At 31.9% G+C, this 72,089-nt stretch overlaps 3 protein-coding genes across 4 annotated transcripts; 2 read left to right on the top strand and 1 right to left on the bottom strand.

The window, feature by feature from the left end:
• Positions 1-2,706: 2,706 nt before the first annotated feature.
• LOC136273028 (uncharacterized) lies at positions 2,707-7,426 on the top strand. 2 transcript variants are annotated; one of them, XM_066076743.1, is made up of 8 exons: positions 2,707-3,312; positions 3,424-3,604; positions 3,716-3,814; positions 3,941-4,039; positions 4,170-4,336; positions 5,494-5,675; positions 5,765-5,899; positions 6,035-7,426. In XM_066076743.1, the coding sequence occupies exon 8, from the start codon at positions 6,239-6,241 to the stop codon at positions 7,409-7,411; it is 1,173 nt and encodes a 390-aa protein (XP_065932815.1). In that variant the 5' UTR covers positions 2,707-3,312; positions 3,424-3,604; positions 3,716-3,814; positions 3,941-4,039; positions 4,170-4,336; positions 5,494-5,675; positions 5,765-5,899; positions 6,035-6,238; the 3' UTR covers positions 7,412-7,426. The 2 variants fall into 2 exon arrangements, with proteins under 2 accessions (XP_065932815.1, XP_065932816.1); XM_066076744.1 differs by having other exon boundaries at positions 2,758-3,312; positions 6,035-6,190.
• A 15,210-nt stretch (positions 7,427-22,636) lies between these two features.
• LOC136276226 (uncharacterized) lies at positions 22,637-28,652 on the top strand. The gene is made up of 4 exons (XM_066087658.1): positions 22,637-22,826; positions 24,403-24,630; positions 27,882-28,136; positions 28,492-28,652. The coding sequence occupies exons 1-4, from the start codon at positions 22,754-22,756 to the stop codon at positions 28,650-28,652; spliced, it is 717 nt and encodes a 238-aa protein (XP_065943730.1). The 5' UTR covers positions 22,637-22,753.
• A 10,384-nt stretch (positions 28,653-39,036) lies between these two features.
• Positions 39,037-47,555, bottom strand: LOC117686431 (uncharacterized). The gene is made up of 6 exons (XM_066076770.1): positions 47,189-47,555; positions 43,163-43,393; positions 41,910-42,164; positions 40,821-40,865; positions 40,492-40,594; positions 39,037-40,412 (listed from the first exon to the last, which is right to left on the bottom strand). The coding sequence occupies exons 1-6, from the start codon at positions 47,238-47,240 to the stop codon at positions 40,268-40,270; spliced, it is 831 nt and encodes a 276-aa protein (XP_065932842.1). The 5' UTR covers positions 47,241-47,555; the 3' UTR covers positions 39,037-40,267.
• Between the last annotated feature and the right edge of the window lie 24,534 nt (positions 47,556-72,089).

Below are 72,089 nucleotides of genomic sequence, written 5' to 3' on the forward strand. Positions count from 1 at the left end.
AGATTAAAGGTAGATTTAAGTTTGATGAAACCATGATTCCCTAGAGAATAGTGGGGCCACGAAGGGGGGGGGGGGGGTATATAGGAATAGAAAAAAATATTAGAGGTACAACAACAAAAGGGGCTTGGTATTTACCAAAAAATAAGAGGTGGATAAAAATTTGTAGATTTTCAATTTTTTTTTAGCAAGATCTACTGTACTCAGTTGTCAAGATATTTTGATACTGTAATGCTAATTTGATCAGAATTAAGGCAATTGTTGCTCAGGTGAGCGATGTGGCTCCTGGGCCTCTTGTTTTTTTTCTTTTTTTATGTATTAAATGGTTTATTTACTCATTTGAATGATTGACCAAAATTGAATGTTGGAAGTCAAGTAATAAGAGAGATACAGAGGTGAGAAATCATTATTATGTAAACAAAGCTTGAGTTTTATATTTGTTAACAAATAATGTAAAGTATGAAATTACCATTTCTTTGACCAAATGACTCGTGCCAAACAAGGTACACTGATTCAATGTGTTTATAGCTAATATAATAAACCAAAAAAAATCATTATTTGCTTGAGACTTATACAAATTAAACATATATGTAAACCATAACAAAGCTCGAGCTTTGTTTACAAAACAAAGATTTTCAAACTATGTATCATGCTTTTACCTTAATATTTGACTTTCAAATTTTGACAAAGCATTAAAAGTACCCTTATTAGCCATTCTAAACATTAAAATTGAAAAAAAATGATATTTTAAATTTTGAGCTCAAATCGTGTTCAGGTCCCTTTAATTAAATGATTGATAAAATGAAAACATCTTCGATTTCTTATATTTTGAAAATATGACACGTGTATTCCTGACACATAAACGACATTCAGCTTTTCGGTCAAAACGTCAATGTATGGAATAAAATTTAACTTGTTAAAAAAGTATTGTCTCCACATTTCATTGTATAGATAATTGAATAGGTACATGCTAAGTAAAACCTGTGATTTCACGGAATTGCATGTAATTCAGATTCCATATGCTTCCTTTAAACTCCAGGATAGATAGATAGATATATAGATAATTATATATTTTGCAAGCTTGCCCTGTTGGATATTTTGGACACGACTGTTCTGAGATATGTATCAAAAGTTACACATGTGATGGTTGTAACGATATCGTTGGATCATGTGATTATGGGTGCCGTCCTGGCTGGATCGGATACTTCTGTCAAAAAAGTTAGTTTTTTCACATATCTGTTTTTTTATGTAGCAATTATTTTTTTTTATAAAAAAAAAAGTAATGAAGCTATTGAAAATATGGATAATTTTCAATTCAGTGCAAAATATTAACTAAAACAGTAAAAAACAAATCATAAATAACAAGTTATAATTAAATCATGTATATTTTCAATGATTAACACATTTATCAATAACATAAAGAATATCCAAACTTTCTTTTACATTAATTGGTTGGTATGGAAAGGTACTAAGGTTTGTTTGTGTTTATTACATCATATGTCAGTACGAGTTGCCATCGTTCCTCTGTGTGGGTTGATCTAGGTTGTATAATGCAGCCTTACACGTTAATATTCAATATATACCGAACGTTTCATTTTTTCAAAGGTCTCAATGACCTCGATTAGTGTTTCAATTTAATATATTTGCGCAAAACTGGACGATATTGAGTTTATTGAGTTTGTGTACGGAGTCACCAAGTATGCATAAAGTCGAGGACAATACACCCAGTGTATCACGGGTAAGCAATTTTGTAAATAATGTATATTATCATAAAATATAAAACGTTAATATTCATTGTATACCAGAATGCTTAGAATTTCTTGTATAAAATAAATCTGACTGACATCGATTAGTTTTCAGTTTAATACATTTGCGCAAAACTGGACGTTATCGAGTTTATTTATAGAGTTACCAGGTATATAAACCAGCCGGGGATACACCCAGTGTATTGTGGGTAAGTGTTCATGAATTGTTTCTGATCATATGTTTTTTGTGGGCTTTATTTCCCTTGTTTTGTTTTTTAACTCACCTGAGCTGAAAGCCTAAATGAACTATTATGATCACGTTTTGTTTGTTGTCTGTCTGTCAGTCTGTTTACTTTTCACATTTTCAATATCTTCTCAAAAACCACCTTGCCAATTTCAACCAAACTTGGTATAAAGCATCCTTAGGCTAAGGGAATCCACAATTGTGAAAATTAAGGAATGCCCTTTTACCAGGGGAGATAACTAAGATTATTGGAATTTTTTGAGAATTTTCAAAAATCTTCTCAATAATCGTAAGTCCAGGAAAGATGAAACATATGTAGTGTCATTCTCAGGTAGTGTAAATTTTTAATGTTATGAAAATCAAAACCCCCGGTGCTAGGGTGGGACCACAATAGGAATCATTTAATTATTACATAGGATTATGTAGATGTTAATTTTTAAAAATCTTCTACTCGGAAACTGTAAGGCAAGGGAAGCTGAAAGTTGTGCAGTAGCACCCTAAATAGTGTAGATTTTACGTTGTAAAAATTATGACCCCGCTGGTAAAGTGGGGCCACAATGGGGGGAGGTCGGATTTTTACGTAGAAATATAAAGAGTTAAGGTATCCGTACCTCATTAGACCACGTGACTAAAGCTTCTGTGTCGTGACTCATCGGTGATTGCCGGTAATTGTCGGATATTTATATAAATATTTTTAAAAAACTTAGTAAGTGTAAAATGTGCCTTTTGTTTGCTGTTTTATCACGTATACATGTAATAGAAAAGTAAATTACTTTTTATTTTGATGTTTTTAAGAAATCTCGCACTCACGAGACTGCGCGTAAAATGCAATGGCGGCGCCCTTGTGTACAGTTGTCCGAGACAACCGAGGGCGATTTTCAACCGATAAGGCCGCGATACGTGAGAAAAGAGACAACGTAAGATGTAAGCGGGTCAAACAAAACATTATTTTGGAACATAATTATTCCATTGGCCACATTCACGACGATGTGTGTAATTTTAATGGATGTGAAGACTGTTGCCCAGGCTATTCAAGACTGCTGAATTCAAAAAAGATTGAGACTGAATAGTGGAAAAAAGGTCGCCGAGTCATCGAATGGAGATGTTTGATACATGCGTTAAGTCATTGTTTAGTGTGTAAGATGGGACCATTACAACTTACATATGAAAACATTAAAGGTGAAATGAAGATGGGGTTGGGAGGGTATTTGTATATTCAGTGCAACAACTGCGGTCAGTTGAATAACGTCCCATACGGCAGTACATACACCAAACCATCAACAAGAGGACAGAAAATATTCACAGTGAACACAAAGTTGGGTGCAGGTAATTTCATAATGTTTTTGATTTTGTATAGGATGCTATAAGCTGTTTTAAACAGAAATTTTCATGTATATGTAAATGAGCATTTCTTATTTTCTGAGTGTGTTATTGCAGCAATGATTGACTCAATTGAAGGGCCACAACGAGTCAACAATTTCCTTACCACCCTAGATCTCCCATCAATATCACACAAAAATCTGAATTGCATGGAGAGACGAGCTGGGAATCTGATTGAGGCTTATGCTGACAAAAGTATGGCCAGTGCAACAGAAGCATCTTTCGATGCTGAAATGAGGTTAGCATTAAATATAGTATGATAAAATCCAATTGTTTGCTTCAGTGGAGAATAAATGAACACATAGGGCATTTCAAATTACTTGAAAACAAAAATTAAATACTGTTTTAGTGACATCTCAAACTTGGAAGAAAAGAATGCACCATTCGTTCAGCATGCAACTTTTGATGAGGAGTTGGGTACTGCAGTTATAGAAGGAGAATTTCTTGGGTATACATTATAAGATTCTTAGAATCATAATGAATGACAAATGGCCGCACATTTTATAGACCCCTATCTTGAATAATATTGTTGTTTTAAAAAGTAATACCTATTTCTACACATCTGTTTATTTAGTGATCCTGCAATACTTACGAAACCAGCTACTGTCCTTGAAGAGCAGACAGGAAGTTTTGATTCAGGAAATCATAATGATTATGATGATGATTATGAAGTGTAAGAACATGAATAATTTACATTTTTTGTTTTTTATAATACCTACAAGTAAATATCTATGGCAAACAACAGCTTATGTGAACTATTTACACTCATAAATTGGTCAGTAAGGGATACTTTTTATTTTTAGAAAACATCAAATGTGCATGAATGTACAGGTAGGCCAGACAAAATCCAAGATGAGAGGGCAAGGAATAGTTGTTCCTAAGAAGTTAAAGTTTAAACATTTGACAAGAAAAGGAATGTCTGTGTGTGCAGATCATGGCTGGCAAAAAAAGGGATTTGATAGTCTAACAGGTAAAAAAAAACCTAAAACTAGTGATTAAATTGTATACTAGTATATTAAAATATCTTGAATGTTGTGTCAATTTTCATAACCATAAAAATTGAAACATTGAACAGGCCACACTTTTTTGCTCAGCAAAAGTAAGTATGGCAATAAAGTTCTGAAAACTGTTGTTAAACATCGAACGTGTTCAGTTTATAAATGGTGGAAACGAAATAGACCCGGACAAAAGGTTCGTACCCATAGATGTGTCTGGAATCACAGGGGTTCATCTAAGTTAATGGAAAGAACATCAGGGATTCAGGCAATAAAGGAGATGATGTCGCAAAAGACGCCAGTTGAAGTTATTGAGGGCGACGGTGACAACACTGTGATATCAAGAATAGAAAATGAACTGGGGGTTAGAATAAAGAAAAAACTGGATCGTAACCACTGTGTCAAAAATATTGTCAAGCATTTATATGACTTGCGAAACAGTAAAGAATCAAAGATCAGCAATCAGGTGCTTCAGCACTTCACAAAATGCATCAAGTATGTCTTTGCAAAAAATCAAGGTGATCCAGATGGCATGCGCCAGAACTTGGAAGCATTAGTGCCACACCAGTTTGGGGACCATACCAAGTGTGTTCCGAGATTTTGTGGATACAAGAGAAAGCCGGATGAGTCTTACTTGCATAAGAGTTTACCTTACAACACATCATTAAGTGACCCAATTTTGAAGGAAAAGTTTCATAAAATATTTGAACCTGTGATTGCCAAAGCTTCATTGTAATTTAGTGATTTAGGCTCTAGCCAAGCATGTGAACATGCAAATCGAGCAGTCAGTTTACGAGCACCTAAACATCTACATTACGGGGAAAGTGAAAGCCTTGATTTTCGTGTTAAAGCTACTGCAGCATGTATAAATGAAGGTCGAGAATACTTGCCAGAGGTAGAAGTGTTGAATGTTATGATGTTTGTTTATTGTTGAGTTTACTGTTGACAGATTTTGCCAATTTTAGCACTTTACATATATATTTTTTTGAATTGCAAAAATTAACCCATTGATAAGACATATATTTCTAGATCATGTATATATGAAGATCTTATTTTCTTAGTCTAATTATTGGCATCAATTTTTATGAATAATTATGGATGTTATTTTTAATGAAACATAAAAAATTTTCAGGTATTTAGAGAACACAGTCTTTCCCTGGTTATTACACTCAGAGAAGATGGACAATGAAAGGAAAAAACGACAGGAAAGGTCACAGTTGCCTGGGAAGAAGCGGCGGCGATTGGAGTTGAAGCAGGAGAGGATCACTCAAAAAGGCGACAATGAAGCAGCTGAAGGAGATACATATCAATCAGGTAAAGTACAATTACAGACATTAGTTTTTGATTGATTTTAGTATGATTGGAACCTTTACATATAATAAGAACTTTCTGCATATCTTCAGAAGTTGGACTATCTGACCAAATAGACATTCAAACCATTCCTGAAGCTGTTCCAAAGCTAGGATTTGCAAAGGTCGATCATCTAAATGATGTTCAAGACAATAGGGTCGTGATTGATCTGGAAACTACTGGATTGAGTAAGAATACATAATTTTATTTGAATATTTGAGTTTCAAATTTTGGTATTAAAATTATATTACATTTATTCAGATAAGTATATGTAGATATACACATTGGTAGTTTTAAACTCAGTATAATTTTGTCTATTTCAGTCCAGCGAGGATTAATGCCTCACATGAGAGATCAAGTGACAGCCGTCGGAGATGGCCGCTTAAAAATTATGTCCGGTGTTTGGTTGATATATAGCCTAAAAAGGATCTTATTCCGTAAAAGTTGATTGATGTGTGTGTGTTATTGATTTATGTTGGATTCTATACATCAAAAATCGAGATCAGGGTGCAACAAACACACATGAAATGGGACCTGGAATTAAATCAAATAATCTAAGGAAAAACTCTGAGAAGAGTTCACAGCAGAGTGCGGCCAAAACCCAGACCCAGACCCAGACAAAGACCAACTCCCGACAGCTTGCAAAACCGGTTCATACCTTGACTCAAGTACCGTTAAATGATCCGCCAGAAGTAAATGTAACGGTGTCACGTTCTTTGAAAAATTTGCAAAATAACTTTAAGGAGATGCGAGATAACCAACAAGGTTTAAATGAAAACCTTAAACACGTCGGTGAGCAAGCGGAGTGCAATTATGATGATATTTCTACACTCAAGACCGAAAACATCAATCTACGCAGAGAGCTAGAGCTTTTGCGATCAGTGGTTATTCGTATGGATCGGAGGATGTCCATAATGGACAACGAAATAACCGATCTTCGATCCAGGTCTATGCGGGATAACATCCTGATACACAATTTCAAGTATACCCCTAACGAGGACTTAGCTGCCAGCAAGCCAGCGCTCATAAAACAAACACTTGGGGTAGATGTCAGCTTCGTCAGAATTCACAGAAATGGAGTTCTTCATAAGAAGTCTGATCGACCTGTAACAATCACAGCCAAGTTGACTGACCGTAACAAAAAAGACGAAATTCTAAATGCGCAAAAAAGTAAAAAAATTGCAAGAGTCTCCCTTCCATTTTATATCACTCCCCAGCAGCCTCCCGCACTTGTATCCGCAAGAAACAAACTCTTTGACAAATCAGACTCACTTAAAAAACAAAACATCTCTGTCAAGATATCTAGAAATAGCATTGTTCTGCCAAACGGATCAAAATATAGCGAGGAGGTACCATTACTTTCCAATGCAGCTGTTCTGAAAATTGATCAGACCGAGAGTGATCAACTGGATGACATCGTCACGATGAACACCGAACCCATACAAAAGAATGGATCGGAATTCTACGCAACTGGAACCAAAGTTGGGTCTGTAAACCAGGCCCAAAATTTCTACAAAAAAGTCTGCATTGATCCATATGTCGCCAGTGTAGACAGTAGAATACTCATCTACCGTTTCATGGAACAAGGGAAATTAATTGAAAACTATCATGACGATGGCGAGCATGGAGCGGGTCGTCGTTTACTCAAATACATGCGAGAAAATCAAATCATGGACGTTGCCATAGTTGTTACGAGGTAGATGGGGGAGCACATTGGGCCTCAGCGCTTTACCATCATGGAGGGTCTTGTCAACGAGGTCGCCGACCTGATCCTTGAGTAAAACATTCTACAGTCCGTAAAAGTGTTAAAGTGAACATCTTTTTAATATAAACTTTTGCTTTCACGCAACCGTTTATTATTACGGAAATAAGAATGCCGCCTGAAGCTTCAGTATATTATAATCCGTAACCGGAATTATAAACTCTGTATTGACATATTTTGTAATTAGCATTCGGGTGGCATATCCGATGTAAATTTATAAATTGTAAATAACCAAACACCTAAGTACTCTCTCTTAACGATGCACAGATCTCTATATCTAATCAGTATGCACTCTCTATCTACTCTCCCTATCAATCTATTCTTACTTTCTAGTTGTGAACATGAGGACGACTCAACAAGACATACAGCTATGGTAAAATATTCTCATCGTTATATTCCACCCTAAATGTCTGAGCTTAAAATAATATCAGGGTCTGCATAATTTTAAGAAAAGGAAAGATGTTTTACAATACTATAAACAATTAGAATGTAATATTTTATGCTTACAAGATACTCACTTTACTATTGATATGGAAACAGACATACGTAATGAATGGGGATACGATGTTTATTTTGATTCATTTACCTCTCAGTCTAGAGGTATAGCAATATTTATAAATAATAATTTTGAGTACAAAGTCCATAATACAGTAAATGAGAACTCTGTAATTTCCTTGCCCTTGATATTGAATTGAGTAATATACGTGTAAGTTTAGCGGTTATATATGGCCCTAATGAAGATAATCCTAGTTTTTATAACATGGTATCAGAAGCTATAAATAATTTTAAGAATGATAATATCATTTTAGTTGGGGATTTTAATCTTGTATTAAACCCAGACAAAGACTATCACAACTATAAGCATATCAATAATGCCAAAGCTAGGGACAAACTGTTGGAAATAAACTCTCACCACAACCTATCAGATATATTCAGAGAACTTCACCCTGAAAAACTAAGATATACATGGCGCAAACCTCGCCCATTCAAACAAGCACGTTTAGATTTTTTTTTGGTTTCAAATTCTCTGCTAAATATAGTACAAGAAAGTGATATTTTATCAAGTTACAAGTCTGACCATTCTCCAGTTTTATTAACTCTCAAAATTGGAAACTTTACTCATGGAAAAGGTCTATGGAAATTTAATAATTCCTTGTTGCATGATCCAGATTACATTAAAACCATTAATACCATAATCATGCAAATCAAAGAAAATTATGCATTGCCCGTATATAGTAGAAATGGCATTTCCACTATATCTGATTCTGAAATACAATTTACAATTAATGATAAGCTTTTCCTTGAAACTCTTTTAATGGAAATTAGGGGCAAAACCATATCTTATTCAAGCTTTATAAAAAAAAGAAATAATGAAAAAGAAAAAAAAATAGTAACAGAAATGAATAGATTAGAAGAAAACTATGAACAAAATATAGGTCTGATTAATGAAAACAAAAAAGAATTGGAAAATTTAAGAAATCATAGGCTTATAGGCAGTATGGTGAGATCTAGAGCTAAATGGGCAGATGAAGGAGAAAAACCTACAAATTATTTTCTGAATTTAGAAAATCGACATTATACAAATAAAATAATACCAAAACTAATAATAGAGGAAGAGAATTTGAAAAAAATAACAAACCAAATGGAAATTTTGAATAGAATTGAAAGTTTTTATAAGAATTTATATAATAAAAATGATGAAAACTCTGACTATAATCTAAATGAAATTTTAACAAACATTGAAATAAAAACACTTAATAATAAACAAAGAGACTCCTTAGAAGGTGAAATTTCCTTGAAACAACAGTTGTGAAAAATATGGCAAATAATAGGAGTCCAGATAGTGATGGATTTACAACAGAATTCTATAAAGTTTTTTGGAACAAGATAGGACATTTCGTGGTTCGATCTCTAAATTATGGGTACAAAGTTCAGGAACTCTCAGTCACACAGAAACAAGGAATTATTACCTGTATCCCAAAAGATGGTAAAAGTAAATTTTTTTAAAAAAATTGGAGACCAATAACACTATTAAACGTTGCTTATAAAATAGGTTCTGGATGTATTGCTCAGAGAATTAAAAATATGCTTGATACTATTATTAGTCCCGATCAAACAGGTTTCATACCAGGGGGATATATTGGTGAAAATACTAGACTGATATATGATCTTATGCAATATACAGAGGAAAATGACATCCCTGGTGTATTGTTAATGATTGATTTTGAAAAAGCCTTTGATACTGTTTCCTGGAAATTTATTCACAAATGTTTAGATTTTTTAAACTTTGGAGTATCCATTCAATCTTGGATATCTACTTTTCAATGTAATATAGAATCATCGGTCACACAAGCTGGATATCTTTCAAAATTTTTCAAACCTAGCAGAGGATGTCGCCAAGGCGACCCGATCTCTCCTTATTTATTCCTACTGTGTGCAGAAATTTTGGCCTATAAGATAAAAAGTAATAAGAATATACAAGGAATAGTAATAGATGATACTGAATATCTTATATCTCAATATGCTGACAACACTGTACTAATTTTAAATGGCTCAGAAAAATCCCTCAAAACAACTATTGATGAATTGAATAATTTTAATACAATCTCTGGACTCAAGATTAATTTATCGAAAACACAATTAGTCTGGATAGGCAGCAAAAAATATTCTACTGAAAAATTATGTCATGAAATGAATTTTCATTGGACAACACAATTTAAATTACTAGGCATCCAATTTGACGTAGATCTAGCAAATATTCCAAAACTCAATTATGATAAAAAGTTAGTTAAAATTAAAGAAATCATCAATCAGTGGAACAAAAGACATACAACTCCTATTGGTAGGATTTCTTTGATCAAATCTCTTATTATATCACAAATGAATCATTTGTTTATTTCACTTCCAACACCATCAAGTAAATTTATTTAAGACTTAAATGAAATATTGTTTAATTTTCTTTGGAAATCTAAGGTGGACAAAATAAAAAGAAAACAAATTACACAAAAATACTCAGATGGTGGTCTCAAAATGATTGAAATAAATAATTACATCCAAAGTCTAAAGTCATCCTGGATCAGAAGATTGATAAAAAGCCCAAATTCAAAATGGAATATACTATTAAATAAATCAATTAATACGAACATAGTGCTGAAAGCTGGGCCAGACTTCATATCCTGTATATTAACTAATTTAGTTAGAAACTCCTTTTGGAAGGATATTTATTGCTTTTAAAAATATACAAGATAGAATGAAATTACTTACATGGCATGAATTTATTACACAACCCATATGGTACAATAAGAATATTACAATGGGTGGGGGGGGGGGATCAATTTTCTTTATTGATTGGTTCGATAAGAATATTGTTTATATCAATGATTTGCTGGATGAAAATGGGTCCTTTTTAAGTTTACAAGACCTTCAAAGTAAGTTTGATGTCAAGTCAAACTTCCTTACTTATCTTGGTTTTCAAACATCTATTTTAACTAGTTTACATAATCATGGAATCTCAAAAGAAGATGATAACCCAAGGCCTTTTATACCTTTCCACATTAAATTATTTTGCTCACCTCGAAAAGGATCTAAGATTATGTATAATATTCTAAACATGGGAAATGTCACATCTTTCAATAAATCAAAATGGGGATTATTTTTTATGTTGTCAGACTTACAGTGGAAAACCATATACCAGTTACCTTTTGTCAACATTAAAAGTACCAAATTACAATGGCTGCAATTTAGAATTAATCACCACATTCTAACAACTAATAAATATCTATTTAAAATAGGAAAGGAATGTAGTAAGTTGTGTAACTTTTGTAAACAACATGATGAGACAATTTTTCATGTACTATGGGAGTGTCCTAATGTTCAAGAACTCTTTCAGCAATTTTCTGAATTCTGTCAATCAAAGAGAATTACAATCCAAAGAGATCCTTTAATTTTTATATTCGGGCTACACTCTGACCCTATTTCTACAGACATTTATTCTATCTTCTTGGTTATGAAACCCTATATCTATAGGAAAAGATGTCTTAATGAAGCACTAACAATTCATGAATTACTTATAGATATTAAAACACATATATCAACTCTAAGATATATAGCTATCCGAAATTGCAGATTAGATGATTTTTATAAGAGATGGGAAACTTGGCTTTTTCTTCTTAATAGACTTCACTAAACAATTATAGCACACTCTGACTATATAGAGATGATATAAAACTATAAATCAATTACTTACTTATGTTCAACAACCAATTCTCTCTCTCTCTCTCTCTCTCTCTCTCTCTCTCTCTCTCTCTCTCTCTCTCAAGGAAAAATTTTGTTTTGAAATAAATTTTCTCAAAGCTGTTATCACTTTATTGTATACAAATGCATTTGATTGTTCAACTTCAAATAAAAAAAAAAAAAAAAATAAAAAAAAAAATAATGCCTCACATAACACAGATTGCTGCACAGGATATGTCTACCAGCGCCAAGTTTTCATGTTATGTTTCCCCGAAGGTACCTATCAATGAAAAGGCTGAGCAGACGAAAGGAATATCCTGGGATGGAGAACGCATGACAGTTCATGGAACACAAGTTGCAACAGTTTCAATATCAGAAGCACTTTCAAAAATTTTCAATTTTTTGAAAAATATAGGAAATGTCATTTTAATTGCACACAATGGAAGGGTTTTTGATTTTCGGATTTTGTCTTATACAATTTGTAGACTTGGAAAGATGAACGAATTTTTGAAGTATGTCTTAGCATTTGTGGATACTTTGTCATTATTTCGTTCAAAAGTACCCAAACCTGCCAGTTATAAGCAAGAATTTTTAGCTAAACATTTCTGTCTTGAATCATACAATGCTCATGATGCAGTAGACGATGTCAACAATTTAGCGAACATTTTATGTGCAAGTGGTACCGAAAAACTAGATTATGTAAAACATTCATATGCATTTAATTGTCACTTTATACAAGAACAATTCAATCTTGCTAAGACGCAAAATATTTATAGTCTTCATTGTCTTGTAACCAGTGGTGTTCTCAAGTTAGCAACAGCAGAAAATATTGCAGGTTCCGGTCTTAATTTACAACATTTGAAACTTGTTTGGCAGAAAGATGGTGAAGATGGTTTGAGAAATATTTTTACTGCAAAAAATTGTATAGAGAAACCTCGTGTTACTTAAGATCAAAGATTGTTAGCAAATATCATACCAAAATTGTGTTTGTTTTTCGAAAAGTAATGTGCGACATTAGTTCAAGATCACAGACTTATATGAACAAAATCTATAAAAAAAAAACTACATGTTTGTCAATAAAAGTTGTACAAAAAGTACTTAAATTTAGCGATTTTAATGTTGGTGAATTATCAGAAATCGCCAAAATAGGCCAAAATTATATCTCCGCCAAAACAAAAACACAGCTACGGTATAGGCTATATTAATTGTTGTTAAATAACATTTCTTTAATATTCGTTATGCGTGCATTAATATCAAACAAACAAACAAAAAACCAACTATTTTTTTCTATTATTTGAAAGCGTTCAAAGTATTTGCTAGGCAATGGCGATGTCAATATTTTCGGCCGGTATTTAAACAAAAGTGTGAAATTCCTCTTTTCAGCCAAAATTATAGCACAAAAGTATACCTTTATGTGAAAAACCATCTACCACAAGTACCCTCAGCAGGATAGGCGAGCCTCACCAATGACGAGAGTGCTAGTAGTGACCATCACATGAACTTTGAGACCACTGAAGTATTTGTATGACAGACAATGTAATACAAATCAGCAGTCGGAAAGGTGAAAGACAGATTCTGATATTATTTTTAGGAGCATTACTGTAATATATGTGCTTATTAAGTTATACTAGACAAGAATTGTCCCTTTTAATACAATGATGGAGCAAAAAAAGACACGTATTATTCAGCATTGGTTACGTTTCGATTTTTATATTCGTGGTTTATCTTAAGTGATTACAAGTGATCGTTGTATAAAGAGAAGAATGAATTAATTAATGTCACTATACATCTTAATTTGTAGTTGCCTATGCTTTGTTAACAGCAACGTTAATTTCTCGTATTATATTGCATTTAGAAATATTTTTCGTCATGTGATCATGATATGAAGAATGTCATAAATTCTTTTCTTTAAATAAAAATGCATTAAAACTTTTTACTTAAATATAAGCGCAAAACTTTAAGGATTTCAAATAAAGGATTTGAAAATTCTGGTGGTTGTGGGAAACGTTTTGGTTGCCAGGATGACGCCAACATGCTGGATTTCACACCTTGATGACTTTCAATTAATGTTAAAGTGGTACTGCTGAGAGCATATTAGCAAAGGACTTAGATGTAACAAGGACAAATGTTGTCTCTACTGGGGTTTAAACCCAGTTTTCCTGGCACGCAGCCAGTGCTCGTTAAGATATCATATACCTGACTCGACCACATATACATTTTCAACACGTGTATGCACATGTATTAAGAGTATTAGATTGCAAATCTTGTAAAAAAAGAAACAAAGCAGTATTTAGAAATTAGCGAAATAAGTTGTCTTGGAACAACATTATTAACATAGGTTAACCTTAACAAAACGTAAGCATAGCAAACTTCGTAGTTTTTGTATAACATAACTGTGATTGAGTCATATTTACAGATAAATTAAGCATATGCGATGCACATTCCTTCAGAGAAGGACAATGACTCGCTATTTCAAGACTGTTATACCTCCGCGTAGTATATGACGATTAATTCCTTGTTTGCTGAGACAAATAATTATTATTCAATGCATGTTAAATTGTCATATCGATCCAAAGTATGCAGTACATGGAAAATGGAAAAACATGGGGAAAAAGTATGTAAATGTTGTTAGAATTACCACCACGCTATTTTGTAATGAAAAAATGAAAATAATATTAACGGCTAAACATTATGTCGAAGTTTCATTTAGTTAAAACGACTTAGGATTGAAAAAACATTATATATTATTATTAGACCTAGCTGAAATTTAAAGATATAATTAGTATAACTATCAAATATTATTTGTGAAAGAAAAAATATATTTCCTTACTTTACAATTTTGGTACTTTCTTATATTTCCATATATTTATAACCATCAAGCCATTTCAGATATGATATATCACGCATTAAAGAGGGATGGGTTACGTGCCAAAAAAACGAATATTATACAAATAGAAACGGAAATGATTTATTATATATGCTTAAATTGAATAAACACTTTATTTAAAAAAAAAATATTCTTATTTAAAACCAGTGTGTTTAATTGCACGATATATCTACTTTGCTTCAAACGAGATGAATCAAAATACCAAAAAACAAGGAACAGTATGTTTCAAAGAAAAAAACAAAACATGATATTGAATGAGAGAAAAGAACAATAAATGTTATGCAACAACTACATTTTTACATTCGATTACATCTTTACATTCGATTCCATTCAGCGCCAACAATCCAGAGACGTATTATATAAATAGTGCCTGTTTGGGAGGGTTTTTGAGGGGTGTCAATTTCAACTGTTATCCTCCCAAACAGGCACTATTGTTTTTGTTATACTGAATGTCTTAATTTTTTAGAAATTTTACTGCTTTTATATAGGAATAACGTGAATTCTACAGCAAACCGTACGCGCATAATTTTCGCGCATGTAACAATGTGTAATGTTACCCGTTGCTAAGTGCATTGCTAACGCTGAGGGAAATAGAACGGATTATGAATTCGTCTTAACCAATCAGATTTCAGTATTTAACATGAACGTATAACAATATAACTTGTAGCATTTACGAACAGTTAATTCCACACACTGTCATTAAATGTAAGTGATATTTAATGTGCAACCCCCAATATATATTTTAACGAATGGTCTTTTTAAAAAAATAAGTTGCTCAACTTTTCATTAGGAGGATGCGGTAATCGTGAAAGCCGTACATTCGCCTCTCTAGTTGCAAAGGATTCAACATGAAACACTGTGATCTCGTTAGAAGAAACTTTTCCGTTTGTGACTTGCCTATCCGATTCCATCATCCCACTTAGTCAGTAATTGTTTGCTTTGTTTATAGACTCATTCGGAATTACAAGCGTATACCCCGGGTTGTAAAAATATGTTTGAGATGTTGATTTTTATTTCCTTCTGTAGCCGAACACTTCTCATCTGAACGACTGTCAATTGCCTCTATATGATTTGTAAGTAGCAATCTAAACGACACGTGAATTGGTTGATGTTGGATAATCGGACCAGACATGAAGCTGGATCAAAACATAAACGATCTATAATAGTTTGTGAGAACATTTGACTTGCATCAAACGAGTTCTGCGTTTTACTGCAATCAAGTATGGTGATTTACAGGATACAGGATGCTGTTCCTATAAAAAAATGTTTAAGTTTTTTCTCAAAAACAATACGGACGGACAGACAGACACACAAAGTGTAAAACAGTATAACCCCCTTCTCTTTGGAGCGGGTGTATAATAATCGAAATAATTACTTTAACATGAGCAGCAATGTTAAACGATGCATGGAGATTATTGCAAAATTTTGAATTTACTAAGCACCTGATAATGATTTAAATGCTTCAAACATCTAAAACTAAAAACTTACTTGCAAACTTCACGACAGTTTAAAATCTTACCCAATGGGTCTCTTATGTTCTGTTAGTGCCACTTGGAGTTTCCTAAGGATTTTTGGATAGTCTCATGTTTTTTTTTATTACAATAGTGATAGTATAGGATGAAACTTAAATTTTATAATACTATTATGTATCGTGCATCCTATCCTATTTGTATTCTTGTCAATTTTTATGATGGCAGCACTGTAGCAATATACCTTCATCACCTGCATATAGAGTTAATTCGATACGCAAGGGCATGTTATCCGTATGAACAGTTTCTAAGGCGAGGCAAGCCACTGACAAACATGTTGATAATCTAGGACTACACAGTCTCGATTGAAGTCATGTTTCCGTAAGTTCTATGGTCGATACAACGACCTTGTCAGCAAATAAAATCTTACACTGGGTCGCATGCTGACTGAAGTTTTTATACCTTTTGTTAGGCCGTTATCAATCATATTATTTTGTACGGATTATTCAGTTTTTCCCGATTAAGACAAATAGCACACGGCGGGTGTGACAGATGATGCTCAATCCTCCCTATGGTACCTGATCCTACCTCTATTTTATTTTAAGAGGTCAGTGTTTGCTCTACTCCTGTTTTGTGGGGTTTTATTTTCATTTGGATATTTGATTTTGAACACTGTCTGTTATCATCACATGTGATCTTAGAATGTTTAATCATTTAACAGGTAGGTATAATAATGAGTAAAATATTACGCAGTTTTCACGAATTGATTTTGATACTAGCACACCGATAGATAAAACCAATGGTTCTTGTTGGTGATGTGTCTTGTCAACGATTTCTGTAAGTTGGAGACTCACTTGAAGTTTTGTAGACAATACAGAATATATTTATGAATTCTAGCACACCAGAAGATATCAACTTATCATATTCGGAGAGTGCGATTCGTGTTAATCATAATAAGGAAATGTTTATGAATACTAGCAGACCAGAAGATATTAACATAAGGAAATGTTTATGAATACTAGCAGACCAGAAGATATTAACAGTTGGTTGGTGACGAGTTTTGTTCACGATTTCTGCTAAGGAGAGTGCCCACTTGAAATTATGTACATAATAAGGAAATGTTAATGAATACTAGCACACCAGAAAATTTCAACCTTTCACATTCGATGGGTGACGAGTTTTGTTCACGATTTCTGCGAAGGATAGTTCCCACTTGAAATTATGTACATAATAAGGAAATGGTTATGAATACTAGCAGACCAGAAGATACCAACCTATCACATTCGGTTGGTAAAGAGTCTTGTCATTATGTAAAGGTCCCACTTGAAGTTATGTACAAAATAAAAAAAAAATGTTGATTAATTATTCTTTATTTCCTCGTCTTGGTTGAGGTAAACCAGATTAGCATTTGTTTTATATTGGTCAGCAGTGGATGAAAACTCCTATTAGGCACCTAATCTCTCTTTTCTATACTTACAGAGGCTGGCGTTGCTCTGCTTTGAAAATGTATTTTCGAGATGTCGAAATTTTGAGAGAGTTAGTGATTGTCATTTAAAATTATTTAAAGTTATTTCAACGGAAGGGAAACGTTCTGTTAAGAGAGGACGGGATAGTTAACAAATTAACAATAAGGTCTTTTTTTTAATTCTAAGACATGAATTGTTAAATTAATAATAAATTAATAAAGAAAAAAATATAGTTTTCATCTGTAAATGTTGGCATTTTCTTATAATATGATATAGAGCTCTTCTTTTCAGAAGATCAATAGAGTCAAAAATGGTCATGACAATTGAGCCATTTAGAGGTTTTGAGTACTGTTGAGTCGGTAAATAGTGTATACCTGTAACTTTATACATGTATATATGGTGTGTTATGGTTACGGCGATTCATTAAAATGGTGAAACACAAAGAATGGAATTGGAAACCGACAAAGAAGAATTGTTTTGAGAGCTGTCCTCCTCGGATAACAACACCTACTCCGATCAGGAATTTACTTTCGCTGAAACGGACAACTCTTCATACCCCGCACTTAACGGTATAATAACAACAGAAGAAGAAACTCGCATCATTAACTATGAAAAGTCTCTAGGAATGAACAATCTTTGGAACGAACATTTTATTGCGTTTGGTGACTTTCTTACTACATTCTTAGTTGACTTATTCAATTTTTTTTTCTCGGGAATCTTTCCCCAAAATGGTCAGAAGGTATTATAACACCTATTTTTTTTAAAAAAGGAGATTCTATGGACTGTAATAATTACAGAGGCATCACGCTTGTAAGCTGTTTATCTAAAATTTTTACATCTCTATTGAATGACAGATTAGGTAATTGGTCCAAGGCATATAATGTAATCACTGACGCTCAATTTGGCTCTAAAGCTGGATATAGTACAACAGATGCAATTTTTATTTTACATTGGTCAATTAGTGGAAGTATTGACACATAGAAACATATTATTTTAACGTTAGTTTTCTATCAAAAGGCTTTTGACAAAATTGATAGGAAACTAACGTTTTTTAAATAAGCAAGAAGTGGTGTTGATTGTTGTATGTTAAATATTATACAGTCTATGTATAGTAACATAAAGTCATGTGTAAAATATCAAAATCATATATCTGAGTTTTTTTATTGTCTTGAGGGTTTGATGCAGGGTGAGTCTCTGTTTCCCTTTTTATTTTCCTTGTACGTAAATGATTTTGAAATTGAATTCACAAAGGAGATGTGTCTACCTGTTGAAATTAGAGATATTTCTTTATTCTTGATTATTTATGCAGACGACTCTGTTCTTTTGTCAGATACAGAGCAAGGTTTACAAGATAAGCCTGCTTGTTTACAGCAATATACATCCAAGGGAAAGTTAAAAGTTAATGTAGATAAAACAAAAATTGTTGTATTTAGAAAAGGTGGAAGGTTAACAAATAAATATAGTTGGAATTATAATAATGAACTTATTGATATTGTTGAAAACTTCAATTTTCTTGGTATAACTTTTAATTTTATTGGCAGTTTTCAAAAAAACGCAAACTGTTTTAGCATCACAAAGTACAAAAGCGATGTATTGTTTATTGTCCAAAATGAAGCCATTACAATTGAACGTAATACAAAATTGTCACTGTTTGATACATATATTGGTAGCATAATACATTATGGTTGTGAATTATTGGGACAGCACCCAGCAAGTGAATTAGAAAGTATACATTTAGATTTTTGTAAGAAATTATTATGTGTTAAGAAAATTGTTACATCTGATAGTATATTTTGAATTGGGGCGTTAAGCACTGCAGCTTGATAGAAATTATAGATTGTTTAAATATTGGAAACAATTAAAGAATAGTGATAATTGTATTTTAAGCAATATATACCAAGATATGGTAAATGAATGTGAAACACGGTTAGCCTCTTACTGTTGGCTCTTATACTTTAAACAATTGATTAACAATTTAGGTTTTGGATATATATCTGTAAAGAACAATTTAATGAACATGTATTCCTACTTGAAGTGAAGCAGAGGTTGACCGATATGTTTATACAAGAAGGTCAAGGCTAATTTAAAAATTCCCCCAAATGTATAATGTATAAGCACTTATGTAATAATTTTGAAGTCCAAGAATATTTAACAAAACCAATATCAACTGTATATGCACAATTTAAAAGTAAATACCATTTATCCTCTCATCAACTCGAGATTGAGCGTGGCAGATTTAACAATATCCATAGAAATGAGAGAGTCTGTAAACAATGTTCACTATCCCAGATTAAAAATGAGTTTCATTTTTTTTTTATATGTCCATTTTATGAGGAATTCTACTACAATTATTGCCGATATCAAAGAGATATCAAAGAGATGCCGCGGACATTATTCTCCAATATACCACGAACGTCATCAGTAAATTATCAGATCAGAAATACCTATTTGTCTCGCACTGATCATGGAAGTACAACTTCAAACCGTAAAAAGTTTTAAAACCATGTCAATTTCATGTAGAAAGTTCCAATCAAACAATGTGTATTGCCTAAAATCTTTATTTTTAAGCGATCAATGCGGCTGTTCCTAGGACCTCCTAGCACATTTTCACTGCGTGTTTTTACATAAAAAATAAAACGTGAAGTAATAATCGTATTAAATTGCCCTTGAAATATTAGGAGTGCGATTAAAAGATATTTCATAAATAAGTGAAGAGTATTAAAATCTTAAGAAAAAGTCTGTCGTCTGCATGTGATTCCTTTGATCGATACACATGTAAACATTACTAACAAAACCGTTGGGGTTACACGGAATAGCCGTTTAATGACCTAGATCGTCTCTCTATAGGATAAACGATCTGTAGAAATACTGGGCTGTTAGTAGAATAGAAATAAAGTTCTCGTTTTCGTGAATGTTGCAGGATAACCTACTCGGTCTCGAAACGTTGTTTGAAATATAAAAGCCTCGGCTAAAGCCCCGGCTTTTATACTTTAAAACAACATTTCGAGACCGAGGAGGTTATTCTGCAACATTCACGAAAACTCGTACTTAATTTCTTAAACAAGACAGTTGTATGTAAAAAAAAATATTTTTTTATGAAAAGCAGCTCTGTCTAAAAACTTATTCAATTACTTTCAACAAAGAATATCAAAAAGTTGGGCAATTTTGGAAAATACCTATATAAATGCTCAAAATTACGATAAAACTATATTATTGTTTTTGTTTTGAGAATATACTCTTCCCTATCCTTTTTACTTCTGTCATGTACATTTTGCAGACTGCTATGTCCACACGCAGTCAAATACAATATTATTATGGTCTTTTTTTTGTTTTGTTTTTTTAAAATGTTTATATATGTTTGTTCACTTTACTTATGTATATATGTTAAACCTAAGAATCGTATGGTTCTTGGTAATAAACAGTACAATACACACCGAAAAATAATTATAAGTAGTCTGCATTTGACTTGGAAAATTAATACTTCCAATTAAAGACATACAGTGAAATAATTAGATACATTTAGGATATACCATATTGAACTTGTCTACATTTTGTAATTTGCATCCGTTCACCAGTGTTGTATTACCTTGAAAATGATCAACTATTATTATATATCTTTCCTCTGCGTCCGCAAGTCCGTCCTTCTGTCTGTCCCACTTCAGTTTTCCACATGTTTTTTCTTTAATCGTTTAAGGGATAATATGAAATTTGATAAACAGCTTCAAAATGTCAAACTACCGATCAAGTTTACACTTTTGTAGCGTCTAGTTGACATATTTTCGAGAATTTTTTTTTTTTTTGTATTCCAATTTTTTTATGTTCAGGTTCGATATTCTGCATAACAGTGCATTGTTTTCACAATTTCCACAAACCGGTAGGGGGCGTGTATTGCTTATGCAATACTCTCAGAATGCTTGATAAATATCACTTTTTTATAAGATGAATAATGGAAAACAAATATTATCAAACATGTTCAATATTATTTTAATCAACTCGACAAAAAAATTGTTACAAAATTCATTCCCAAACTTTAATTTATTTCTTCAAGTCAAACTTTTTAGCCAAGAGTTTCTCATCTTAAATCTATGCACGTATCATTCAAAATATACGTGTAGGGAATTCAAAGTGTTGGTAACTGTGGGACCAGGTTTAATTGGCAGTGTGCATCAAAACAGTGCATTGTTAAGTCGTATAATCATACCAATATCTTATAAATAGGCTATACCTTAGCTTGATCGTTCTTTTGTAAATGCGATCAAAATTATTCAAATGATATTGTTGAATACATGTTCAAATAAAACTGCATATTTAGTTTGGTCCTTGCCAATGGTCGATTCGCTTAGTTATGAATTAATGTTTTTTGTTATAGTCATAACATTTATTTCACATGCGTTAATGTTTTGTTGTTTTTTTTTAATATGAAATATATTATATTTCCACATGTAATATCTGACGTACATGTTTTCATAAATTCTAATAGAAAATAAAAGTTATTTAATGTTTAAAACTAAACAAAGCGCCTGGTTTCTAACAATGGGCATTCGCAGTAATGATGTAAGGTTATTTCAGACATTGACATCGATGGAATTAGCATACATGACTTTCGAACGTATTTGATGTCTAATAAAAAAGTTGTTTACAAGTTAGGCGTGTTTGCCTTTCCATGATATTATTTAAATTTTCTTTTTCTTTTTTTACCAGGCTGGTCAATGTAATATCTCATACATTGTTTTTTTTATAATGCTTAACACCAGACCTTAAATGTCTACATTATCTCTATTTTATGTGTTACATACTTATCACACTAACAGAAAAACATTAAATAGGATAAAGTTATATTTAACATTATATTCCAAGTGATTTATCTGTGATAACTATCTTGATAATACCTGCGTGTCGATAACCAGGAAAATGGTAATGGCGATATCCCCCCGTGCTTTTTTTGTAAATTTTCAAGAGCAATCCCTTTCCTCGTTTTATTTCATTTCATTAAACGACAATTATTAAGTACTTACCAATAAAATTTGTTTTTAAAAGAGGAAATGCGTTATAATATTATATCATTACAAAGTGGACGATTTTTACTTAAACGATATCTTCAAATTAGTAAACTTTGATAATTTGGGGGATTAAGACCCTCTTCTACGGCACCCTTTTTAACGAATGTCTACGTGAAACTATAAACAGAATTCAAAAAACGTGTGTGTTTCTTGATTTGTTTTCTGATGTCCGGGCTCGTCACAAAGATGTATGCAGTGTTTGTGGGTGTTGGAGTTTTTGCCTTTGCTAATGGTTATGGTGAGCCAGATCGTTTATAAGTTTAATTTACATTTATTTATAATGAAATCGGCCCGAATATTGTATACATGTAGTTGGTAAAATTTTGATATTCAAAAAGAAAAGTTTTGTTCGTTTGACTCAACAGATTAAAATAGTTTTGTTTCTTTTAAGTAACCAATATTTGCTCTGGTTACTGTGTCTAAATACACGTACAAGGATCGTGACATTAGAATAATGTAATGTGTGTTTTGTTATAGTACTGTACTACATGTAAGTCAATATTTCTTAACAAAACGCTTAGCATATCAATTAGAAGAAAATCGCATTGTTGCACGGTCAATTAGTTTATTAAATGACGCTTCACGTGAATTGGTTCTTGCACTGAATTTGAAAATCAAAATGAATATTGGAATGTTTTTTAAAAACATTGTTCATTTATCTGTTTTCAATGTTGCGTGTAAATTAATGATGTACATGACGTTACAATGGGTTGTAGTTCACCTAAAACATTTTACTTGAAGATAGAACAACATGATATGGATCTGCAGACCATCCACAGCTTGTCATAGTGGGTGCTACTTTAACATATACAAATAAAATGATGCCTTATTATCGTGCCGATAACTCTGCCATTGTATATTTTCTCAATATTTCATTCACAACACGTGATAAACTCAAAATTTTAATTAAATAATATAATTATGATATATAAAATAGACTATGCAGTCATTGTGTACAATGTAAACAAGAGATGTTTGTGAAACACTTATGCCCCCATCCCTTGGAAAAATCCACAAATAAAATGAACGTAAACTGCAAATAACTAGAATTTTCCTACGTCCAATGGCCATAACTCTGTCGAAAATTGCTCGATCGAACCCAATATTACACTTGACCTCGATATTATCATGATAAACCTGTATACCAAATTTCATTTCAATATGTTCATCCTCTGCGAAGAAAATGAGCGGAAACTGCAAAAAACTAGAATTCTGTCGAAAATTGCTCGATCGTATCCAATATCGAACTTGACCTAGATATTATCATGATAAACCTGTATACCAAATTTCATTTCAATATGTTCATCCTCTACGAAGAAAATGAGCGGAAACTGCAAAAAACTAGAATTTTTCTACGTCCAAGGGCCATAACTCTGTCGAAAATTGCTCGATCGTACCTAATATTGAACTTTACCTAGATATTATCATGATAAACCTGTATACCAAATTTCATTTCAATATGTTCATAGTCTGCGAAGAAAATGAATGGAAACTGTTGGTGGACCGACCGACCGACAGACAGCATCAAAGCAATATGCCCTCCCTTCTTCGAAGGGAGGTATAATTAAAGAACAATTAATGTCCGCAAAAAGCGACGATGGGAAAAAAAATTTGGATGCATATATCTTTTTATCAAAATCGTCCGGTTTTTATTGTACCTTTAAATGATGTTGTTATATATATGATTGTATTAAGCAGAGGATTGATTTAGAAATGTAATTACTTATAAAAAAATAAATTTTCAATTTCCATATTAATATACATTTCTTTTTTTATCGAATTGTAGTTTTTTTTTTGTTTTTAATTCGAAACAGTTAATGTCGCCCTCAACAAACCAGCATACCAACAGAACGCATACAGAGGTAACGACCCATATGACGCCAGTAACGCTGTAGACGGACGTAAATCAGACCTGAGATGGGATGGAGGTCAATGTGCTGTATCATGGGGTGAACAAACCGCCACCTGGTGGGTGAACCTGACTTACATTCACAGCATCCATCACATCACCATCTATTTCAGGACGGACAATAAACCATGGGGTATAGTCACATTTACTAAGAGTCCACTAAGATATAAATATGCTTTGACTATAGATGTATAGATACCTTAAGTGTTTAGCCCCACATATCACCCAAATTCTTATTGCCTGACGTCATGACGTCAGGCATATCTAAGGTTTAAAAGTTGCAATCTCCGAAACAGTGCAGACAATGGGACAAGCAATATCATGATATTTCACAAAAATGATTTACCGATGCATGTTTAAGATGTCAGCATTTACATTCACAATTGAAGAAAATGTTATATGGCATGTTATAACAACAGCGAGCAAGAGTTTTCAAGTGAAAGGGACGTTCCCCATGCAGTGCACGTGTGTAATCCTGATTTAAAAATAGATAAGGCATTCCACCATATTTGAACGGTGAAAAAAGGGGAGGGGGTCATCGCAATAAGTTGTAACATATTGTCTATTACGGTACAATGTAAGTAATACATGTAATTGGCGTTGGATTATCATTATTGCAAGAGGGTCATCAGTTTGGGTTAAAACAAATATATATTTAAACAGCTGGAATGTTTACTGGAGGAACTAAATCGCCAAAGCGGGGTGTGACCCGATTTTCGTTTAGTTGGGCGATTTCATTAATCTTGAAAAGGGGTCATAACTTGCGTGTCTTACTAAATGTAAATTACTAAATTTAACAATTACTAATCAAGCTAGTGTGTTTTTTAATTCGATAGAATTCTTCCAAAACATCCGATCCAAAGTATAATATACATGTATGTAGCTGTTACAAAACAAATGTCAAAAAATTCATCTGACCCCTCTGCCAATGGATTAGTTCATTCTTTGTGTGAACGGTAATAGCAGGATTTCGCGCCATAATATCATTCATAATTTTTGCGCGCCGAATAGTTGACGAGTCCGTTGAGACCATGCGAATACCCCAGAGCACACCATGTGTTTACATCACAGGCACGTAGCATCGGGGGTTGGGGTGAGGGAGGCTGCTTCCCCTCCCCACTGTTTTGGCAGCTGGCACTTTTCTTAAACTTTATAGGATAAATGGAAATAACATGGACCCCCCACTTTTGTAGGAGCATGCAATAAACGAAACTGCAAATAATGAATTCTAATTGAACTGAAGTTATAGTTAGGGTTTTTTTTCATGAATTTGAGAATTCAATCTTTTTTAATTGCTTGTCAAGATGATTTTGATGAAGCTGCCCACACATATTAAAAAACAATACGTGTTTGTATACCCTTTCATATTTCATATGGTTGGAAATTTTTAAAAATGCCTTTCATTTGATTTTGCATCTTAATATAACAAATACAATTTTAAAAAACGACTATTTACTCTCCAGCTTTCAAGCTTACATGCACTTATATGATATGTGTACATTCCTAAAAACTGAATTAATAAAATGAATGAATTTCAAGTGATATATATGTACATGTTCTAGATTTAAGAAAAGACTGACATTTCGTCTTAAATTTGCACGTTCCGTTTATAAATCTATGATCAGCAACGAAAATTAAAATTCATTTCTGATAAGATAGCCTAATTAATACATGCATGCTTCCATTGAATAAATTTGTTTAGTCAGGCAAGCTTTTTGGAAAGCTATTACTTGTAAGAGTATAATAGTCTATCAGAATATTGTGTTCTGATCATGAAATAAAATACGACTGTACATCAATACGTTACACGTATAGAACAATATCATTTAAAACCAGAAAGTGTTTGAAACTAATCTTCATTAAATTGTTTTCATGGAAATTAACCTCAACAATAACATATCCTCAACCTCAACAAAATTATTATAAGTAATATCAACATTAAAATAAAATAATATATAACTTAGACTTCTGATTAACATCCGATTATTACGACACTATATCACATCACTATTAAAATGATCAGTAATTCAACATGCTTAAACCTGAAATCCACTTGTTATAACTACTAAATAGAAACAGATCAATACCGTAACCATGTAACGTTAGATTTGCCCAGTCTCACGGTAGGTGTTAGCACGATAAAGGACCCTCACTTCTCTTGTAAGCCGCGGTGTGAAGAAATGGGTAACAATGTGAACAGAACGTTCTTCTTGGGTACACTGCTTCTTTTTTAGAAAGGTGTTAATACTCAGTATCATTTGATGGATGTTGAACAATTGAAATCTAAACTGTGTTTAAACATATGCTATATGTAGGATGTTAATATCTATGAAATGTATCTGGAATGTGTTACTATTAGATATAAATGAGTATTTTAAGTCCACGATTTTTCACGAAATAAGCTTTTTCTACAGAATATCTGCACGGATATCTTTAAAAGTGCAGTTTTACCTAGAGATAATAGTGTGTAAGAATCCTAACAAATAAATCTATACTGTGTCTTTGCAACGAATAATAGGCCAAGTGTTGCAGTAGGTATTAGCACGAAAAGGAAATGTACTTCTCTTGTTAGCCTTGGTGTGAACACTAAAGGTATTATTGTCTTTCCACAAATTTATTTATAAATTAAATTTGTTCTAACAAATTTAATATTTAAATAAATTTATGGAAAGACAGAAAGATAACGAATGCAAAGCGTTTTTCTTGAATGAAAAGTTTTTTTAGGTTTTCATTGAGTAAAAAGACTTCTTTATCACCAACCCGTGAATACTCAGTATGAGTTGATGGATGTTAACAACTGAGATTAAAATGTGTGATAATACGTTTATCTGCTCTTTGTCACTAATTTCCTATTAGTAATTTTCTTGTTTTAATTTTATTTCTGTCTCCTACATGTAAAGTAAATTATATAGACATATTGTGCACGTCTCTAATACACGGACGAATGCGATTTAAGAACTTCAATAATTATCTAGCTTTATTAATCAAAAAAACTAAAAGAAGAAATAAATATTATTAATTTATATTATTTTTGATGTTTACTGCAAATTCATTTAATGTCAACAGTGCTTTATGCGATTACTTTGTACGTACTCAATACAATAGACAGACTACAGTAAAACAGAATGTGTTAAATACCGTTCATCTTAAGTTGTGTTTTTTTAAAACTAAACAAGCAAATCAAACACGATTTATATTTAGGTACTACAGTTATCTAATTTTACTGCAAACCCTTCAGCTTTTTTCACAATGTTAAAAAAATAATGAGTTTCCTCTTTTACAGATACGGCATCATAAGTTGTCTTTAATACCATATGTTTGGTAAACTTTGTCTAGCTACATTGTTATGTACGTCCATTAATAATTGATTGACATGTTATGCAGGTCCTTCGAATTCGAATACTATGGTTTTCATTGGATTCTCTGTGTACGTCTCCAATACAACAAACAGATTACAGGGAACACTGTGTTACAAGGACGACAACTTTACACTAGCCACCATACCTGCTGTCTTCAACACCACGTGTCCTGTACATGGACAGTACGTCATCTACTACAACGAGAGACTACCAGGAGTTACCTATCCTGATGACTACTCTGAGGTTGTTGTCAGTGACCTGTGTGAGCTGGAGGTATATGGTGGGTGTAAAGTTATACTCCTTTCAAATTATGCTCAGAATTAGTTAAGGTACATGACGTAATATATCAATAAAAATTAACAGACTGATGACATATGGTCCTTTATTTGTTGGTGAAAGTCTCAGTGTTTGTATTTTTCCTCCCACGATAAGAATCAAATTGCATTTAAAAGAAAAAAACTAAAAAAGCTGTGGAGTAAAGTAACTGAAGACCGTCTTATGTAACTGTCCATTTTAAAAATTACACGGTTGTACATTAAAATCTCATCTAACCCATTTAGAAATAAATTGCATTACCGCATGGTGCATATTTTTATATCATATTTTTACCCTTAAATATCTTATTCATATCAAAGGTTGTCCTGCTACCGGATGTTACGGGTCAAACAGTGCCCTTCCCTGTCCAGACGTTAACTGTCAGTACTGTCACATAGAGACGGGCACCTGTTATGGCTGTAAACCTGGATATCAAGGTTACCGATGTGAACTAGGTAAAACTGTCTATGTGCAACTCTAAGGAAAACAAAATATGATTAACATTGTACGGCTATAGTCTTTACATTTAAAATCTTTGCAATTAACAGTGCGATCGTATGCAAGTAACATTTATACGCAATTTCACACTGTAAAATTATCTAGGATATTTTGTGTTTAATTCTGCAAAAAGTTATGTGTAGAAATTAATTAAATGTTAACATTCAGTTTGTAGTTTTCGCTGTGCTTGCAGAGGAAACATTCAATGCTCAAAAACACATGATAAACCTTACCATGTGGTATAAGCAGAATTCACGTCATAACGCGTTTTGAATACTACATAAATTATAAATAGATTAAAGGGGGGTCGATGGTCGTGGCCATTTTTAGATTATTTCAATCTCTTTCAGAAGAAAAGCTATATATTAAAAAAATTAAGGAAAATCACACATTTAAATGATAAAATATATATGGATTTTTTCCTTAAAAAAATGAAGTTTACAGCCGAACAAATCATATCTAAAAACTTAAGGTAGAGCTGATGGTTAATGTTTTGACCATTAGGCACTTTGGTAGTGGATAGTTTGGTTTTGTTTCTATTCTCGTGCTAGTTTTTAGAGCTCACTGTTCTTGCCAGCGCTTCGCGCTTGGAACATGCACTCGCTATAGGTTGATAGAAAAATAACACATTGACTACTTAGAAAGAATAAATTTCCGGTTACGTGATTTTTCACACAGATCTCATTAATGAATGAACGCTTAAAAAGCTCATATAACGTTTATTTATTTTGAAAATAATTTTTTTTAAACACTCTTAAATCAAAGTATCTTTTTATTAGTTTACATTAGTTAAAATATGAAGTATTAATGGCGTTGTTTTAAAATATCCAACTAAGTTCTACGGTAGTTTAAAGGTACAAATGCAAAAAATATATTCACATTAGTCCGCGTAAATGTTTGGTCTTTTCCGGAATATGAAGGAAGCGACTGTGCAGAAAAAAGTAACCTAACAAGCGGGCTTTGTACACATGTTTTGTAATAATTGCTGCATGTATATTAGATGCACTCGGGCTGATATTGGAGTCTCGGGTCAATATGGGATGTGATACAGATGTTGCCATGTATTATGCTCTTAATATCAGAGTATTAACTTATCGTTTGAGTGCTGATTTCCCAATACGTGTAAATATTTATACTAAATTGTTTTATAGCTTGCGACGAAGGATTTTTTGGAACCGAATGCAAAGAGACATGTGGACACTGCCGCAATGTTAGCCATTGTTCCAATATCAATGGGACATGTTTGACTGGATGTGATGTTGGTTATAAAGGGGACTTGTGTAAAACTCGTGAGTAGATTCGCATGTAAAATATTTTGATTGAAAATAGATTTATAATACAAAGAACATCTAAACTTTAAGAGAATGAAAAATTATTTGTAGCATGTGACAGAGGGTTGTATGGTTTTGAATGCAGTGAAACATGTGGACACTGTCGTGACCTAAATCAGTGTTTCAATATTAATGGAACATGTTTGACTGGATGTGATGCTGGTTATCAAGGGGACTTGTGTAAAACTAGTAAGTGTTTTGTTTCATTTGCTCATTTTTAATAAACATTTGTTTAATATTAAAATATTTCTAAATCATAAACGTATTTATTTCTCCTTGATATCCATATATAAATGAAAAAGATACGTTAACGCTGCATAAATCAGTAATTTAGAATATGCAAGAGATGTGTTTTGGCATTCAAACAACGCAATGTTAACTATAATCTTTTAAAGAGAAATGATGCTTTACATTCACCTTTTGGACATTGTTATAGTATCATTAATACGAATATTATTAAATTTTTAGCTTGTGATAAAGGAAAGTATGGATCCGAATGCAATGAAACATGTGGACACTGTCGTGATGTAAAACAGTGTTCCAATATCAATGGAACATGTTTGACTGGATGTGACCCCGATTATCAAGGAGACTTGTGTAAAACTCGTAAGTGGAAGAATTATCCTACTATACATTGATATAGTCATATACATTGATAGATGAGATAATGAAGTAATAAAAATTTAGATATAAAAGTGATAAGGTTAAGGAAGCATACGGGCAATTTGGAGTCTTAATCTAAAGATTGAAGAACTGTTTTGAACCAGTCCAAACACTTAGTATTATCCTCTTAAATAGATGGCAATGCAATAAATTAGGAAAGTACATTAGTATCACATTGATGCATTATCACGTGATAACTTTAAACAGCTTACGTATATCCCTTAATATAAAATGATATAGAACACTAACCCGTGTTTTCCACAAAACCATAAACATATCAAGGATAGGCAAAATATCTCAGTTTTATCAAAATAGCTGCGTGAATCCTATATTCTCCTTTATTAAATAGATATTAATATCTTTCACAATAAATCTTCGTAACTTTTGCACGGAAAACGGTATGTTGCACCAAGCAACACAAAACACGGGCTTCTAGCAGCACTTTTCAAGTTAAGCATTAGTCACACTATTAATGCATGTTAAATTTGGATTTCAATGAATACGGGGCAGTGTTGTTCTAGTCAACTCTAGTCAGATATTTATATCGTAAACAACGGCAAAGGAAAGTCTGGCCGAGAAATAAAGCTAATTACATATCTTTACTGAAATGACTGACAAAATTAACATCTCTTCCAATATTCTTATATTCAATTTTTAATAAATCACTCTAAAATACTTTATTAGAGTTCTTAGATTACTTATATTTTGAAAATGTTCACAAAATTTTCTGACATATACACGACATTTACCTTTTCAGGCATGACGTCAATTTATGTAATATAATTTAATTTGTGAAATAAATTGTCTCCAGTATTTTTCATTTTTTTGGTCTAAATTTGATTGTTTAGATATTTAAATAGGTACATCTGTGATTTCATGGAATTGCATGCAACTCAGATTCCATATTCTTTCTTTAAACCCAGCATAGATAGATAAATAGATAATTGGACAGAGAAACAGACATATAGATATATAGAGGATATCTATATTGTGTGATTTTATATTTGCTCTATCCAACGAGTTGAAATGGTGTATATATTCGCGAGGCTTGCCGAGCGAATATATCCATTTCAACGAGTTGGATAAAGCAAATATAAAATCACCGATTATAGATGTTCTATTTAGCTCATACAATTTGATTTATATTATGAAGCTTTTGAGACAGTCCCTTGTGTGACCCAAATTGGTTTTTTTTTTCAAAGAGTAAAAACAATGATGCAACGTTGTGTTATGCGGCTATTGTGACCTTGCGCAATACAATTTAGTACGTCATTCCTGAGATAAATCTAACTGTTTTAATGTAAAGTTTCACTGAAATAAACCTTAAAATAATATTTTAGCTCTAGATAATTTTTCTTAGAGCTTATTTACTTGATTAAATGGAAATTCTGATCAGAAGAGTTGAATAATCAGTTTTGTTGACATACACAAAGTTGCGAATGCTCGTTAGTTTGAATTGACTCGAACGAGGCCAGGAACAGTGGTTGATGCATGATGTTTAATAAAAAACAAACACTAGGCTAGCCTTATGATTCAGAATTGAAAATAGTGAATAAGGATGCTTACTGGTGGTGGAATAAAAGTCTCATGAAACATTATTTCGGTAAGTTCTTGTATATTAACACAACCAGAGCGCTCTGTTTTCATCGCGTCGTCAGGATGAACTCTTTGATAGTTAACGTTATTTGTAGTTTTATAAACATTACAAAGCAAATTGAAAGTTGGAAGTGGGCTAAATTTATCAAAAATCTTGACGAACAAGAAACAGGGGTCTTGTGGTTACGGTTATGAATAACTTTGCAAAAAAGGTGTGGGGGCCGGGGCTAACCTCCCCCCCCCCGCCCCCCACTCACAATAGCCCCCCGGTTCCGACGCCTGTGCTACGCAGTTATGTGTTTTCCTTCATATTTGTAATTTAAATCTTTGACAAAATCAATTTTATATTAATTTTGATATATGATATAGTAATGTTGAAAGTACTAGCAAATCTTCGAAAATAGGTCACAAGAGTTGAAGCAAGGGGCTGTGTCAAAAGTATTTGATATATCATCACCCGTGTGATATAGCAAAGGTTTATCACACGGGTAATATACACCACACGTATGAGATAAATATTATTTATACATTTTGCTAGCTTGCTCCGTTGGATATTTTGGACACGACTGTTCGGATACATGTATCAACAGTTACACGTGTGATGGTTGTAACGATGTCAGTGGTTCATGTTATTATGGCTGCCGTCCTGGCTGGATCGGATACTTTTGTCAAAAAAGTAAGTTTACATTTATACTTCTTTATGAATAGAATTGAGTTATTCCTTTTTTTTAAAGTTTTTTTTTAAAGTAATGATGTTACTAATAATATTGATTATGTTCAATTCAGTGCAAAATATCATTAAATGAAAAACTTGAAGAAAAATCATAAATAACAAGTACTAATGATTGTTATATGTTTCCAATACTTAACACAGTTACCAATAACGACAGATATTTTTTTTACATTAATTCGTTGGTATCAGAAGGTACTAAGGCGTGTTTGTTTTATTACTTCACATGTCAATGGTTTGTTTACAAGTACGTGTTAACATCGTTCCTCAGTGTGGTTTGATCTAGGTTGTCTGCTGCAGCCTCTTACTTTAATATTCGCATATTGTATGTATATCTCGATTTATTTCCAATTTAATACGTTTGCGCAAAACTGGATGTTATCGAGTTTATTGAGTTTGTGTACGATGTTACCAAGTATGCATTAACCAGTCGGGGGCAATACACCCAGTGTATCATGGGTAAGTAATTTGGTAAATAATGCATATTGTCATAAAATATAATACGTTAATATCCAGTGTATACCAGAATGCTAAGAAGTTTTTGTCTAAAAAAATCTGAATGACCTCGATAAGTTTTCAATGTAATACATTTGCGCAAACCTGCACGGCATCGAGTTTATTTATAGAGTTACCAGGTATAAACCAGCCGGGGATAATACACCCAGTGTATCGTGGATAAGTGTTAATGAATTGGTTTTTAATATATGTTTGTGTGGTACTTTAATAATTGTTTTATAGTTAATCATTTCCTAGGTTTATGAATTATTTCTGTTTTTGTAAGCAACTTAGTGATGGTGTCTCTCATAAAATAAATATAAATACACCATACGCTTTTAATCTTTGAACTTTTCATTTTATATTAAAGGTGTTATACCTCCTAAATATTTATTTTTTGCTCATTTAGTTATGATATAACATTTTGATTTATTAGTCCTTAATTAAAAAAAAAACACCTTTGTTACACGAATGACGTCCCAGTCGGTCACTGGTCACTAAATAAATAATATGATCATAATTCTATACTGAAAGTGAAAATATAGTAGATGTTATTCAACTGAATATATTTAGGACCATACAGACGATTGCTTCATAGTTTCCTGGAAGACGCTGTGGTAGATTGAAATCAAGCCATTATTTGTTTTGATTTATATTGACGGTTTTATGCCTTCATATTTCATTTAAAAAAAAATTGTTGGGAGTTAAAGTTAGACGACTGATTTATATCAAACTTTTTTCTTTAAAAAGAAAGTGAGGATATCTGTTGATAAATCGAATATAGTAACTTAAACGGTTTCAAAACCAATTAAAACTTTAAAAATTATTTGTTAATGTTGGCGTTGGTGGTGTTGTTTCCTTTTTTATTGGTTAATGATTAATGTTTTTTTGTTAGGGGGTTGCTTTTTATTCCAGCATTTTTTGATCATCAAATTAATATAAAAAAGTAATTGCACTGCCTAAATTAACTTTATTCAACTTGCTTTGCAACAACAGACGATGTAAGTATGACTTATCCAATCAGCTACTTCTGAATTACTTGTTTGGATTGTTAATATACTTTGCTGTTGAAGAGCGTAATGTAGAACAATTATTTCTTCTCTAAACCTTCAATTAGAAATAAACATTTTTTTAATTAGATGTAGGTGATATTAACTGTTGTTATTTAAGATATGTTTATTATTTAATACGATGCATGCATCAATATAAAACTCAAATACACAAGATTTTTCTTTATTATTTTAAAGCGTTTAAAGTTTTTGCTAAGCAGTGCTGATATTAATTTATTTTTATATATTGTGAGTACTTAAAGTATAAAGCTTAGGAACAAGACCAACTGGTTTGGATATATTTATCAATTTTTTTTTATAAATTATGTCTTTTCAGATGTCATTTTCGAAGAAAAGTTAAAATTGAGTTAAAATAGCATGTTTTATTTGACAAATTCGATTATTTAGAGTACGTGCAAATTGTCGTAAAATCAAAAAAAAAAAATATTATTCTGATTTCGTCCTTAAAAAATAAGAAATTAATAAATAAACAAATGAAATTAAAAAAAAATAATCTCATTCTATATTATATTGTTTATTACAAACCGACAATAAAAATGCGCAAAAACTCATTTTTTTCAATAAAAAGTTTTGACTTTATTATTTCGGAAATCAAAAATATATATACAGAATTAAACACCCAAAATATCATTGTAGTAGATATTGTTACTAAGTGTCTTCCATGCCCCTTAAAATGTATCTTACCATATGTAAGTACATGAAAACTTAATTGTAGTACAAATTAACTTTATAAACAGTGGTTTATATATATATATATATATATATATATATATATATATATATATATATATATATATATATATATATATATATATATATATACACCACTTAAAAACAAACAACCAACATTTTATTTTGATTTGACCTAGTCCTGTTCTCCGTCCAGATGTTAACTGTAGGCACTGTCAAATAGAGACGAGCACCTGTTAGTACTTTAACCACTGGCCACACTTAACTTATATCAGGTATGAATATTTTTTTTTCTTTCAAAGCCAATGATCCCGTAAAAAAGTATGTTTGTCGATTTTTTTTGGAGTTTTTTAAGTGGCCGTCAGATATGCTGTAGTGAATCGAACATATGAAATTTCGTTTTGTTTTTGTTTTGTTTTTTGTTTTTTTTGTTTGTTTTTTTTCTGTAAAATGGTGTTTGAATGCAGCTAGTATTATTTTAAAAAGTGGTGTAATTCTTTTTTCAGCCAAACTTAAAGCAGAAAAGTACACTTTTCTGGGGGACATCCTCCATCACATGTCCCCTCAGCAGTACGGATAGGCGAGTCTCACCGATGACGAGAGTGCACATGAACTTTGAAACCACTGAATTCGTTTAACATTAACATTAAAGAATTAAGTAAAAGGATTCTAAAACAATGTAGGCCAAGCTTTGGTTCTCAAGATGACGTCATAATGCTGCATGTACGTCTCTACACCATGATGTTATTCATGTTAAGTAGTACTGCTGAGAGCATTATACTTATTAATGAGCATTAATATACGCCCTTGGTCGATATGTAACAGGGACCAAGTTTGTCTCTGCTGGATTTGAATCTGCGTTCTTAGGAATGTAATTAGATAAACTCGCCGCACGTCTATAATGTATACATATATTCAGAGAATTAAATTTCGATTATTGTATAATAGCAGTGTTTGGAAATTTAAAACAAAATATTTTTCATATAATAATTTAAACATAATGTTACGTTTACAAAGCGTTAATAAACCTAAAAAAACGTTTTGTATAACTTTACTGTGATTGCGCTCTGTTTTACAAGTTAAATTCAGATATGAATTAACCTTTTTGCTGTGCAGTTCTTGTAATAAGGGAAATGACTCACTTTTTTTAAATACTGCGATTATTCGCCTGATAAGTTGAAGATTTATTTTCTTTTTTGCATAGACAAATGAATATTATTTATACATGTTGAGTAATCAAAACGATTCAAGCTTATCTTGCCCATAATAGGTACATGTATGCAGTACATTTATAATGGAGAGGAATTGGATAAAAATATGTAAATGCTCTGAGAATTACAGCCACACCAGTTTGTAATAAATAAAAACGTAAACCATATAAACGGTTACATATCATTCGAAGTTGTATTCAGTGAAACCGTTAAGGAGGCTGGGTGGTGAACAGATTATCCATCAGATCTATCTAAAATCTAAATATATAATCGGTATAGCTATAAACAGTTATTCTAAATAGAAACAAATGCATGCATTTTAACATTACAATTTGGGTATTTTCCTATATTTTAATATAACGGTCTCCTTTTCAAGGACGTCAATGTATTAAAGCTGCTTGGTCCGATTTTATATCAAATTTTATGCACGCTTTTAAACGATGGTTATGCTAAGTATATGTATAATAATAGACATTGGAGTAGTTTTCCAAGTCAATTAAGCCAAATTTCAAAGAAGAAAAATACGTACACAATTTGCTAAAAAAACAAACGACAAAAGTGTTTTCGCCTCATGTTAAATTTAACCCCTAACGACGAGATGGGTATGGTTGTATTACGACCTTGTCTTCGCTTTGAATAAAGGTGGAATTGATCAGACAAATTACAAATAAACATGTGTACGTTTTGTTTGCTAATATTTCTGAAGTTTGCTTTCTTTACATTTGGGAAATTTAATGGAGATGTCCAACCCCCCCCCCCTACCATTTTTTTTTTCTTCAAAAATTCTTATTTGTGCCAGTAATAGAAATTATAGAGAGCGCAGTTCGCCTGTGCAAAGCGAGCTCTACCGGCAAGGCGTGTGTGAAAAGAAATTTCGACTAGTTGCACATTCATTCAACGGATTATTTTGGCGTCAGTGAATCGGACCAGTAATGCCTTGTTTTTATCGTCCCAGTAGTTCCCTGTAAATATGGTTTCCTATTTCACATTCTCACGAGAACAAGATAAAAGACCATGTACATGCATTGTAAATATACTACTGACACAAAGTAATTCCATTACATAAGACTAACGAGTTATCGACCGTTCGAGTGACGTCACAATGGATTTCTTACACATTGATCCGACTGTAAATTTTGACCAACAATGTAATTCATTAATAACGTTTGATCTCATTACACTGGATAGCTTCTCGCGAGAATCAAAGTAAAACTTTTGAGAAACAGATATATTGTGTAATTTCAAGAACATCATGCTTTTTAAGGAAACAAAACAATATATTTCGCGTAGTTTATTAAGGGTGTTTTCAAAGAGACAGATGACACTTGACCAGCGTGAACTTTGACGTCACGTTAAGGGGAAATTACTCTAAGTAGTTATTGAAAATCTGCTGAAATATAAATACCAAAATCTTCTTAAACTCTTGCAGAGCTAACGGATGGGGACTTTTCTTCAGAGATAGGAAACAGTTGTAACTTTCTCTCATTCGGATGAATGCTCACATTTATTTGATTCACAAAAGTATTTTAACAGTAGTTCAACAACATTGTATCTGAGATCAATTCTATTCATAAATAAAAAAAAAATCTTATAATTATGAAGAATGAAATTTACTGGAAAAAATAGATATGTGTATATTTTTTTTTGGCATTCAAATTCATTTACGTTAAGTTGCTACTTTTATTTTTTATTGATTTATCATTTTTCATTATTTAATCACATGCTCCGATCGCCCCAACGATCGCACCGTGAAACATATTATTGAAAACTGATCCAAAGAACCAATTTTAGAGAGGGATACACTAAACACCCAGTCAACTGGTTTGACACAAAATACAATAGAAAAGCAGTGGTTTTTTTTTTTATTTCCAAAAATAAGACGAGGAAAAAATCGGACAAAGTATACACAAAAATAAACAAACAATATGGTTTAACATGTTAAGCATTATATCATGATAATGTGTAAAGTGTTAATTTCCGCGCTTGCACGGGCTATCATCTAGTACCCTTATATTATACCGTCAAAGCCAAATCCTGACATTCCTGTCTTTGTTGTGAAGAACGAGAATGGTGAAGGGAGGCCAAAAAAAAAAAAAACCTTCATAGAAATCTCCTGCTCTCAGTAGTGATCTTCAACTCTGAGGATCATGTAGAACTAAAACCTGTTCAAGCTCCAAGGAAGAAGAGAAGTATCACTAATAGCACCAAGCACACTGAAGTATTAGAAAAGGATGCTGAATCAGAGGATGCTGATGATGATGATGATGATAATCAGATTTTTTTTATTTTCACAAAGATAACAAAATCGGTGCCTAGGCTAAGAACAGGTATCCCATGGGTCTCTCTTGATCACACTGGTGACGACCAGAATGACAGAGTTGACAGGTTATGTAAGCCGTACCAGAAGTTGATGAAGCTTGTGTAGCTAGTCAAATGAGCAAAAACTCATTGAGACATGATGTTATTGATAGAGCTGATGAGGTAAGTACATCTATTATTGAAGTTACAGGGCATTACCCCCACCCCCTCCCCCTCCCCCGCCCTGTAGATCCAAGAGGACCAATAAACCACCCCAATGGATACAAGATGGAGAGTATGCTGTAAATATGGTCTTCAGGGCAATGTTGAATGCAGTTTTAGATAAAACATACGGTGTATTAAAATCAGTTGTTTTTAATTTTTGATATAACATATTTGTATACTCAAAGAGCAATGACTAGGATGTCATTTTGTATAGAGGGGGCATATATGATAGTGTGTTTTAATAATTTAATTTGTTAACTATACAACACGACATTATGAATTCACTAATCTAAAATCTTCATACATTATTTGCGTATATCTGTTGCAAACATAGTGTTACCGGTAATTATCTGCGCTTATTGAATTTTTAATAACACATAAAAGCATACAATGCTGTTGGTTTTTATTTAGCTTACATATATAAGTCCTGAGGGTAGTTTATGAGATCCGTGTTTATCATTGGTTGAGGAAGATTCTCGCAAAAATCTTTGTACTGATCAGGCTGAGCGAGAAATATTATCGGTTAGTTGGGAGGTCAATCTTGGTTACTGCTATTTAACTATGCATGCATATACATTAATTATTTACGAAAGACTGAGTTGAAATCCCATTAATTACTTTTTTAAAAATATTGTCTTAAAATGATATGTTTGTTGTTATAATGACTGCTTAAATTGCAATGATTTACCTTTTTTACATGGTTTATAATGAAAGTATAATAAATCCATGAGAATCTGAGACGTGGCGTTTTTTATTTATCCGATACAAAGAAACATTACCCCATATTGTAAGTTTGATATCTTCATCTATGACGGTTGTTTGCCATCCTATAAAAGGTACCTTGTACTAGCCTTTTTATATTGTATGTAAAGAGATCTCAAAATCTTGTATAAATATAATAAAATATATTAATTAGTAAAACAATATCCACTGTTAACATATACTATGAACATACAAATACTGACATCACTTAGCAGTAGTACAAAAGATCACTGTCAAAGTTATTTGTGTAAACATAGCATTAATATACATGTATGTAAATGAATTTTTTTTTCATTATTGTGCATTGCTTATGTATTCAAATAACTACAACATGCTTGAGAGTCAATCAGCTGAGTAATTTAAAAATACATTTAAAAAAAAGAGGTTAATGCATTTTAAAAAGAGGCACACTGAAAGTCATATGACCATTCCTTGGACTTTCAATGCATACTGTCCCATGTTTATTTTAGCTGTTCATCATACATGGGTTAAAGATGTTCATTTTGAATAGTTAATTGGTTTGGAAGTTAAAGTACACCTTCGGCTGTAAAATGTTGAGGTTTTCTTAGTCCATAAGAGGTCTCGTTTGTAGGAAAGTTGGAAAGTTCTTGTTTCTTTGCTCTTCTAGAAACAGTTGATTGCAAAATTACAAGGAACTTTGTTCTTGAATTTCTTAAAAAAAAAATATGCCTTTTAATATCGTGTACAGTCTAACTGATATAAACTTTGTTTGAAAGAAAAATCACTTTACCTGTTTATTAAAAACATTCCAAGTGCAACTCCGATTACAACTAGTAAAATGCAAAATCCACCGAGAACTCCAATAAATTCTGTTTTCCAGTTCTTCGATGTGACTTCATATTTTAATAAAACAAAAGGAAATGATAGTTATTTATCCATAAAAGACACATTCGGGACTAACACGGGTTTTTTTTTATTAGAAATAAGTAGCAGAGAAAATATGTGAAAAAAAAATCTTCTAACGATTAATAATATTTCTAAATTTGAAAAAGCAACATCTGTACATGTACCAAGGTTTGTAATCCAGATGCATGTTCGTTTGTATATGAATCTACTTACATTTACCATCTGGAGCAAGAACAGAACATCTGGCGATAGGGTATCCTAAAAAAATAACAAATAACTTTGTTCTTTATTCTGTTGTTACATATGGCTCATGTAGAACACAGCTCGACGTTTAATATATCATATTCATTAGCTTTGCACAAACCTTGGTGGTCATAGTTTTGTCGATTTAAACGCTATTAGGTTAAAGTTTAATCTCTCAATTTATTTTATATGCCCATATTTACGTCTAGGTAAGCCATTGTCAGCATTTATGATTCATGATGTAAATATACATTTTTGAGCAATTGTTTTTGGCCTATATTATTTTATTTACATATTACAGTGGTTAATCTATAAATGCAGTTTGTAAAACAGTCATGCACTTTAATTTTTTGACATACTTTAGAAAACAATTGAAAAATTCTGGTTCCTCGAAATTCAAAATATTTCCTGCAAATCATTTGTTGGATACATTTCTCAATTGTTTGTTGTCGTTTATAATAGTTATCGTTCGTGTATTGTGAGAGTGTTTTGAGTTTGTAATCACCAATGAAGTAAGTGAAGTAAGCTTAATCGTTGCTATATTCTGCGTGTTCGTTCTTGATCAGAATTGTGTGTGTAATTTGTCAAAATAAGGATGTACATGAAACCACTGCGTGTTATGCAAATTAATAAATTTCGGTATTGATCTATGGTTACACATGCATGGGCATTATACCGCGGGCAAGATGCAAATATACAATGTCCCAAGACATCCTTGATTAACATTTTGCTAAATTACTTGAAAATCATAAATACACTAGAGAATAAACCATGTTAATGCAAAATTATGAAGAATTTCCAAAATTTCTTTCTTAAAAGATTTTTGCAACTCAACAGGTTTCAATACCCGGCTAGAAATAAAAGAATCTACATGGATTTTGAATTTGAACAGACCTTAATGCTTTCCAAATCTCCATAAATATGTTTTCGTTCCTGTTATATTTTTTAACGAATGGGACATATTTCTTCAGTTGTTACACTTCATAATGATTCTAATTATGTTGATTTTATTTTTTTTAATTTTCTAATCAAAATATCAATGAATCAAGTATAACTTACCAAAAATTTCAACTTCACACAAATCAGTATAAGCATAACCAGAGTAGTCATCAGGGTAGGTTACTCCTGGTAGTCTCTCGTTGTAGAAGATGACGTACTGTCCATGTACAGGACAGATGGTGGTGAAGACAGCAGGTATAGTGTCCCGTGTAAAGTTGTCGTCTTTGTAACACAGTGTTCCCTGTAGTCTGTCTGTTGTATTGGAGACGTACACCGAGAATCCAAGGTAGACCGATGTGTAGAAATTAGAAGACTCTAAAAACCAACACATGTGAATAAATATAAAGGTATTTTTATTTAAAATAGTTACTAGTGACATTTTTGCAGGTAGTTTTATAATTTAGACGAGATATAAAGTTAAAAATGACAGGTTTCTTAAGAAAAATATGACATCGTGCTGCTTAATGTCACTTTTTTTTGATCAGAGGAAATTATACTCAATCGATCGCTGAGAGTTGCAACATGATACCAGTGTTATTCATTCATAATATTATTTTTTTTCTATAACTTTACATAAAGTGAAAAAGTTTCTTTTTAAATTTCTATTTGTTAAATAATGACTGACCATTCTTTTTAAATATTTGGTATTTTTTCAATTTTGTGACAGGTTTCGAAGTTTATAATGTATTTATTGGTTCTATTTATAAGTTGACTGGTTAAATTGCCCTGTTAATTTATTTCATTTTCGTTACATGTATGTTGAGTAGCTCCATTTGTTTATTCGATAATAAATTTAATAGTTTATTATAGATTTTTTTAGGTTGTTCTGCTCTTTTATAATTACGTTTATTTTGTATTCGAACTGGGTTTTTTTCTTCTGAAAACCAGAAAATGACATTAGTTTTCTATCTTTTTTTTTATTTGTGTATGTACGCTAAGTAGGCAGCATATCTGTTAATCATTATTAATGAATTCACTATCATTTCTTTATATTTATAATTACATTATTTAAATTGATTTTAGCAGAAATTTTTAGAGATTGCAGGACAACCATCTAAACCATAATTGTTTTCAAATTCAATATGTAGTATTCTTTATGTAGGAGTCCCAGGTGTAAGAAAAAAATCTAATCTGGCCTAATATATAGAACTTCTTATTCTTTGTGTATATCTTTTTAGATTTTTTTTTTAAGTTTTGTCTCTGTACGTCTTGATTTCATATTATGTGCTTACATTCCAGCAAATAAAATGTCTAGACACAAACAAATCAATTGTTTAATGATATCAGTTTTAAATTAGTAAATGTGACTATACCCCATCGTAGATTATCCGTCATAAAGTAGATGGTGATGTGATGGATGCTGTGGATGTTGTTCAGGTTTACCCACCAAATGGCAGTTTCTTTAGGGGCTGATGAAACGCATTGATCGCCGTAGGAACTTAAATTTGATTTGCGCCCATCTACAGCGTTCCCTGCGTCAATTGTCTCATCACCTCGAAGCAAAGGATATTGTTGGTATGCTGGTTTGTTTAGAGCAATATTAACTATGTAGAAGAGAAAACATCTTAATGAATGATTACGTGCAGCTGATATAAATAAAATATTGTAACTGAAAAGAAGGAAAATTGTATTTACTTAATTATTTTTTGTAAATAAAAGGTGTGGGCGCTAAAAAGAACCCCCATTAATATATACCAATGTATACACACTTGTGTTTACGCTAAAACGGTATACGTCAAATTCTACATTTTCTCGTTTTACAGTATTTGAACATAACTATTCATATGCATTTAGAGTAATACCAATTGATATGCGGGAAAATTTTTTGCCTTCCAGATTGTCTCGAGTGTGTTTGGTAATCTTATCTGATTTCATTTTTTCCCTGTTGCCTCAAGGTTTATAAAATACATCTTGTAGAATCTAACATAAGAGTAGTGTATTTATTAAAAAAAATTGTTAGTAAGAACGAATGACAAATTTTCCGTAGGTGAATCACCTGAAAGACCTATGAACACGCTTCACAAAATATGGAGGCATAACCCGTTGTCTATAATCTATTTGTTTGCAGGAACTGTTCATTTTTTAATGTACGAAGAATATTTTTGTTGGCCGCAATATCAAACGATTAGAAATCAAAGTACTGAGAGTACTTAAAGACAGGGTCTTGAAAGTTTGAATTTGTAATTGTCCACGTTTTCCTCGAATATGTTCCAAAGATTAAGAGTTTGAATAAGTTGTTTCAATCTAGTTATAGTTATGTTAAAATTCGGCTTTTAGCAATTGCCTGATACTTTGTCCAAATTTTACTAATTCCCGGCCGGGACTGTTTTTCATAATTGTAGAAAATTGACACAACGGTAATTTATGAAAAATAAGACACAAAAGGAAAATTGTTAACCGGGAAAATCAAAACAACTATATTTAAGGAGGCCGATTTGGGGTTTTTTGCGGAAAAACTACAATAGCATCAGTCTTTATTATTTAACCATATGTAATTTAAACCAACTCTAGTTTATTTGCGAAGGTTGATGAAAATCGACCGTCTGGTTCTTTTTTAGGGACCATCTCAAAATAGAGGTACATTTACTATAGGAATATATAAGGAACTGTCATTTTCCGCACATCAAAGCAGTTTTCAAAAAATACTACAATAGCTTTTTTCTAAAATTGTTATATATGATAAGTAATATTATTTCCTACCTTATATGTAAAAAACACAAAATTCTACCGTCTGGTTTTGAGTGGGGGCCATCTCAAAATATTAAAATGCACTAAATTTTGCTATATATTTGGATCATCACGAATGATGAATGGTATAATGGATTCATTCCAAAAATGAGGACAATGTCCTCGAGGATAGCATCATTCTGTATATTAAATTTCAACAGCGTACAATTTTTACTTTTTCTTTTAAGTTATTTCTCATAACGTACTCCTTCAAAGCATCATTTTATCATAACGTCATAAAAGCGCAATGGCAATGCTCCCCTACCGCACAACGTAAAAATCGTGTTGAAAATAAAGATTTCCTTTAAAAATCTAAATATTTTTATCTGTATTGTGTTTATTGTGTTCAATTTTATAAATGATATCGAAAAAAATTCATAAGAAGTATAAATCAACTGTATAATATTAGAATGCGCAAAAACATGCGCAATGCGAACTAAAGTCGGCCTCCTTAAGTAGATAATTTAAATCATTAGATTTATTTAATTTTGTGATCCAAGGGAAAATCCACAAGTCGGACAGTATCTGTTATACAAGGTTAATGAAAACCCCGAAACTCTCAAACTGCTGAATTGCCGAACAAAAAAGTTAACATTTGTATGCCGATAACAAACACAGTTACCTGGCGTTAGAAATATTTCTTTTTACAATACGATTATTCCTGCTATAACAATAAAAAAAAAAGTTCGTCACGGTAGCTATTTTGATTATTTAGACCAACTTATCTGTCACGATTTTCTTGCAGCAATTCATTTAAAATTAATAGGTAAAAATAAATTCGTTCGCCAATTACTACTTTTAACTCGTGCATCATCTACACGAATTACGATTCATTAAAAATCATAAAAATCGATAAAACTACAAACTGGAGACCAAAAGTGAATAAATCAAGTCATGTTTTGGGGCAGACCTTTCCTGATTGACTGTTATATATGTCGTTAAAAATAAAGCAACAGAATAAAAAAGACATTAACTGATAAATTTACAGACATAAGTCAGATAAAGGACTGGTTAGGGAAAAAATAAGGAAATTGTCCAGATCAGTTACTTAGTGCTAATTTTTAGTTAGTTTAATGTCTAGGAAAAAATACTCACATGGCGGTAATATGTTTATTGACAATTGAAAGAACAATATTTATTGTATGACAATTATAAAATGTTAATGAAATTAATTTCAAAAGCGATTTGGTTTCAAATTTTTCGAAGAGCTACAATAAAGGATTTGTAAATCAGATTCTAAACTATGATAAAAACTTGTAGTTTTTAATCTTCTTAAAATTGAGATAGGTACTGTTTATTTACATGCACTACCACAGGGTAAATTAAAAATTTAAAACATTGCATTATCTTGCATAAAACTTGCATTATCTCTGAATTAATAGGTTTAATATTGGTGTGAGATATTTACCGATGGGAGAAAGATCAGCTGAGTTTCTGATGAGAAACATTAAGATATTGATTAAGAATTCTTTTAAATCATAAATATGACTGGTTTTGTCCGTTATAAGTATACAAAAACGTGTGAACTTATGTCTCATAACATTAAAAAAAAAGATTATATATTCCAACTAAGCCGGACAGCATGAACATAAACTTTTAATTTAGTTCCTCAATCGATAAGATTGTATATATTATTTGATTTATTGGTCATACAAATGTATGATCTTTATAGATTTTGCTTACAATGCATTGTTCAAAATTTAAATTCAGTTTAATTAACTAAAGAGTCAATAAACGAGAAAGCAAATTCAGACTTGTTTTTATTTTCTTCGTACAAAATTCCTTTAGAGATGAACAGCAGTCATAGCGCAAGTAGACTGGAAGCAAATGAAACACCTATATAATATTTAAGACATCTTTGTATAACCAGTCCAGATTTTAACTTCGGCTTGCGCATGAAGTTCGGTATTTTTCAGGTGATAGATTAATGTCACATTGCGTTTGGGAACTTTACTTTTGATTCAAACTTCAACCTCTTCTATTGATTAATGAGTTGGTCCACCAACTGAATCGTCGACGGCGTTGTGCTTTCAGTTACGAAACTCATTCCAAAAATATCTTGAACTATTGAACCAGAGCAAGAATATTTTGATCGATAAAGCTATTTGTTTATTTTCTTTATAGAATTTGGTTTATAAATAGAGGACTCAAATCGATTTAATGCGTGTTTTTATAGTATATATTTACTGAAATACATGAACAGTTTCTGCACTATTTTCTTACGCGTAGACCCAATTCATGTGTTATACGCGTGCCTTCCGGTTTGAGACTTCCGCTGACAGTAAACTTATAGACGGGGTCACGTGACGTTTAGCGCTGTTCTTTAACTGCCATTTTGATATTTTTATGTTCCTAGCGATTGAAATCTCCATGATCTTGTTTATGAAATTCATTAAGCCATTTCTTTTTTATCTGAAAATCTGAAGAGGCGTCCAATATATGGTAGACGTGTGTTGCATTTTTTATCATCCTGTTGTTTTGATTTATATTATAGACATACAATCAATTCTAAATAAAATATATTTTAACAACAAGAGAAAATTTAAACAGACTCGATAAGAGCAATATTTAGTTTAACTTAACTATTAACAGATATTACTGATCTAGCTTACCATAACCATGGGATAGCGCAATGACTACAAAACACACACACATTGGATACATATTTCTGACGAACTAAGGCGCCAGGAAATTCAAACAAAAATATAATGGCACTTCAATATCCTGTATACAACTTCATGTGGACGCTCTGAGGAACAGCAATCGTAGACAAGACTCGTCATCGACACGTACTAAAAATATACATTTATACAAACAAAACACTTTGAGTAAACTTCGTGATAATCAACAAATAAAAATAATCATTTCGAAAAAATTCTAAAATCAATTAGTTTTATAAGTTTGGAATATGCAAATAGTTCTCCGGTTGAAATGTTTTTTCCTGAAGCATATTGTACACAAGGGTTTTCCCAGTTGGGGCTCTGACTGAAAGTAGAACGAAACCAATCATAAATAAAATTAAGGGACGATTGAGAAATAATAATTTATTTTTTCTGATAAAATAGTAGCAAAAGTCGAACATGTACCTGATAACGTAGCAATGTTAAGGCTGGAAAACGATATTATTTGAATCATCGCAAAAATACTTTGACCGGGAGTTTCTTAAAATCTATGTTACATTTATTGACAACGATGTTAAAAATAATATTTGATGCATTTTGGTGACGTCATATATACTTTGTAATCACGTGACGGGCGAGTCCTAATATCGCAAATGATGTATTTAAACCACATCAGCGCAAGTGATTAATGACATTAAATCATACATATTTTTTTTTAGAAAAATCCTTTGTTATGTCAAATACATTGAAATTCTTGCTTGATGTTGAAATAGATATTTCGTTTCTGGAAGATATTGTTGAAACAATCCGCAAAATCGTCAAAATAATGCACATTTTCATTAATCAAACGCGATTTACAAAAATGGGGTTAATTCGTAGGTTTCCAAGCAAGATTACCATTGGTATTTTTTACGTACAATATTTTAAAATTGTGTCAATCTTCACCTGCGCCAAGCTTGATTTTACAAGCATTAGAATTTGTTCATTCATTTGTTTACACGCATCAGAGAGAGTCTCCAAACCACTAGTTTGAAAATAGTTTTTTACTTAAAATGAAGCTTTAAAACTGTCGATTATTTGATACAGGTTTTTAATATGAATAAATTATGTACGTCTAGCATTAACGGCTACATCTACATGAAGGAAACATGCCGTTTTATACTGCTTTGACATAATTCACTTTTAACATAAAGATTCACTCCTTGGGAACTATCGACAGGAATGCAGATCGTGACGTCAAAGTTAGTTATGACGTCATATTGTATGAAGTACAGACAAGTGACTCTCTACAAATCGCTTTGGAAACCTTAAAATGCCCACGAAGGTATAGCTGTTGTGTCGAATCGTTCAATTAAATCTACATGAAAATGTCCTGACTTCTTTTTCTCCACATTTATTTAATTTGACCACTGATCGGCATACAGGACTAAACTAGTATGTGCCTATCAGACATTTGGAATTGATCTGAAAGATCTCTAAAGTGACAAAATTGACTAGTTATGACATCCAGTAATCTTTAACATTGCAGTCATTTTTCAGTCACATTTCAGTTTCATTCTGTGCTTATGCTGACATTCAGACGGACATAAAGCAATGGATACTTAAGTCCTTTTCGGTTTCACCGTGTCATATTGAGAATAAAATTATTCAGTAGGATATTCTCATTTTATAACTATATATATATATATATATAATAGTCAATAATTGTAATATTAGCTTGTCTTTAAAATATTTACCAGTCAATACATTTTTAACATTGACGGGTATGAATAAAATCGAGAATTTTTTTTTTTAACCATTTTAGTTAAAGTTTACTTAAGATGCTTTAGATATATTGATTTTTACAATTTTTCGCCTTACGAGTTATACGCAGTTTTTTTATGTTTATTATCAAGAAGTAGAGATGTTCTATTTGGTCACGTAATGTTGGTGTCATCATTTGACCAATGCAATTAAATGCAAGTCTAGAATTTAGTAATATAATATAATACAGAAACACTTACAAGGATAATACTTTAATCTATAATTTATTTATAGCTTTCTGCATCACGCTTTGACAATACTGTCGGAATCACAAAGGAAGCCGGACATATTTTTTTTCTAGACTAAAAGTACACAATACCTCCGTTTAATGAAATCACAAAATATCGAAACACAATAGCACATTTCTCTTTGATACAGCATACATAGTTGTGCCAAGCACAAACCAATACAAGGAAGCTTAAAAAGAAATTAAAATAAATTTCCATGAAGAGAAAAAAAAATAGTTTCTAAATCCCATAAAAAGGATGTTATCTGTCGAAATTTGATTTTTCCAAACTTAGATAACCTGACACAACGCAATTTTAATATCATTACAACATGCTAATATATCTTTGTTACATTGATAAAACAAAATTTATTCGATAGGCTATATGTTTAATAAAATGTGAAACTTTTATGCTGGACTTGTTAATATCTTTATTTGTATATTTTGATTAATAGCTTTTTATGCATTCATTTTAAAGTTTTTGCAATTTATGGTAAGCACAATAATTTATAAATAAAAAGAAACACTAATTGATAATTTGAAACGAAGTTTATTTAAGATATAAGGTATTATTTTCGGATGTATGTCTGGATATAAATATAGGTTGGTCACGTGATCAAATCCAATAATTTGGTCACGTACCAACCCGTATTTATATCTCATTATACATCTAAAAATGATACCTTATTTCTGATATTTACATTTGTTGCAAATTGTGACAATAACAATGTTCCATACCTTTTTTGTTTGATGACCTATAGAAAGCCGCTTCAATTAAGATGCCGTAACAAAAAATAGTACCATAATGTTGCAAGTATTTCATTATCATGATGAATATATATGAAACTACTTTTGAAAAGCCAACACTGTTTTATTATAATAAAGGGAGACAGAAAAAAAAATCACTTTTACAATTGAAAAAAAGATAGAAGCTTAGCGGAATAGTAACACATCTGTTTAAGTCGGAGAGCGGTTGGAAATTTGAAAAAAAAAAGAGATTGAAAGTTGAGTTAGAGTCTACTTAGGCATTTTTAGGGAAAACTCTATCGCAGAAACAGTTCAAGAGCATAATGATTTTCTTCCGACATTATGGAGGAAAGTTTTAACTTCTAAGTTCTCTTTACGGAAAAAAAGGACAGAGAGGCACAAGGAGTTAAATTTGACCCTGATCCGTAAATAGACAAAAAACGAAAGGTGATATTGCGTTTGCGATATTGATTGATGCTTTTAAGAAAGTCAGTACATTTAACTGAATAAACTTTGACAAATTTCGATTGTAATTTTCCAGAAGGCCTCGTCACTTACGATCATGTCGATCCATAAACATTATTCTGTTTACAGGCCTATCTTACATGAATCATTTAAGAAAATATATATTTGTTTATGCCTAAATGATGTTTTCATTACGATATCCAAGAGGTGTGTTTCAGCACAAGTCGGTTAGTTTGACCATATAGAAAAAGTAGTGACCTACATTTATTGTGCGCTACTTTGACCTCTTGGCCCATAATGATGGTATGCAGGAAAAACAGCGGATTGCGCAAACAGTGTTATATAAGGGAAAACATTTGCAAGTGTAAATATTCTATATATGAAAAATTCACTTTTTACATTTATTATTTACATCTTTAACACGTAAAATGCCTATCATACCCACTGTACACCCTGCATCCAAACGTAATAACGTAAAGGTTTGGTAAACGTATCATACTTTAAAACAATCAATATATTTCTATGTGTAATAAGTAAATATTAATTCAGGAAGATGAATATTTTTCACTATAATCCAGAAAAATCAAACCATACAGTAACTTGCTGAACGTATGTGGACATCTTTTAATTAAATGCGTTTGATTTTTTTTTAAAGATAAAACAATAATGATTACTCATGACTTATTAAGATTGATGTACAGATTTGTTGAATTTCAGAGATCATCGTTATTTTAACTTTTTTTTAAATTTTATATTCCAAATCATTTTATTCCTAAATAGAAAAAAACCTGTGCTTAAAGGAAATGTGTATAGTTTGTTTTGTTATTGTACTAGATTGCTTTAATGATTTTTTTCACAATCATCACGGCAAGATAAAAGTGAACTTTAATGATAAATAATTTTTGAACAAGTGGAATATTTTTTTTTCAAAATGTTTAATCTATTAAAAAAAAGATAAAATACAAACATGTTTTTAACTGGAAGTCAATATTATATTACTCCTTCAGTTGGAGCCTTAATATAGTTGTATAAAGATTTCCACAAAATTACGACAAACACGGTTTAGAAAACATGTTTTGATTGATCACTTGAGTTGTAAATCGCAGTTTCACCAAAATATGTTAGACAGAAAGAATGCAGTTTCTACTACTTAAAAATAAATCCAAATATTTCAACGAACATAAGCACACAAATCGTACTAAAAGGAAGATTAGTTCACTAAGTCAAATGTCATTGATCAGTTTTTTTTTCTGTTTTAAAAGATGCATAGTTAGGTAATAAATATAAACAAGTTTCATGTGACTTTACACTTACAAAAATCGAAATATCTATTAATTTAAATCTAATACTGAGGTAGGATCTATAAATCTTCAAAATGAAATGTAATTTGTCAATTGTACGGTTTTGAAATATATTTGATTCACAAAATAAATATACAATGAGAAATATCACCATCAAAGTGCTTAAAAAATCAAATTAATGGATTATAAATACATGAATTAAAATTAAAACTAGGTCCTTCAGCTGTATGTAAAATGTGTGTGTTGTTTTGGTTGCTATTTATACGTTCAGCAAGAGTGGTGATTTAATTACAGAAAACATTCTCGCAAATTTGATCAGACAACTGATGTTGTTTATGACCAATGACTACGCGAGTATAGGGATGTGTCTGGATATCAGCGCACGTTTCACCCTCTTGCTGTGTCGTTATTGAACAGAAATATTTACGTCACTGCGACATTACAAACGACGTAATAAAGTTTTGACGTTTTTTCGCGGGATTTTCTCAAAGTTCAAGGAACATATCAAGTGCGCCTTTCCATTTCGAAGTGCAGATTACAATGCCGCATTTTTTTAACTTGTATTCACTAGTTTTCCCAGATTTCATTAATGAATCATTGGATTTATTGCCGTTCCCCAGAGGCAGAAGCAACATTTGTTTGATACATAATTATAAAAGATCATAAATGCATGTGCAGCTTAATAATAATATCAAAAATATTCTCAGATTTAATAAAAGTAGTATTAGGTTACAATTAATAGAAGATCAAAAAAGGATGACTGCACTGGTTGCCGTTTATGAGGTCATTTCTTGTTGCGTTAATTATTTGATCAAATTTACTTCGTCATTTTTTAAAAAGTTTGGTAAAACTCCAATAGAAATTTATTTTCATAATAGTTTTAAACTGCGTTGCAATAAATTTATTTGTTGTTTTTTCCCACCTCATACTGGTCTGCAAATATCTGGAATTTAGACTTGTCTGCCTTTGACTGAAGTAAAACATTCATAAATATGCATGGAAGGTGGAACTTATATTGTAATGAGTGGTCTAAAATTAGAGTAGCGGCACTATAATCACAAGGTGCATTGACTTAGAAACAACATGGTGAATAATACATTGTAACTGGTCAGAGTATACCGTTTACAACAGACAACGCAAGCACAAGAAGATACAGTTTTTACTCTGTTCAACCATGGGCGCATGTTTGTCTATTGATATAATGTTAACAAAAGCTTTTAAATATAGATATACAACTATCATTAAAAGGAGAACAATAGAAAAACAGGCGTTGACTATGTATTAAGTCTGAAAAAGTGGGTTTCTTATTATCCTATGGAGATTCAAGTCTAATGACACCTACTTATGAAAACGACTTTTTACTTTATAAATATGAACTTTGTATTAGGGTAATTACATTAAGTTGCAGCTAAGACATTGACAATTCCTACCGTATAAAAAAATATGTCCAATTTAAAAATTCATTTATTCGCAATTTTTGAATGTCCTTAAGTGCAGTTATCTTTTATAAAATGGGCGTTTTCATTATCTATATTACTTTAACGAATGGGCACTCAAACGAATGTAATATCCATCAATAGTCACTGTGATCATTACATATAAAGCGGATTGTTTTATATTGTTAGAAGATTATTTTGCTTTGATATTTGGTTATAAACACTGTGCCGGATAAATATGCCAGTGCCAAGGTGGCATTTTTGCACCCGCTTAAGATGCAGTTTCGGAAAAATCCATGTATACCAAATGATAGACCATTGTCTAGAGAGTATATAATCACTTTTGTTTTTAGTGTGTTTCACTTGACAGGTGAGATATTTACCTTTAAAAATGAATATCCCATCGGAAAATGATCATTCCCATAGGAGAATTGACTCTCCTACAGGAAATATTGACAATCCTAAAGGATTTTTTAAAAGTCCTGTAGGAATTATATTTCCTATAGGATAATGGTAATTCCTGTAGGAATTTGATACATACATATAGTTTTCCTATAGGATATTAAGTTTTCCTATCGGATCTTATGAAATCCTATTGGAATTAAAATTCCTATAGGAAGTTCTGTATTCCGATAGGAAATTTCAAATTACCTATAGGAATATTGATTTTCCTATGGGAAAAATTATTTTCCTAAAGGAATTTATTTTTGAAAGGTAAATATCTTACCTGACAGGTGAGATACACTGATAACAAAGGTGGTTGTTAACTCTTTAAGCAATTGTCTATCATATGGCATATTTGAATTTTTCGATATATGAAGCTTAAGCGGGTGCAACAAAGCCACCTCCGGCACAGTGTTTATAGTAAAAAAATATTTTTTTTTTAATTTTAAAAAGTATCTTGGAGCCAATTGAAAATTAAATTATTCTTACCTTTAAAGCAGAATCGCTCATTTACTTTTATTAACTATAACAAAAGGTTGATATTTCTAAAATTAAAATCAATCTATATAGTAAAAATCGAGTAATAATGATATGAAATGCATCGAAAATAAAAGGGAGAAATGACTTTACGCTCATGACGTCGTGAAGGACATGTATGTCCCTGCCGCAGTCAGAGGGATAAAGAAACAATTCTTGATTCAAATTCCTATACAGTGAGTCCAACAGTGGGACAAACATGTACACTGCTTCAAACAAATTGAATCTTAGTACTGATAAAAAAAAAGAAATATCATGTTTAAAAATACATTGAATGAAAGAATAAACTAAAAGAAGCTATGCATCAACTTAATCTATACATTCGATTCCATTCAGCAAAACATACGATATACTTATTATCACGCGCAGATCTTAAAAAAGGGGTTATTTCACAAATTAAACCTTACATTCAATGTAATCGATGTTTCAGCAATAGCATATTACATACACATTTTCACTTGTATTCTTTAAAAAAACGATAGATTCCATTTTTCATACGGAGGATGTGGTAATCTTGAATGTCGTGCATCCGTCTCTTTAGAAGAAACGTTTTTACCGTATACGACGCATCTATTTCATTTCATCATCCCACTAGTCGGTCAGAATTGTTTGCATTGTTTATCTGCTCATTATTAAGAACAAGCGTATACCTAGAGTTGTTGAAACATCTTTGAGATACTGATTGATTTCTTTTTTCTTTCTTCAGTCGTGCGCTCCTCTTCTGAACGACTGTCAATTGTTTCCGTCTGATTTATAGGTAGAAGTCTAGTTGACACGTGAGTTGGATGATGTGGTTTGATTGGACCAGACACAAATCTGTATCAAAACATTAATGATGTTTTATATGTATTAATAAAACAGAGAGAATGGGGGTCAATCAGTTTAACTTTGGACTCGATATTTCATATATCGAAAACCAGTTTAGAGTACCAGTCTATGTTAGAACCACACATCTTGAACATGTTGAACAGAGACGGATTTTCTTGTTGTGCATCAGTTTACGTGCACAGGAAATATTTGAAACATCCAAAATATATGTGTTCCGTTTATGTAAAGTAAATCGAGGTTAAATATTTCAATGCGTTGACATTTTCATTTGTGACGGGGTTTTAGCTTGTTTTGATTTTCGTTTATAGCATGTTTAGTTTCTTTTTATTTTAACTTGAGAGGAAACATTTTTTTGTTTTAGAATTTAGATTTATAACGTGTAGACCGGTAAATTAGACAGCTGATTGTTTACATGTACCTGCGCAAATTTTGATGCACTAACAACATATTATAAAATAGTGTCCATTATTTTGGTACATGTAATTCGGTACGATTTTTACGTAATGGTTAATTTATGCAACAGGCCTTATCAGGATGCTCAGCAATCTCAATCTAAATGGAGATTATTCTCGCTGCTGGAAATATATAAGTTTATTAAGATGAAAAATAAATAGTTTTTTTGCTTTGTTTTAGTGCATTGTTCTCTTGTTTTAATTGTTTACAAATTATTCACTAACCTGAGAGTCAAGCTTCGAGTTATAAGCAAGATAAAGAGCTTTGTGCACAATGCTACTGTATGTTTGCACACAAAGCTGAGTGCATGCTTCTGATCGTTCATATTTTAAATGCAGCTATGCTGAATAGGAAATACCAAGTTTAAAAATCTTTAGTTGCATGTAATAAACTCATGTGAACAAAAACATGTCTCAAACCAAGCTATGTATCTTGCTTATAATTAAATAATTGACGCTGAAATTATAGTTGATCAATAGTAATGTCTTGCTAAAAGGATGATATGCTAAATTACTTTCTGGTGCCCTTTCTTCAACGACGACTTGCATAAATTCTACACAAATTTTTGGGAGTTTTTCGAACACAAGTAAATGATAACGACGCTTTGTAAACAGTTCCCATAGTCATGACACATTATTATTATGAGGATAAAAGCATTATCGATGTTCTTAAAAAAATATTGCAACGGAAAATCATCTTAGTTTGAAGACATTCGTTGTTGTTTTTTTATACAGATGAAAAAATTGGGTGGGCTTGGTACAATAGAGCGACATGCCTGCCAATACATTGAATCAAATTATAGCTTTTTAACATATGTGACAATTCTCAGTTAAGTTTATTCATCAGTCAAGTGAGTTAGGATATGAAACGTCATACGAAATGAATTCATGCCTGGTAAACGACAATCGTTTATAATGTAGAAGGCCATCAAATGTTTTCAGTGTTTTTAATTTGAGTTATTGAGCGCATTCATTCTGGTGCATTGAAGTACGCCTTTTTTCTTTCACGTATACGATTTAAAAATATATATATAATAACTTGTAAGTAGTGGAGGGAGAAAATGTTGCTTACGCTGTTTTGTATTTTAATCGTTTTATAAACTGATGGGGGGGGGGGGGGGGGGGCTAAAATTAAGAGAACTGGAATTTATATTCCATAATTATGATCTTATTTTCGAATAAAATGCAAACCATAAAGGTAAATATGTCAAAGATTAAGTATATGCAAAAATAAGTGTGAAATCCGGATATTCATTTTTGGTTAATCTACGGAGGGACCTTGTTGCTCAGGTTAGCGATTAGGCCTATTTGGCCTCTTGTTGTTATTGCATTTGATTTTGAACACTGTTTGTTATCATCACATGTCATCTAAGGAATTTTTAATCATTATATATGTAAATATAATTATAAGTAAAATAGCACGCAGTATCCACTCGAAGTTATGTACACAATACATAATATATTTATAATTACTAACACAACAGAAGGTATCAACCTATCACAATTTATACAACTATTTTTAAAATAATAGACTCGATTTTTTTAGCTTTAATACCGAGAAATCGGAAGAATACTGTCATTTGTTTTACTGTAAAACGAGAAAATTTGGTGCATACGTATTTTAGCGCAAACGCAAGTGTCAGTACATTAGCGCAATTATATTTTAGCGCATGCATCTTTTCTTTGAAAAGAATACAAAAAATGTTGTTGTTTAATAAACGATCACGCCCAAAATTTAGTTCTGTGTTCACTCAAGCACGTGAACACAACGACTTTGATTTCTATCTCGCATGCACGGTAAACTGTCGTTGAGAACAATACACTTACTTTTGTGTAAATCGTCAGTAGATAGATATGAAAACCTCATTTATTGGCGATGATGTGTAATTTTTGTTGGTAAACAAATTTAAGTTATCGGACTTTGAATTTAACGTATCGAATTGGATAACACTAGAAGAGTCCCGAAACTAAAAGTGAAATCGAATGCCACATTTACCATGAGTTTCGATCACCATGAGAGAATCTTTTTTACGGTAATTTAACATTAAAAAAACACAAAAAATAGGTATCGTCTTTTTATCTTTATACCCACTAATCAGAGATCAAAGAAATGATCATCAATCATGTATTGTCAGCGTTTACGATCGCCACGCTTAATCACATTTTCACCTCGAGGCGCTAAATGGAAGTGGCATGGGGAGAAGCCCAATTTTCAAGGTGCTAATGAGAGATATTGAAAAGCATTTAAACCTGAATTAATTAATCCATGTTTAGGCACTTATACCCGATAATCCATACCGTTTACCTGTGTAATTGTTTAAACAAACAGAACCGACAGCATCTGATATTTAAATGAACACTACTATATAGCCTTAAAAATGGACTGACGTTATTGTTTTGCAACTTGAAGAAATTTAATACATATGGAAAATCGTTGGCGCACTATTAATTAATTAAAGAGGCAGTTGCGCCAAAGGCGCTAAAATTTGTAGTGCGCCATATTTTCTCGTTTTACAGTATATATTTTAAACATTAATGGCACTTGAAGATTACCTATTTGTTTTTATTTCTTCTGCATCAAGCTTCGCTTATTAATAATCAACGAAAATTCTTTTAAAAATTCCGGAAATCATATGGATTTTTCGGATTTTACAATCTTGTGCATGCGCATTACATTCACGCTAAATCACGGGAGGCTCTTTAGTTGTTGTTTACCCAATATCACATTTGCATGGATAAACTCAGAAACGATATTACAAATACGTGTAAATTTTCATTGAAAATATGTCAACTCGAAGCGAGTGAAAAACGTTGCTGGAGAAAGTGTTTAATTCTTTATTAATATGAATTAAATTTTTAGATGAAAGGTATTTACAGGCTCAACATGGTATTATTATGAATAATTTGACTGTTATTTTTAAAGCAGGTTCATTAACTTTCTCCAAAATCGTTTGGAGCGATTCTGCAATTTTTTTTGCTACATTACGGGTATATGGAAAGCATTTAAACTTTGATATAGGCATGTCCCAAGACACGGTTAGATTATTTTTAACAAGCAGAGTGTAGTGAAATTAAAAGCATTATTGTAGGCTTAAAGCTTTTTTTATGTAAATAACAACAACACGGTGTGTCGATGTATTTATTCCGTAAATGTCTGCCATCATATACAATGTCAACCCGTGCACACACGGATCAAAATCTAGTATCTTATAAATAGGCTCTACAGTAGCTTTATCAATCTTGGTTAATTCAATCAAAATTATTAAAATGATATTGTTATGTACATGTTCAAAATAAATTGTATATTTAATTTGGACCTCGCAAATGGTCGATCCGCTTAGTTTTGAATTAATGTTTTTGTTAACGTCATAATATGCATATCCCTTGGCCTTTTTTTTGTTTTTGCTAAGGCCTATTCCTCAGTGCTCTTCGTTTCGATTTTTTTCCCTCGCACACATGCGCTAATGTGCTTCTTTTTAAAAAATGAAATATAATATTGTTCTGCATGAAATATCCGACGTACATGTTTCTCTTTAATTCATAAATTGTAATAAATAATATAATAATTAACATATAAAAATTACTTAATGTTTGAAATAAAACAAAGTGCCCGGTTTCCAACAATGGGCATGCGCAATAATGATTTTAGATTATTTTAAACATTGAAATCGATGGAATTAGCATATGTGACCATGAAAGTATATAATTTATAATAAAAAAAATATTGTTTAAAAGTAAGGCGTGTTTGCCTTTTCATAATACATGTACATTTAATTTTTCAAGTTTTTTTTTTTAACAGGCTGGTCAATGTTATATCTCATCCATTGTCGTTTATATTGCTAAACACCAGACCTTAAAACTGTCTGCATTGTCCATATTTTCTCTGTTTTATATTAATTTTACTAACAAAAACGTTTAATAGGACATGGTTATATTTAACATGGTATTCCAAGTGTAATATCTGTGATGACTAGCCTTTTATTACCGGAATGTCGATAAACAGGAAAATGCTAGAGGTGATATCTCCGTGATGTCTTTGTAAATCTAAAAGAGCACTCCCTTCCTTTGTTTCCATTTCAATTCAAAACGCGACAAAAATAAAGTACATACAATGAACATTCATTTTTAAACAAGGAAATGACTTATAATATTATAACACACCGAAGCAAACTTAAAATAAGTAAACTTTGATAATTTCCGGGGTAAAGACCGTTTTCTATGGCACTCTGTTTAACATATGTCTACGTGAAACTATAAACATAATTCAAGAGTTGGGTGTGTTTCCTGTTTCATTTTCTGATGTCCAGGATCGTCACAAAGATGTATGCAGTGTTTGTGTGTGTCGGAGTTTTTGTCTTTGCTAACGGTTACGGTGAGACAGTTCTCTTTTAAGTTAACATTTAATTTGTTAATAAATAAAATCAGCCTAATCTTTTATAGTTGGTGAACTTTTAATATTCTGAAAATACAGCTTTTGTTCGTTCGACTCAACAGATCAAAAAAAAAATGTTTTGTTTTGTTTTATTATATTTTAAGTAACGGATATTTGATATGAATACTGTATTAAAATACACGTTCAAGGGTCATGATATCGGAAAAATGAAACGGCTGTTTTATTATAATACTGTACTATGTCAATATTTCCTAATCGAACATTTTTTGTTAACGACGTTAATGGGGTCTTGTGCTGGATTTAAAAATCAAACGTAATGTGACTAGTAATTTGTTTAACCGCATTATTCATTTATATTTGTTCTCAATGTTACGCGAAAATTAAGAATGTGCATGACGTTACAATGGGTTGTATTTCACCTTAAACATTCTAGTTCACGGTAAAACAACATGATATAAATCTACAGAGGATCAACAGCTTGTCACAGTGGGTCATATTTTAACATACAAAAATAAAATGACGCCTAATTTTTGTGACGATAACTCAGACATTGTATATTTTTTAATATTTCATTCATAGCACGTGATCAACTCGAAAACTTTAATTAATTTATACATTGATGATATAAAACAATACACGATGCAGTCATTGTGTGCAATGTAAATTAAAGAAAAAATAATGTCCGCAAAAATACGACGAAACGAAAAAATAAATATGGATTTTTTTTTTATCAAAATCGTCCGGTTTTTACTGTACCTTTAAATGATGTTATACATATGATTGTAATAAGTAGAAATTTGATCTAAAAATGAAATTACTTATAAAAAATAAACTTTCCATTTCCATATTATACTCTGTCCCAAGATATTTTGGATTCACGTCTGGCTTAATTGTTTGATATTTATAAATACCTCAGGATTCAAACGATGTTCATTCAAAAGTATAAAAATTTCCAAGATTTCTCAGTCAAAACGCCCCTGTTAGCTTATCAGGTTTCAATACAATGCTAAAAAATGTGATGTCTACGGAGATTTTGCATTGCAGCAAGCCCGGATGATAACGTTGAAACATTGCGCGATGTATTCCGAGTGTATTCCGAATGGAGAAAAGATGTAAACATTCCCCATTATAAATCTCCGTAAGAAATCTGTTGTCGTTCCTGTGAATTTTTCCGAGTAAAGATGATAATGTGTCAATGAAATTATCTTGGAAAATATCCCTTTCAACTATTTCAATTGCACTTCTTTCACAAATAAGTGTATTTTTTGTTAAAAATCGTCCAAATGTGCAGCATAATATCTTAGGACAGACTACAATATACATTTCTTTTTTTAACGAATTGTAGCTAAACATTGTTTAAAAAGGTTTTTTTTCTTCGAAACAGTTAATGTCGCCCTCAACAAACTAGCATACCAACAGTACCCTGTAACAGGTGACAGACATGACGCCAGTAACGCTGTAGATGGACGTAAATCAGAACTGAGTTGGTATGGAGGTCAATGTGCTGGATCAGTGGTCAGACAAAACGCCACCTGGTGGGTGAACCTGACCACAATCCACAGCATCCACCACATCACCATCTATTTCTGGACGGACAATCAACCATGGGGTAATGTCACATTTACTAAGAGTCCAGTAAGATATAAATATGCTTCGACTATAGCTGTGTCGATACATTTAGTGTTTAGCATTTATGTTTTGACTATAGATATATTGAAACATTTAGTGTTTAGCCCCACATATCACCCAAATTCTTATAATAGTATAATGGTCTATCAGAATATTGTGTTCTGAAATAAAATACGACGGTACATCAGTACGTTACACGTATGAAACACTATCATATAAAACCCCAAAGTGTGTTAAACTTATCTTCCCTAAATTCTTTCCATGTAATATAACCTCTAGAATGACATCTTCACAACCTTAACAAAAATTCAACTCTTCGTCCAACAAGATGATGAATTTGTATTAATGATTATTGTTAGTAATATGAACATTTAAATAAAATAAAAATTCAAGCACATTGTGTATTTTATGAAATGTTGAAGGATGTAAATTTTTATTACTATATACATACGTCTAATAAACATCTGATTATTACGACACTATATCACATCAGTATTAAAACTAGAGCAGAGCTCGTGGCAAAGCGTAGGTCTTCCGTTGTCGCTGGGGGTTGAAAATATATGTGATATGGTGTCAAACGATTGTAATGACTAAACTTTCAGTTCTGCTTTTGTTATAAAAACGTATTGTGATTGAAAGCCTGTATATAAAACGTGTTTAGAAAAAGAAAGGAAGAAAATATTTGTCGAACACAGTTTGTGTAATCGTTTCAACAATTCTTTAAGAAATGATATGTTTAATGGCGAGTTAAATTTTCAAAGGGTAGCAAGCATTGTTATAAACAGTATGTGCTCATGACTCATATCAGGAATCGTATTTTTTTAAAAACCGAACCTGCCTACAAAACACGTAACCTTTTCTATTGGATAACTTCTTTATTTAAATCTTTATAATTTTTTGAAGACTATGTGCAAGTTTAGACAAAATTTAGTAATTAGTCAAAATTGATGGCTTCTCTGAACTTTTCTACAGGGAAATGTGTGTCGTCTGATATTATTTAATGATACGAGTAGACCTAGACATTCAAAATAATATATAATCAGCTAAAAAAAAAGATCAGCGGGAGAATTTATGCAAAAGCGAGCATTTAAATTTTACACCAGATGGTGCCGTTTCATAGAGACACCGCTATGTAACGTGAATTAAATAACCTTATTTACAGAAATGAATATAACTTCTCTCGACAATGTAATAATATGTGTTACATTAAAAGTTTAAAATTTATCAATTTAAACTTAACTATAACAATTTTAAGGGGGGTAAACTGTTATAGTTAAGTTTAAATTGATAAATTTTAAACTTTTAATGTAACAGTTATAAGTACATGTAACATGAATCAGCAATTCATGATATTTCATTGTTCGATTAATTGAAAAATGTTGTTATTTGAAATAGAGATTTTTTGCGTTTATGACATATAATTACGTATCAAAATTTAATATTTGAAATTAGTTTAATTAATTTATTTTGTTTAGTGCGATGAAATATCTCATGCATTCTTTTAACCCAAAATGGTATTCTTACATAAATCTCATTTAGACTAATTTTCACTCCCAAGGTTTACTCGCACATCTTATGTAACTTATAGAATGCCATTTTACATCAAAGAATTTTTGACAGGCTGTTAGGTAGTAATGTAAACATTTCGTTTTTCGGTTTCTTTGGAAATAAATTCTTTGGCGCATTAGCTTGACACTTCGAAATTCCACGTAGATAAACTTATTTATTTTGTTTCGGCTTCAAGTTAATCCTGTCTTTGCTACAGGTCTTCTTTGCGGAAATGCGAGTAATTGTTGTAACACCTTTTTGGCTTAGTTAACAGTGTCAAGCATCAAAGAAATTTTGCCGAAATTGGGCGTTAACCTTTTTAAAATGAGTTACCTGATTGGCCAATTTCAAGTCCGTAGAGTGACCGCGTTGGTAAGTGATTTTTACGAAATCACTTTCCAACTTGCGGCTCATCGAAATAAACATCTTTCAATTAATTTCTACGGATTTTGATTTTGATTCCTCAGGTAAGCTCAAAATTTTTTCTTAGTACTTTTTATAATATTTATTATTTAGGAAATCTTATTTTAAGACTATTTTGAAAAGTTTTTTTTTTATTATTATTTACTTGTAAAGGAATTTGATTAATTAATCATGACAATTCTTAAATTATCAAATCTAACTATAAAGATTCTGTTCAACTTATATTAATTTTGTTATTGAACTAAATAAAGTAAGTAATTCGTTATCCTTAATATATTAATTAGTTTCACGAATTATTCATATTTCAACTTTAAATTTTACTGCGCTAAATTAAAAGAACTCTTCTGTGCTAAGAGATAAACAAGTTAACCTATACAAAACGAAAAAAGAAATTTTATCCGCTAAATTCTAAAACAAGTCAAAATCTTAAGTAATTATTTTATTCTTTCGATAATTCATTTTCGATCCATCATGTTATTACAAATGAAACAGTTTATAGGTAAGCCGTGTGCTTGATCTTGTTTTGATTTCTTTTTAAGTTTACTGTACGTTAATTTCATTCGTGTTTACATGTTTGTTTACATCATCAGATGTGTTTTAGATAATGCTTTTAATCTCTGAAATTGTACAACTTTATATTTTTATATTTGTGATTTGAAACGACTTTCCAACTTGCGGCTCATCGAAATAAATATCTTTTAATTAATTTCTACGGATTTTGATTTTGATTCCTCAGGTATTGTGAACGTGAGTTCCTAACATAGCCACAAATCAGCTGAGCTATTCCCCAAACATCACGACGGTGAAAACCAGAGTGTGATAAGTGCAAAATCCTTATTTTTATGTCAGTGGGTCGACTAATTAAATTGAAAAAAAAAATCAATTGCGCTTGCGGAAATTGAATTCTGGGAAGGAACTAGACAGTCCGTGTTAGAGAAATTGGAAGAAGTTATGAAACTGGTCACTTTCTAGATCAAACTGCGCATTGGTGTATTAAAGGACTATCATGGGTATCGTCTGTACCCACGGTCCGGAATCCGTACGTGCAGTCATACATTGTATTTACATCGATACACCTTTACCTCCCCACCTACAGCCATACAAATCAGGGTGCAACCTTCATATACACATGCATAGTATTATAGTTCTGGAAACTATTTATCTTGTATTTTAATATATTGGGTATTCATTGTTCAGCTAAAATTAGTATTCCACTGACTGTAGCTAACCTTGTAAGTAAATTAAGTTGCAATACAACCTCATAATACACAACTTCAATTAAAAGGTTTTTTTTTTATCAATTTTCATACAATTAGCAATAAATAAAATCCCCAATAACGCACATCTATCTCACTTAAGTGTAACTTTGAGAAGCGCATATATTTTTGGGAGGCAGATATGTTGCTATATTATAGTCTGAGAGTCAAGTGAATTATCATGGTCTTTCAAAGAAATAAGAAATCTATCGACACTTGCAGTACTGTGATGATTTCTATGCCGACTGCGATCGACTGCATTGCATAATGTAGTCGTATTTCCTAAGAACAAAATTTCCTTTGACTTCAAACTTTTAATTATAATGCATTATGAATTATTCTGTTCATAACAATAGAAGTTTAGCGTGTTTAACAGGTTAATTTATTAGCCACATTCTCAAGTTACGATTTCACATCTTCAATGTGAAGATGATTGACTTCGAATAATAGTCTTATTGTTTATAAAAGCACCCTTCCAATTTTTACTGTTCCTCAATAACATATGTTCTGAGAAGCGACACAAGATTTTCGGTCGCACGTGGCGATTGAATTAACACAGACTGGCCGAATAAACAAACGGGTGCGAAAACGAAACACGTTGAGGAGAAAATGTTACACAGAAGGAGAAGTCACCAAAAATTATGGAACGCCATGGTTGTCTTATAGCATTATACTATAGGTACATTATGTCAAATTATCATTACATTATGTCAAAGTCCATTACGTGGTGTGAATATATCTTTACGCTAGGTCAAATCGTTATTACGTGATGTCAAAAGCACGTTAGGTGAAGTAAACATGTCTTTACGTGATGTCAATTTTTTACGTTGTGATGTAAAATCATCCTTACGTTATGTCAACATTGTACAACCAAAGGTCAATACATCATGACATTATTTCGACACTGTATTACATGGGGCGAATGTATCCTTACATTATGTCAACATTTTATTACATGCTTTCAATATATCCTTACATTATATCAACACCGCAGTACGTATCGCGATTCTTTCCTTACATTATGTCAACATTTTATTACATGATATCAATGCGTTTTTACATTTTATCAACACCTTAATACATGGTGTTAACTCATCCTTTCATTATGTCAACACTTTATCACTTTATGTCAAAAGTACATTACTTGATACGAAAATGTCTTGACTTTTTGTCTACACTTTATTACGTGATGTAAATAAGTCTTTACATTAGGCAAATTCTCTATTCCGTGATGTATACGCTCTATTACTTTAAGTCGAAACATCATTCCGTTATACAAACACGAAATCCTTGGTCTATGTATATTTGTCATGTTTTAAATACAAAATTTACTATATAGAAACGGTACGCCGATTTACCCAAATGGACCCAGAAAAACCCCACCAGTAGATACTAGTAAGAAGCAGTGATTTAATCATACAAGAATGAAAATATATATAGGCCTATATATAGGTGTTCTGAAATCTGTAAAAGACTTAGTTGCTGACAGTTTAATTTCCCGAGAGTGAATGAACATCTACGTATTTAAACATTGAATTTATAGTTTAGATAGACCTAAGTTATAAGAATAAGACTTAAAATCCAAGTGTTCTCGTGCTCATCGGCCCTTGAATATTTAAAATGAAATGGATATAAAATCTAAAATTAGCCCCTTTATTGTTTTTTTTTTTGGGTGGGGGGGGGGGTTAAAATTTTATTTTTGATTTACCCTTTTTTTACTTTAAGAATATTCAAATTACGTTCGTTACTACACACTCAGTCATTTAGCAGTCAGGGTTCTTTATCGTTCCAAAGCCTGTATGTCGTGGTGCAGACACCCAGTGCACATTTAATTTTCTAAAATTTAGTCTCAAAGTATTTAGTAGTTAAAATAAAGTATTTAGTAGCTAAAAATAAACGTTGCTATTGCTATCTTAAATTAAGGATACTGACCCTAACTACACATGTAGGTATGGCCGTTCTGCTACAAAATTATTATGCTATGAAAATGATTTTTTTCTTACTGCTGCAGAGGGGGTGGGAATGGTGTTTGTGGAGAGGGTACGCTACGTTCCTCTGAATAAATTTTCTCCTTTTCATCCAAGAGGGCACTTGATAACTTATATGAAATAAAATCTACAAATAAATTACAAGAGATCTTTAACCCTTTTAAAGACCTTCTCCATCTTGATATAGATGTTTTTATGAAATGTTTGTTTTAGGTAATTGTTCAGACAGAGGGTATAAATCAGAAATATGTCATGATAAAAACGCACACAAATAAGGGAGGTGAACTGTATTCGCCGATTTCAGATTTATTATAAAGAAAACCAAACACTTTTGGTAGAATCGGTACTGTCTTCAGGGTTTGCCCCATACATGTAACTTACTAATTTTTAATTAAATGAAATAATTCGACAGCATGAGTGTTGGTTTTTGTAACAGTTAAATGTATGATCATGTTACATATATTTTCGTTGTAAGTATAGAATATGCGTGAAAATAGACTGAGAAGGAAATTTACGCTCATTCCGTTCTGTTCCGTTGAATACCAATATACACAGGGGTAAAAATATATTGCGGAACGTAACGGAACCAGAATCTTACAAATAAGTCAAGTACTGCTGACATTGTAATTTTAAAGATGGTATGCTTTGGAATGCGTTTCGTTGTTTTAAATCTTTAACTAATAAAGAATATGTTTTTGCTAGCTTAAACTAGTTAGTAAGTTCTGCTGTGAAAACACTGTAATATGTTAATATTAGAGTAGTAAGAATTAAATATAATTATGTATATTTTTCTTTAAACAACGAATTTAAACAATAAAATTAAAGATCAATCTTATTTTGAAATGAAATGAATAAAAACAAAATAAATCATTATTTTTAAATTTCTATTTTCCATTGGATGACCCTTTATTGGTTCCGTTCTGTTCCACAAAGTTTCAATAACCCCTGGATACATTTTGGTAAGCTTACCGTTTCCTTGTATATAGAAAGGCCGATGTATCCGTGTTCACGTAACGAAATGATGTTTCACCTTAAAGTAATGGAGCATGTACATCATGAAATAGAGAACTGACCTACAGTAAAGACTTATTCACATCACGTTATTAAGTTTAGACATAACGTCATAAACTTATGACATCAAGTTATAAAGGTTTGACATAATAAAACGATATATTTACACCATGTAATAAAGTGTTGATAAAATGTAAAAATGCATTGATATCATGTAATAAAATGTTGACATAATGTAAGGATAGAATCGCGATATGTACTGCAGTGTTGATATAATATAAGGATATATTGAAAGCATGTAATAAAATGTTGACATAATGTAAGGATACATTCGCCCCATGTAATACAGTGTCGAAATAATGTCATGATGTATTGACCTCTGGTTGTACAATGTTTGCATAACGTAAGGGTGATTTTACATCACAACATAAAAAGTTGACATAATGTAAAGACATGTTTACTTCACATAACGTGCTTTTGACATCACGTAATAACGATTTGACCAAATGTAAAGATATATTCACACCACGTAATGGACTTTGACATAATGTAATGGTAATTTGACATAATGTACCTATAGTATAATGCTATAAGGCAGCCATGGCGTTCCATAAAAAAATATTTTCGACAGATCTGGATATCTTTTCGCCAAATTAAAAAAAATCCAGCGCGAGCACTTGTCACACAGTTTTATCGGACGCCATAACACACACTTGTTGTTTTCGATGCGCGCGCATCTCGGCGGCGGAAGTGATGATCAATCAAGATCTCTGGAGGTCGTAGTAAGTATTTACAATATTTTTATATAATATAGATTGTTTTATCAATGGTTTAAGAAGCGAAAGTGATAATTAACAATAGTTAGAATATTCTTATACATGTTTAGTTGTAATTCAAACGCGGGGGTGTTAAGGAAGCATATGGATTCTGAGTTACTTGTAATTTCGTGAAATCACAAATCTTAGTTATTATGTACATATTCAATTATCTAAGCAACGAAACGTAGACCAAAAGCAAATAAAAATACTGAAGTCAAATTTTTTTCAGAAATTAGTTTGTATTACGTAGATTTACACATTGATGACGTCATGACTAAAAGTTGAATGTCGTGTGAATTTGATCGGAAAGCATTGTAAACATATTCAAAATATAACTAATCTAAGAACTCTAATAAAATATTGTGGTGTGATTTATTGAGAATGGAACATAAGAATACTAGGAGAGATAATAGTGTTATCAATCATTCGCTAAAAGGTATGTAAATTTGCTTTTATTTCTCGGCCAGGCTTTCCTCTGTCGTTGTTTACGAAATAAAAATCCGACTATATATAGGACAACACTACCCCGCATATATTGAACTTGGAATTTTATATGTATCGTTAGTTTGATCAATGCTTAAATTGAAAAGTGCTGCTAGAATCCCATGTTGTGTGTTGTTTTGATGCAACTTGCCGTTTTCCGTACAAACTTTATTAAAGTTGGGAAGGTTTTACGAGAACCGGATGAATAACTATTGAATTAAGATAAAAATAGGATTCTAGCAGCAGTTTTGATTAAACTGAGATGTTTTGCCTTCACTTGGTATGTTTTTTTTATATTGGAAACTGCGGGGTAGTGTTGTTCTATCTCATTTTATGTTAAGGAATATACGAAAGCTATTTATAGTTGTCACGTGATAATGCACCAATGAGGCAGTAATGTACTACCCGATTTTATTGCACTGACATCTTTTTCAAAGGATAATACTAAGTTTTTGATCGTATTTATAAATAGTTATTTAATTTCACGAGTTTGAATTTAACAGTCAAAATAAGACGCTAAATTGCCCATATGCTTCCTTAACACCCCTGCGGGGGCGGGAGGAGGGGGGCGGGGCGGGAGGAGGGTGGGGGGGGGGGGGGCGCAGCAATGAGTTCGCTTCCACACTGAAACGAACAACCATGTAGAAAAAACTACAGAGTGATTAATATGTGGCCGATAGAACCTAATCTTAAGTTATTTAAAACTCATGTGAATATTCTTTAAAATAATCATCAAATGCCTCAATTCAGGACAAATCAGAACATTTTGTTATTGTGCTAGCACCTACCGCAAACATGTAACATAGAACTTTGATTATAATTTGATTTGATTGTTAAACTACCTTGTACGCTATCGTATAATTAAATCAATGCTTAATCAACTGTACAAGTAAAATAAATTTATATTTTCATCTTAAACCTATATAATAGTTGAAAACATAATAAAATATAGTTCTGTCTGTGCAAAATATGAAACATGAACGCGTGATAAGGTATATGTAGAAGATCAGGAGCCGACCGCGGATCACTTGTCCACTCGCGCTGGATCTCCTCGGCCATGTGCGAGGGATGATCATCATTTAATATTCGGGGGGGGGGGGGGACATTTTTTAGATATACAAACCAACCATTAATTCATGTCTGCCGATGTTTCCGATTTGTAGCAATATCGTTCATTAATATTCACTTCCACTCAAATTTTTAATAAAATAAATACAAGATGGACAAACTTTTATAAAATAAATTTAAAACAGTTCTTGCATTTACGGCTATATAAAATCAAACACGTTCATATTCATCTAAGTGTGCGTCGAGGTGTGCGAAACTTGTGTATGAGATAACCGCTTACCGCTAGGTAGTGCAGCCGTGGCTGATCTCCTCGGCCGTGGACGAAGGATAGATTACGTAAAGGTACAACGCACAGACACGCACAGCTCATTTGATTTGAAAAGTTTGCAGTATAATGACCATATTCTATCAAATAGAAGTTCTTTGTTTTAAACTTGAAACCCACAATTGATCTATGTCTGATTTTGCTTTAGATTGAGAATGATATTGCTTTTATTAATTAACTGAACGATTTCTTAATTGATACCTAATCGTTTAGTCCACTAACTTTTATGTGTAATCAAAACTAAAACAATTCTTGAGTTTGTGGCTAAATAAAACTCATATTTGAGAGACGCAACTCTCGTGTATTAGATAACCGCTGACCGCTAGGTAGCCCAGCCGCGACCATGGTGACCGATTTTCTCGGCCGCGGGAGAGTTTCGTTAACTTGGCCAAATTGCCGCGAGAACTGGTCAACACGTATTACTTCTTACCCTCATATTATGCAATACCTGAACACAAAAACAGTTTTATGAGATCAATAAAGTCACAAACAACATTTTTTGTAGCGACGCCCATATCGAAAAATTTACCGTTTTAGAGTTATGAGGCAAAGACTTTTAAGGGATCTAGACCCCTCATTGTAGGGGCTAGCCCCTTTTTTTATGGTGTCAAATGAAAGCTCTTAATATTCTGCACAACTTTTGTTCTATGCGTGACTAGAAAAAAATTACAACTAAAAAGTTATTGAGAAAATATATAAGCAAAAGTTAACATTTTCTGAAACGTATATTTCGATGTAATTTTTTAAGAAGAAAACGTGGGTAAATCAAACATGTAAAACAAGGAGGACAACGTTCAAGATGTCTACATTCAAGATTTGTAAATTAAAACTACTTGCTACGGATCAACTCGGAGCCTTTGCAGGTAAACGAGACCCACTAAAATATATTAAAAGGGAAATAACTCAAAACCGGAAGTAGCGATTTCACAGTGCTACAGTAAGCTATTGTCATTACCAATAAACCCTGAAAATTTGAATAAAATCTAATGACAAACAAGCGAGATATTACAGTTTAAAGAAACGTCTAGAAGAAAAAGAAGATGAAAAATAACTAGAGCCGAGCTCGTTGCAAAGCAACGAGTAGGTCTTCCGTCGCAACTTCGTGTCGCGAAAGGATTGTCCATCAGTCTCATTAAAATACCTCCTTCTCCTGACACTTGTCAGAGCCTGACAGACCCTGTATTGATAAAAGGTCATCTTTACATGACAATTTCTTCTTACGAATTAGAGCTTTAGAAAATTGATTGGAACTCTTCAAATGGAGACAAAAAAAATTTATTCATACCTGTTTTCTATGTAACCTCTAGATTGCGTATTGCACTACTCATTAAACAGATAAAGGCATATCTTTGCTAAGTAGGTGTTTATTTAATTTGTATGCAAATGTGGAGGTCAAGTGGGTATAGTCTGTTATTGATACAGGTCTATCAGAACCTGGCGAGTGTAAGGAGAAGGGAAATGGTTTTTAATTATACTGGATTATCAATATGATAATAGTAAGTTCAAGAAATCGAAAACGAGACTCAATTTCAAAGTATTATTTTCATACCAGGCAAGTTCTTCCTTTAACTTACTTCAAGTTTAGGATAACTTTAAAAAGTACATCATTTATGTACATGTATATAATTAATTTAATTATAATAAAAGTGTGGATGTGGCGGTGGGGGAAATGACCCAAAAATCAATTTTCTAAGCGTTAACTTAAGGGAAA

The sequence above is a fragment of the Magallana gigas genome, chromosome 1 (assembly GCF_963853765.1).
Source record: "Magallana gigas chromosome 1, xbMagGiga1.1, whole genome shotgun sequence".
NCBI classification, from domain to species: domain Eukaryota; kingdom Metazoa; phylum Mollusca; class Bivalvia; order Ostreida; family Ostreidae; genus Magallana; species Magallana gigas.

Excerpts from the sequence above, each read along its gene's own strand:
- LOC136273028 (XM_066076743.1), top strand. The coding sequence starts at position 6,239 with ATGGGACCTGGAATTAAATCAAATAATCTAAGGAAAAACTCTGAGAAG.
- LOC136276226 (XM_066087658.1), top strand. The coding sequence starts at position 22,754 with ATGTCCGGGCTCGTCACAAAGATGTATGCAGTGTTTGTGGGTGTTGGA. Across the intron at positions 22,827-24,402 it reads TGCCTTTGCTAATGGTTATG|TTAATGTCGCCCTCAACAAA; the intron begins GTGAGCCAGATC and ends AATTCGAAACAG. Across the intron at positions 24,631-27,881 it reads GACGGACAATAAACCATGGG|GTCCTTCGAATTCGAATACT; the intron begins GTATAGTCACAT and ends CATGTTATGCAG.
- LOC117686431 (XM_066076770.1), bottom strand. The coding sequence starts at position 47,240 with ATGTATCCAATGTGTGTGTGTTTTGTAGTCATTGCGCTATCCCATGGT. Across the intron at positions 43,394-47,188 it reads TGCGCTATCCCATGGTTATG|TTAATATTGCTCTAAACAAA; the intron begins GTAAGCTAGATC and ends TCTTCTACATAG. Across the intron at positions 42,165-43,162 it reads GACGGATAATCTACGATGGG|AGTCTTCTAATTTCTACACA; the intron begins GTATAGTCACAT and ends GTTGGTTTTTAG.